This window comes from Phascolarctos cinereus, unplaced genomic scaffold (genome assembly GCF_003287225.1).
Source record: "Phascolarctos cinereus isolate Bilbo 61053 unplaced genomic scaffold, phaCin_HiC Scaffold_4;HRSCAF=312, whole genome shotgun sequence".
Classification (NCBI taxonomy): Eukaryota; Metazoa; Chordata; class Mammalia; order Diprotodontia; family Phascolarctidae; genus Phascolarctos; species Phascolarctos cinereus.
Window position 1 is genome coordinate 625,446,486 of NW_027555847.1, and position 72,089 is coordinate 625,518,574.

Sequence of the window (72,089 nt, forward strand, 5' to 3'; positions counted from 1 at the left end):
TTATTGCAAATAAAAATTCTCTGAGCCTACTTTTATTAGTATTTTTTCTCTTTATCTCCTTTTTATTTTCCTTTTCCCAGCTGAGATATGAGTTACAGGATCCGTCCTGTCCCTCCTGTCCATTCTCTTAGTCTGAATGACATTCATTTGTAGTGGCCCTTTTCCAAGAAATGTTGATTTAAGTCATTACTGTCCCTATTCCTTTCCACTTCTAGCATACTCTATATGGAGGTTCTTCCCTGAGATAGGTGAACTTATTTGCTTAAATTTTTTGGTAGCTGAGTAATTAATTGCCTTTTGAGCCCATGTATTTAATACATTTAAAAATATTATTCTGAAAAAAGGGTCCATGGCTTTATCAGACTGCTAAAGGGGTTTATGCCATAAAAAGTTCAAGAACTCATGCTCTAGAATCTAACTGCCATTCATGAAATTTGTTCCATCATTTTTCCTTATTCTAAGACCCACAAAAAGGGCAGGGCTTTTGAAGGACAGAAGTTTTTCTCCCTCTTCTAAGTAGCCCATCTGTTAATGTAATTAAAGAGCTGTCCCACACCCAACCTACCCATTTATTTTTTAAGGCTTGTCTTCAATGGAACATCATTCCCCAAAGTATTCATTCATTCATTTCATCTGGTCTTGTTTATCATTTGTTCTCGAAGAAGACCATGACATCAGAAAGATGATACCATGACTTTCAAGTGAATTGGATTTCAGTGAGGGAGGGCTGTCCAAGGTCGCCAGCCTCACTGTCTCCTCTGGAGCCATCTGGGTCCAGTGGCAAGATATAGATCAGGGTGACTGAAGGTGGCCTGCTCACCTGGTCTAGAGAAAAAGAGAACCAGGTTCAGAGTTGGAGGGCATGAGTCCAAATCTTTCTGTCACTTACTTCTTTAAGGCCTTAGGGAAGTCAGTTAAATTCTCTGGGTCACAGTTATTAAATCTGTAAAATAAAGAGGTTGGGTTAGGTGGTCTCGGAAGGCTCCTCTAGCTTTAAATATGTAATTCTTTGATCCTATGAAATAGACAATGAAATGTAGTGCACACTATATCCCGAGTCACAGGGCCCAGTTTTTCTCTTTGCCCTTTCCCTTATCATCATCAATATTGGTAACAGACTTTTCTCTGAGCCAGATGTCCTTGGTAACTCAGACAAGAGATGAACATGATTTCTCACTGTGGTGTAAAGGAAAGACTACTAGTCTTGGTGTCGAAGATTTGAGGTTAAGTCCTAGCTGAGACACTTACTAGCTATGTGAAAATATGATAATAATTACATCTCTCTGAACTTCATTTTTTAATTGGGAAAGAGTTTTGGTAATTAGTAATTTCTAATTGACAAAAAAAGTTTTCTGATTGGTAAAGTTGGTATAATTAAACTTATAGCATATATCTCAGAGGGTTATCATAAAGAAATGCTTTTAAACCTTAAAGTGTTATAGAAATGTAAATTATTTAAATTATGATATTGGTGGGTCTAGGATAGTGGGAAGAATGTATATCAGCCCTATCTTATATAATGGAAGTGACTTTATTAAATAAAATCTCAACGTATATTTGTTGATTCATTAAACATTTAGTGAGCATCTACTATGTGAAAGGCACTCAACTAAGTAGGTGAAGACATAAAGAAATATGAAACACCACCCATGGCTTCAAGGAGGTTATAGTCTCATAGAGAAGACAAGACATATGCAAATTGCTGTAATACCAGGTAGAATGTGGTGGGTGTCACAAAAAAGAAGAAATAAAAGTACTATAGAAATGTGAAATTAGGGCTCTCAGAATCGTGAGGAATCTCACCAACCAACTACTTCATCCCTTACCTAAATCATAATTCAATCTGCAACATCCCTGACAGAGGCTCATTTGATCTCCAGGTAAAGACATCTGGTGGTGAGGCATTTACCAGCCAGTAAGGTAGTCCATTTCATTTTTGGATTGTCAAGGGCTATTTTACACCATTTTGGTTCAAGAGGAAGATCAAGGAAGAGATAAGATCCTTTTATTGTTTGCATCAGAAGATGGAAAGATGGAATCATTCCACTCCTATTTTGCTTCATTTCTTTTTCTTTCCCAAGAAATCTGATGTTCAAAAAGGAAGAATAGAACAAAAATGGGATAAAACAGTAGTGTGCCGGTAAAAGTTTAAGACTGGGTTCTCTGAAGAAAAAAAAAGTACCCAAGAGATATTTTGAAGTTTAATCTAAATGTTACCATTTTCTCTGTCACTTTTTAAAGTCTGTACAACCAACAGAGCCATAAGTCACGGCATGGTTTGTAGCCTTTGCTCATTTCTGAAGCGTACATGCTCACAATGACCTAGTATGAATCAGTTCCAGCACAGTGACAGTATACAAGGAATTGAAACCCAAGTAAGGAGATGAAAAAGGAGTAATTCTCTGCCTTCAGTGAATTCAAGTCACTTGGACCAGACAAAATACATCCCAAGTTAATGAAAGCACCGATGAATATGATTGCAGCAACCATTGTACAATTATACAAAATAGGAGATTTTTGCTGGACAAGAAATAAGTGAATCTTTTCTTGATTTCCAAAAATTTTGTGATGTGTTTTGCTCCAAATTATCATTACTCATTTTTGTCATCAATTTCTGGTGAAATTTTAGAATGCGTTATTAAAGGGATAGCTCACGGGCACTAAAAAAGGAAGAGGTGATCATTGGGAGCTAATGTAGTGAATGTTCACTCTGAACAAATCTTGCCAGGCAAATCTTATTTCCTTTATAGACAGTTACTGGAGTAATCAATCAGGGGAACGCTGAAGTTATAGTATAATGTGGTTTTCAGGAAGGTATCTGATGCAGAGATTTAGAATAGATGAAAGTATAATTAGGTGTCTTCTAAATTGGTAGACTTTACAGATCTAAAGGATGATTGATTGGAGTTGAATTGGAGATAACTCTAGTTGGTTGATCTGCCTATAGTCCTATGCTCTTCAACCTTTTAACCTATAACCTATAACCTTTTAACCTATAGCCTATAACCTTGATGAAAAGATAGATGATCTACTCATCAAATTTGTAGAAAATACGACACCAGCATGGATGTCTATTAGATTTGATGAGTTTGGCATATGTGAGACAGCATGGTATAGTGCATAAAGTAAGGATTTGGAGCCAGGAAGACCTGAGTTCAAATCCTCCCTTTAACACTTATTAGATGTGTGATCCTGAGCAATTCACTTCACTTCTCTGAACCTCAAGGTACTCGTCTACAAAATGGGAGTGTTAGACTAGATGGCTTTTAGGATTCCTCCCAACTCCAAATCTACGATCCTGTGAATTAAAATCCGCAAGCATCTCATCAAGAAGGAATGCGCTATAGTTAATAAGATAAAACATAGTGAAAATTGATGTAAAGCTCTAAACTTGGGTTAAGAAAATCAATAGTACAGGAAGAGGGTAGGAGGAGATTTAGCTTAGTCAACAGTGAACACAACCTATGGATTCTAGTGGTCCATAAATTCAATACATGATATGGCAGCCAAAAGACCTAATGTGATCTTAGGCAGCATAAATGTGAGTTCAGTGTTCAGAATGAGGAAGATGATAATTCTTACGTATATTCCTATGTAAGGCCATATCATCTTAATTCCAGAGAGAAGCCAGATTTTTGGCTCAATATGAAGAAACTATTTCACCAGGCATGGTGGGTCCTCCCTGTGATCTCAGCTACTGGGGAGGCTGATGCTGGTGGATCTCCTGAGCTTAGAAGTTCTTGGCTAATTGGGTGTCTGCATTAATATGGTTAACCCCTGAGAGTGGGGGACACCAAGTTAACTACCCAGGGGCAAACCAATACAGGGCAGAAATGGAGTAGGTCAAAATTCCCCTGAAGATCAGTAGTGGTATCGGATTATGCATTTCCAGTCTGGGTGAGAGAGGGGGACTCAATCTAAAAAATAAATAAACCAAAAACCCTCAAAGAAAATACTTTTGATAATTTGGTCAAAATGGAACGGGCTACCTAGTTGGGGGAGGGGAGGTAGTGCATTCACAGTTGTTAGCAGTTATCAAAAAGAAGCTGGAGGGCCATTTGCTAGGGTTATTATGTATGTGAATTAGTGATTAGGATGGAGATTGGACTAGCACTAGATGGTCTTTGTGGTCCTCTCTCCACATCACTCGTTCTGTGACTCTACATTGTTAAGAAATTTTTATTTATGTTGAGCCAAAGTCACAGATAACCTTGAATATCATTTTGTTTCTTTTATAATTTTCTCTCGAAATAAGAGAACTGAAAAAATATGTTACTATTTGAATATTCTCATTTATATTCCGAACAAAAATGGCCTGATGGAACTAATAAAATCATAATAATTTACCTGCAATTTCTAGACCATATTATAGACTTTACACATCTTTATTTGATTGTTACTATAGCCTTGTGGGGCCCTAGCCTATTTGGTTTGTGTGGACCCAGAAAGATCCAGTTTTCTCTGTCTTTTTGCTGCTCAGTGAGAGTGGTTGCAGGGGAACGGAACTGAACTTGGAGACAAGAGGCCTATATTCAAATACTGGTTCTGATGCTTATTAATTATGTAATCACTGGCTTACTTATGTGATCATTGGCAAGTTATTTAATCTTTATGAACCTATTTCCTTCATGTGAAAAAAAATACTTGTGCTACCAACATCCAATACCCCAGAGCTCTTTGTAAGGAAAGGACTTTGTGCACCACAAAGTGCTATATAAATGTGGGGTTTTATTTGTGTGCATGAACGTGTTGTAGCAGGGCTCTAAGGGGGAGTAATGCAAGATGATCTTTGCACTTATATGGGGCCAAACCAGCCTGAGGAATAAAAATAGTTCACTACTTTATATATCACTAACATGCAGTTCTTCAGCTTACAACATATTCTCACAACTCAGTAAGATGATTGGAGTTGTCTTAATTCTCTCTCATGTTACAGATAAGGGAACTAAGGCTGAGAGTTATTTGAGTGACTTCTCCAAGGTCATACAATTAGTTCATGGTGGATCAGAGACACCAATCTATTTTCTGTATCTAAAGTCAATGTTCTTTCCACTGATTTGTGATGCCACTCTCATCTTAGTCTGAGGGAGTGACTGAAACATTGGAGTAGATATACTTTGAGGCAGAAGCATAAAGTCACTCCTGATTCCAGGCTCGATACTGCCCTAAAGTTGGTCCATAGCTCTGTCCCAGGACATATACCTGATTTGGGAGGCTAGAAACAGGATTTAGGAAATCTCCGAGAATATCTCAATTTTCTTCCTGTCATAAATGTGTATTTGCTGAGCCACTCAAATAGTCACTTAACAGCCCTTATCTGATTTCCTATCTGTAAATTGGGAGCTATGATTGTAACCCAACAGGGTGTTAGGTAAAGGTTAACGAATGTTTGTAAAGTATGCAGAGATTTGGAGGTACATAGCCTTAAGTAAGGACAAAGTACTCCTCAGTCTTATACTGCACATTTGATGTCAACACTTTCTCACTGTGGAGAAATTGGTTCCTCAATCCCTAAGCAGACTGCCTGTCATCCTTATAGAATCCTAAGATTTACGACTGGAAGGAACTTTAGATATTGTCTGGTCTAACCCTCTCATTTGAGAGATGAGGAAACTGAGGCCCAGATAGAACAAGTAACTTGCCCAAGTTCCCGTGGGTAGTAAATATCTGAGCTGATATTCAGACACGAGTCCATTCGCTCCTAATATAGTCTTCTTTTTCCCCACTGTTCTGGCTGTCCTTGATTCACTAGGTCAGCTATTTCCATTGATGATGGCCCAGTTATTTGCATCTTCCAGATTAACCAGGTATCCTGAAAGTTCTATGCCTCTATAAATGGTAGTCAAAAATTTGCTTTCGTTATTATGGCCCGAAATCAGAACTTCCAGTGAAAACAATGGTTACAATAACTGTTGTCCAGGGAGGGAAAATTGTTGATTGATGGTGTAAGAGGCAAACACACTGGCTTTGAAGTTGGGGATGGCAGCTGTAATCCTGGCTCTGCCACTGATACAGTGATTGAATCAAGCATTATTTGTCTCAGTTTCCTCATCTGGAAAAGCGGGAAGATGTTATACTGCCTACTTCACAGAGGAAAACGCTTTGCAAGCTATAATGTGAGTTATTGCTGTTACTCAGCAATTTGGTGTCATATGTGCAGGGAACAGTCGTTCTGTGGTTATGGTGTTTTACAGAGTTTGGGTCTAATATGTTCATGTAAGCAAACAAGCTTTGTGTTGTGAAAAAGTACTTTCCTTCTGACAATTTTGTGAGGTTGATAGGACAAGTATTATTATCATTGTTTCATGGAAAAGGAAACCAAAGGGTAAGGAAATTTAATAAGTTGCTCTTGATCACATAGCTAGTATCACAGATAAATGTTAGATGTAGGTCTCCTGATTCCAAATTCAGTGCTGTTTCCATTATGTGGCAGGCAACAACCATCTTATTGACTGAGAGACTGACAGAGCCTGTGATAAAAGGCTCCTCGTCTTCCCTGGGTACACAATACTGTCTGACCTGAGGCTGAACTCAGTATAATAGGAACCCAGGGACACACAAGACTCAGAAGGGTGAACAGGGAAGGAATTCCTATACTACCTTGAGAAGAGCCAGGGAATGAAACAAAAAAGTGCATTTATTAAGTGCCTATTGTGCGTAGCCCTGAGTTAGGTGCCAGAGTTAGAAAGCTTAGATGAGACTTGGTCCCTACTCTTAAGGAATTTACAGTTTAATAAGGGAAGAAGATATAAATGTAGATAACTCTAATACATGATATTACATGAGAATTGTTAGCTCTTGTAAATTCCAAAGATCTTAATCCCAATTCCTACTCTCATGGATAAATCTCAGGTCTCAGAGTAAGGATAAAACTCTTTCTTCTAGGGAAGTATTCCGGAGAAGCTGGAGAAGTGATTCTCTAATGCCATCAGCTTAAGCCTGATCCAATATGTCTTTCCACCCCTTCCCCCCTTCCCACCATTATCAGTTCAGAATTAATTTAGTCAGCCAAGCTTAAGTAGCTTTTAGAGAGGTGTGTTTACTAAGGGAGTATAGGAAGAAGAATTGATATAAACCCCCCTCCCCCCAAAAAAGTTGATGACACTATCCCATAAGTATATACAGAATGTACTGAACACATGTGGAAAGGGTAATTCACAGCTCCCGGCTGCTGGAAATCCTCTCATTCAGAGGGTGCTCAAAAGTTCCCCTTAAACAGGGGGGTAAGTCTGGTACTGTTTGTGCCTGGCCTCTGATGCAGACATGACTCCTTCCCTGTAGAAATACAAAATCTTGCTAGGGAGAAAGAACTAAAGACAGAAATAGACTAAAATTCCTGAAAATTCAATGGAATGAGTTTGTAAACTATGACATTTAAAAAGTTTGACAGACAGTTTCTGGGTAGTTTAATCATTTTATTAATAGGGAAAGCACATTATTAATAAAAGAGGTCAGTAGCACTCTAGAATGCCAAAGACCATCTTGGTGGCAGGCTCACAGTTTGTATGTCCTTGAAAAAGTGGGCATTCCAGAAGGTAGCAATCAACTCTGATTAGTTAACAATTAATGAGAGAATGAATATTACAGTGAGGGGCTGGACACATTTTAGTAAACTTTGATTATGTCATTTACTTCTAAATTACCCTCAGTCTTGGACATTCTAATAAAAGAATTTATCACCACCCAAATCTGAGTAGAACACAATGGGATTAAATTCCTTATAAGATTGGGTAGGGTCTGAACAAGACTGAGGAGAGTTAATTCAATCTCATTATAAGCAATGTCCTTCAGGAGACGGAACTTTGAAATGAGGATTATAGAAAAAGGGGAAGTTCTCTCGAAATTCATACTTCTCTTGGGTCCAGTTGGATATACCTTGACATGATGGCATTGTAAGCCCTTCTCTCTTCACATCAAACAGACAGAGAGAGAGAGAGAGGATGCGTTGCTACTACAATGCTTCCTGCATTGCTTTTAGAGAAGAGGAGGCGTTCTCTCAAACTGCAGCCAAAGAAGAGGGTGAGGAGGTGAGGGGATGAATGGAAGCCCTTTGTGTCCTTGGGTCCTTTCCTTTTGGTCCAGTTGGGTCAGGGCTCTTCTTTCTAGAATCTCTCAAGCCTGCTGTTCAGGTCCTTTGAGAGTCAGAAGCAAAATTTTCCCTTCTCCACTCTAAGCTCAATACCAGATCTGACAACTAGTATGGTATAACAGTTGCAGGAGAAAAAGGAATGTCATTCTTTGTTATTAGGCAAGTCACTTTTGAGTCAAACATGTTTAATTGCTTTATCAATGGAAAGCTGCCACCTTAATTCAGTCACATAACCCATTTCCATTCCCTTTACTGTAATGTTATTGTTTTGGCTCAGAATGAAGAAGGAGAGCATTATTGCTTTCTGCATTCCATTACAGCTAGACAAGGATGTATAAATTGGAAATTGTGATATTGCTAAGGATACATAGGAGATAGGCTCCTAACAAAGTGAGGGAGTGAACAGTCAGGAAACTTAGCTGGGCATCTACTTGCTGAGCCTTCAATATTGCTAGCCACAGAACTCTGAATCCCTGGTTCTTGCTTCTTTGTGAGGAAGCATGGTATAGTGTATTGGAATGAAGAGTCAGGAAGACATGCTTTCAAATCCTATGCCTGATACTGGGCAAGTTGCTCCACCTCTTTCTTTCTTTCTTTCTTTCTTTCTTTCTTTCTTTTTTCTTTCTTTTTCTTTTTCTTTCTTTCTTTCTTTCTTTCTTTCTTTCTTTCTTTCTTTCTTTCTTTCTTTCTCTCTTTCTCTCTTCTCTTTCTCTCTTTCTCTCTTTCTCTCTCTTCTCTTTTCTCTCTTTCTCTCTTTCTCTCTTCTCCTCTCTCTTCTTTCTCTCTCTCTTCTTTCTTTCTTTCTTCTTCTTTCTTTCTTTCTTTCTTTCTTTCTTTCTTTCTTTCTTTGGCAATTGGGGTTAGGTGACTCACTCAGGGTCACACAGCTAGTAAGTGTCAAGTGTTTGGTCCGAGGCCAGATTTGAAATCAGGTCCTCCTGACTTCAGGGTCAGTGCTCTATCCACTGTGCCACCTAGCTGCCCCCCTTTTTTTGAGCCTCAGTTTCTCCATCTGTTAAATGAAGATAACAAAATCTGTAAAGCCTAGGTCATAAGGTTGTTGTGAAGCTCTAATTAACATAATGTACATAAATTCATTCTGCAAATTGTAAAGCACTATGTAAATATCCATTAAAACAAGCTGTGCAAACTTCTTTCTTCAATCTCTGATTCATCTTTGCTAAATTTTGCTATCATATTTGCTAAATTTCCGCTATAAAGTGTGTTCTGTCTCATCACTCAAACAGGCAGGCCTAGATGCAAAAACCGCACCTAAAAAAGATCAGCAGAAAGTTCTCATTGAAATAATGTCATCCTCAGATTCACACAGAAAAAGTGAGAAAGTTTGCTGCTTACTCATTTGGAAAGTTCTCAAAGTGCAAATGAAGGCCTTTTGAAGGGTAGAACTCTTAATGTTAGACCTCAAAATTTAGGGTTTCTCCCCTTTCTCCTTTTCTCCCTTTCTGCCTGCGGCAAGAAGACCACTAATGAACAGAGGCTTAAGTGGTTGTCTATCTGGTTTGCTTTTAGGGACTGGTCCTCCCATGCCTCAGATAGCTTGCTTACTAGGTCAGAAATTTTCAGAATTATAGATTCTTAGGTACAGAATTAACTTTGGAGATCATTCATTGAAACCTCCCTCTTGATACAGAAAGCTATAATGACCAGCTGGGCCCTTGATCCTGAATCATTCTAGTATCCACAGTTGGGACCACTTACCCTTCGCATGAAGCCTCAGCTCCCACGGAGCAGGGGAAATAGAAAGATTTTCAGATCGAAACTTAATGGATCAGTTGCAAATCAACATGATTACTGGCCCTTCCCTGACTTTCTATCTTAGTTCTCCTAACTAAGCTCTTGCTATGTTCATACCCTTTGACCCAGAGATTATTAAATCATAGATTTTGAGCGAGATGAGAACTTAGAAGTCTTTTTGTACAACCCTCTCATTTTACAGATGGGGAAACTGAAGTCTAGAGGTCTCATTGGATCATAGATTTAGAGACAGAAGGGACATAGAGGCCATCTCATTCAATCCCCTCCTTTTACATATGAAGGCCAAAGAGACTTGTCCTATGTTAGATGGGGAGTAAGTATAGTAGCTAGGGATGACTTTATATCCCATGACTGTGAAGCCAGCATTCTTTTCGCTGTACCACAGTTTCTGTCTTATAATGAATGCCATGCCTACCCCCAGACTTGCCTGATCCCAATCCTTGTCTTATTTCCCTATATCCAAGCTCCTGGATCAGTGCCATGCCCCATACTTTGTTCTTTGGGAACTGGATCCCTTCTACTAGGGATGAGAGTCCTCCTCCAGAATCTTAGTTCATTGAATTATGTAGTTTCAGAATTGAAAGAACTCTTTGTGACCATGTTGCCAGAAGGCCATGTGTGACCCTCTAGGTCCCCAAGTGTGGCCCTTTGACTGAATCCAAACTTCACAGAACAAATCCCTTTAATAAAATGATTTGTTCTGTAAAACTTGGACTCAGTCATAAGGCTGCACCCGAGGACCTAGAAGGTCATATGGGACCTTGAGGCCACAGATTCCCAACCCCTGGTCCAGAAAGTCAGAAGTGGAGCAGAGAAAGAAGTGAATGTTGGCTGGCTTGAGCACTTCCTCGAATGGCAGTTCTAGAGAGCAACTCACCAAATAGAGGAGGGAGTGGAGGCATTTTCCAGGGAGAGGAGGCTGCTGAGGTGGAGGTGGAGAAATCAGAAAGGACAGAAATAGAATCCAGAGAGAAATTAGATTGGTAGGAATGTAGGATGCTTTGGAGGGGAGAGAGTCCTGAAATAAGGACTTTCAGGAGGTTATTTCAGCAGTTCTGACAAAAAGCAATGAGGGCTTGAACTAGGCTAGGGCAGTGAGATAGAGAGAAAGGATAGTTGCCAGAAATACTTCGGGGATAGAATCTATAGCACTTGCTGCCTAATTGGAAGTATGGTGCCAAGATGGGGGAGGAGTCAAAGATGACATCCAAATCATGAGCATGACTGAATAGAAAACTAGTCATACCATTGTCAGAGATAAGGAAGATAGGTAGGAGAAAAGGGTTAAGAAGAAAGATGATGAATTTAGTTTTAGACATGTTGAGACAGAGATGTAGGGATTGTTGGGGTTGGGGCAGGATCCAGTTGGATATTGGATATGTGCTATAAGGAAATTGAAATTTGGGCCTGGAACTCAGGAGTTTGGAGATCATTTGGAGAGCAACATTTGGGAATTGGCCATATAGAAATGAAAGTTTAAATTATGGACTAAATGAAGTTACCAAGGGAGGGAAAGGTGAAGAGACAGAGTCAGGAGAGGAGATGACCAGTGACAGGACTTTAGCATGCTAAAATGTGGACCATGGAAAAGACATTTAAAGAAATATGAATAGATTTCAGAGCATGTGGTGTCATGAAAACAAAGAAGGTAGAGAATAGAAATAACGGTAACAAATATTTAAATAACACTTCAAAATGTTCAGAACAACTTCTGTACATTATTTCATCTAAACCTCACAATAACCCTTTGAGGAAGGCACAACAGGCTTTGTTCATGAGAAAATTGAAGCTTAGAGAAGTTATGTGACTTGCCCATGGTCACACAGCTTGTAAATATCAGATTTGATATTGTAAATATCAAGTCTCCCTGACACTAAGTCCAAGATTCTCACCATCATTTTCAGGTGGTTAAAAATGTCAGCTGTTGTAAAACAATGAGAACTGGGAAGAATTCATTGAATTATTCCAGGAGCAGATCATTGGGGACATTTGTGAAAGCAATTTCAGCAGAAGGTGAGAACTTAAATCTGCTTGCAAGAGGTCCAGAAAATGGTAAGAAAGGAGAGGCTGTGAGTATACCTTCTAAAAGTTTCGTGGTTAAATAAGAGACAGAACATACTCAATCAACCAATCAATCAATAAGACCAGTGTTCTCAAGAAAGAGAAAGGTGAAGTCAGTTGTAGGAATGATGGTGGTAGTAGGGAGGAGAGGGAATAAAACTTCATTAAGTGCTGCTCTATGCCAATAACTATGCTAAGTGCTTTCCAAATATTATCTCATTTGATCCTCACAACAACCCCATGAGGTGGATGCTGTTATAATCCCCATGTTAGAGTTGAGGAAACTGAGGCAGACAGAGGTTAAGTGACTTGCCCAAGGTCACATATCTAATAAGTCATACTTCTTTCTCCCTAAACCCTCCTTGCCTATCCCCTTTCTACCTTCCTATTACCATAGAGGGTAATATCATCCTCTCAGTACCTCAGGCTCACAAAGTAGGAGTCATCCTAACTCCTCGAGATCTCTCATCCTCTGTATCCAAGGCTTGTTGATTTTGCTTTTGTAACATCTCTTGAATATGCCCCTTCTCTCCTCTGCTACTGCCACCCCTCTAGTGTAGATCCTCATCACCTCACCCTGGATTACTGCAATAGCTACTGGTGGATCTGTTTGCCTCAAGTTTGTCCCCGCTTCAATCCATCCTCTATTCAGCCACTAACATAATTTTCCTAAAGCATAGGTCCAATCATGCCACACCATTCCCCATTCAATAAACTCCAGTGACTCTATATTACCTCTAGAATCAGATACAGAATGCTCTGTTTGGCATTCAGAGCCCTTCATAACCTAGCACCCTCCTAGCTTTCTGGTTCCCTTACATCTTACTCCTTGATGTATACTCTTTGATCCAGTAACACTGGCCACCTAGATGTTCCATGAACAAGACACTTCATGTCTCAGTTCTGGGCATTTTCTCTGACTATGCTACATGGCTGGAACATTCTCCCTCCTCTCCTTTACCTACTGAGCCCCCTAGTTTCCTTAAATTCTCAACTAGAATCTCTTCTTTTACTGGAAACCTTTCCTAGCCTCTCTTAATTATAGTGCCCTTCCTCTGTTGATTATTTTTTATTTATCCTGCTAATATAGCTTGCTTTGAATGTATTTGTCTGCCTGTAGTCTCCTACTAGATCAGAAGCTCCTTGAAGGCAAGGACTGTCTTGGCCCTCTTTTTATACCTCTAGTGCTTAGCATAGTTCCTGGCACATAGTAGGTGCTTAATAATGCTGATTGGTTAAAGTATCTGAGTCTGGATGTGAACCAAGTCTTATTGACTCCAGACTCCAAGGCCTCTGTTCACTGTGCCACCAAGCCCCATAGCTTGACTTAACAGAAAGCATAGGTACTTAAGAAAAGGAAAGAGGTTGAAAATATGGAGTAGCTCTTATATGAATTATATTAGGGAGTCTATAAATGATATGTAATGGATTTTCTTGCAACATCAAAGAATTACTTGATGTGAGATTGCATAAATCCATTTTTGGGGTCCGGACCTGTGATTTCATCGGAGTAAGTTTATAATGGATAAAATTCAAAGGGATTAGTGACTTCAACACAATGAGGATCCTGGGAGAAAGAGGGGATGGTGTGAGTTACCAAAGACTGGGCACTGAGTGAAGAAAGAGAAAAGATCCAAAGCATGAGGGAATCTCAGGTAGTAGGAAACCTTCAATTAAATGGGTGACTATGGTCTGGTTTGGGAAGCAAGAGACCACAGTCCTGGGAATGGAGGGCTAGGAGAATATAGAATAGTTGAGGGATTAGAGGTGAAGCTCTTCAGAGAATCAAATGTGAAAATGTTGAGTGAATGTGTTTTACAAATTTAAAGTATCATCAATATGCTCCCTTCCTTGCAAAAGATATGTTCAAGTAGTTCCCACTCTTTCTATAGAAACCAAAATAAAACCAAATGGAAAGTCAAAGAAAGAGAGATTATATTTTATTCCTTCTTGGTATCATGATGATTTACTTTCAGCCCTGGATATGTGGGTCTGTGTTTATTTTCATAAAAGCAAAGGAACTGGGATTCTCTAGTTGGAGAGAAACAGGCAGAGTGCATGATTAAACATGGGTTGGTATTTGAAACCTTCCCTGGATCACTGCCTTGTCATAGCAGAAGAGACTCAATGAAATTATGAGCTAAGCTGTGCAGGGTTACCTAAGATGAACAAGTCATAGTGGAGAATTCTGACAAAAAGTGATCCATTGGAGAAGGAAATGACACTCCAATATCTTTGCTAAGAAAATCCTATGGATAGTACTAAAATGATAAAAAAGATGACATAAGAGATGAGCCACTCAGGTTGAAAGGTTTCCAATATGTTACTGGGAAAGAGAGGAGGACAACTACAAGTAGCTCCAGTACTAATGAAGCAGCTGGGCCAAAGCCAAAAGGACGCTTAGCTGTGGATGTGTCTGGTGATGAAAGCAAAGTTCAATGCTGTAAAGATCAATATTGCATAGGACCCTGGAATGTAAGATCTATGAATCAAGGTAAGCTGGATGTGGTCAAACGGGAGATGGAAAATTTAAACATCAACGTCTTTGGTGTCAGTGAATTTAATGGACGGGATTGGGTGAAGTTAATACAGATGATCAGTACATATACTGCTATGGGCAAGAATCCCTTAGAAGAAATGGAGTAGCTCTCACCTTCAATAAAAGGACGAGAAAGGCAATATTGAGATATAATCTCAAAAATGACTGACTGATATCTGTTTGATATCAAAGGCAAACCGTTCAACATCATAGTAATATGTCTGTGCTCCAACTACTAATGCTGAAGAGGCCAAAGTTGATCATTTCTATAAAGACCTGCAATATTTTTAGAAATAACACCAAAAAAAGATGTTACTATATTCATCATAGGGGATTGGAATGCTAAAGTAGGAAATCAAGGTGGCACAGTGGATAGAGTACTGGCCCTGGATTCAGGAGGATCTGAGTTCAAATCTGGCCTCAGACACATAACACTAGCTGTGTGTCACTTAATCCATTGCCTAGCCAAAAAAAAAAAAGTAGGAAATCAAAAGATAATTGGAATAACAGCAAATTTGGCCTTGGAGGACAAAATGAAATAGGATAGAGACTAATAGGGTTTTGTCAAGATAACTTTCCAGTCATAGCAAACATTCCTTTTCAACAACTCAAAAGATGATTCTGCACATGGACATCAGCAGATGGTCAATATAGAAATCAGACTGATTATATACTTTGTAGCCAGAGGAGAAGCTGTATGCAATTGATTAAAACAAGACCTAGAGCTGACTGTGGATCAGATCATAAACTTCTTATTGCAAATTCACACAAATTGAAGAAAGTAGGGAAAAACCATCAGACCATATGGGTATAACCTAAAAAACATTCATTGTGAATATAATGTGGAAGTGATGAATAGATTTGAGGGATTAGATCTGGTAGACAGAGTGTATGAAGACTATGGACAGAGGTTTGCAACATTGTACAGGAAGAAACAACAAAAAACATTCCAAAGAAAAAGAAAGCAAGAAAGCAAAATGGCTGTCTGATAGGCTTTACAAATAGCTAAGGAAAGGAGAAAAGCAAAAGTTAAAAGAGAAAGGGAAAGCTATATCCAACTGAATACAGAATTCTAGAGAATAGCAAGGAGAGATAAGGTTTTCTTAAATGAACAATGCAAATAAATAGAAGAAAATAATAGAAAGAGAAAGACAAGAGATATTTTTAAGAAAATTAAAGCTATCAAGAGAAAGTTTAATGCAAAAATGGGCAAGATAAAAGACAAAAATGGCAGGGATTTAACAGAAGCAGAAGAGATTAAGAAGAGGTGGCAAGAATCCACAAAAAATTGTAGAAGAAACATCACTGATGTTGTTACTATCTCGAGCCATATGTCTTGGAGAATGAAGTGAAGTGGGCTTTAGGAAGCATTGTTAACAATAAGGCTAATGGTGGTGATGGAATTCCAATTGAGATATTTAAAACCCTAAGAGATGATGCTGTTAAAGTGCTGCACTCAATATGTCAGCAAATTTGTAAAACATAACAGTGATTACTGGATTGGAAAAGATCAGTTTATGTCCTAATCCTAAAGAAGGGAAATGCCAAGGAATGTTCAAATTACTGCACAATTATGCTCATTTCACATACCAGTAAGGTCAGCTTAAGATTATTCAAACTAGGCTTCAGCAATATGTGAACTGAGAATTACCAGAAGAACAGGTTGGTTTTTGAAGAGGCAGAGGAATTAGAGACCAAATTGCCAACTTTTGTTGGATTATGGAGAAAGCAAGGGAATTCCAGAAAAAAAACCCCATGTATTTCTGCTTGATTGACTACACTAAAGCCTTTCACTGTACGTATCACAACAAAATGTGGCCAATTCTCAAAGAGATAAGAGTACCAGGTCATCTTACTTGTCTCCTGAGGAACTTATCTGTACGCTGAGGAAGAAACAATAGTCAGAACCAAACGCAGAGCAACTGATTGGATTAATATTGGAAAAGGAGTACGACAGGGCTGTATGTTGTCATTTTATTTATTTAACTTACATGCAGAGTACATCATATCAAATGCCAGTCTGGATGGATCAAAAGTTGGAATTAAGGTTGCCAGGAGAAACATCAACAATCTCAGATATGTAGATGATACCGCTCTGAATACAGAAAGTGAAGAGGAATTAAAAAGCCTTTTGATGAGGGTAAAAGAGAAGAGCACAAAGCTAGCTTAAACAAGAAAATAAACAAAACAAAACAAACAAAAAAAAATCCTGAAGATCTTGGCAACTGGTCCTGTCACTTCCTGGCAAATAGAAGGAGAAAAAATGGAAACAGTGTTGGATTTTATATTCTTGGGCTCAAAGATCCCTGCAGATGGCTACTACAGCCATGAAATTAAAGATACTTGTTTCCTTGGAAGAAAACAATGTCAAATCTGGACAGCATACCAAAAAGCAGAGACATTACCTCACCAACAAAGGTCCATATAATCAAAGCTATAGTTTTTCCAGCAGCAAAGTATGACTGTGACAGCTGGAGTATAAGGAAAACTGAATACCGCAGAATTGATGCTTTTAAATTGTGGTGCTGGAGAAGGCTTTTGAGAATTTTTTGGACAGCAAGGAGGTCAAACCAATCAACACTTGAAAGAAATTAATTCAGGCTATTCATTGGAAGGTCAAATACTGAAGCTGAGGCTTAAATACTTTGGCCACATAACGAAAAGAAGGAAAAAAGACCCTGATATTGGGAAAGAATTGTAGGCAAAAGGAAAAGGGGATGGCAGAGGATGAGATGGATTGATTGTATCAGGAAAACAATGAACGTGAACTTGGACAGACTTTGAGTGGAAGATGGAAAGACCTGGCATGCTATGATCCATGGGTCGCAGAGTCAGACATGACTGAACTACTGAACCACCACCACAAAATTATTTGAAGATATTTACCAGCTCTTTTCCGCTCCCCAGCAGAAATGTACCTAAATAGGAATATAGGTAGGCTATAAATGTAACGGGGAGAAGTGACACATGGAAGTATTGTTGGATATTAGACACTAAATTGGGACGCTAAAGAAGGACATGAAATAAGACCAGCCTTATACACAGGCAGAATAGATGGTATTCTATATGGTGTCACGTAGTTGGTGTCAGGTGGGTAATCTTTGCTTCAAGATTCCTTACCTATCTGCTTAGGGCAGCTAAAATCCACTTACTGGGGACAGATTCATGCCTCAACTAGAGATATGGTTTAAATGAACATATTTCTGGAAGAGATGCTACTGATGAATTAATATTGAACAAATCATAGACTCTTAAGACTAGAAGAGATCTTGGAGTGTCTAGTAAGAAAACAGAAACACTTATTTTACATTTTAGGAAACTGGGGCAAAGAGAATGTGAGTAAATGTCAAAGCTGGAATCAGAATCTGAGTCCTTTGACTATTAATTGAGTAGTATTTCCATTGGAATATATTGCATAAAACCATAAATGTTCAAGCTGGAAGGGATTTCTTTTTTTTTTTTTTACAAGAAAAGAATCTATATTGAGTAAAATGGTTGACATCATATCTTCTGAGAACAGGTTGGGAAAGTAGGGAAAGGGAGAGAGCAGAAAAGGGTGGGAAAGATCCTAGAGAAAGAGGGAAAAGGTACAAAGAGAACAGTTGACTTAGAGTATTGCAGATAAACTGGGTCTATTTCACAAGTTTTCTCAAGAGCTGGACCTGTGGTGGAATCTCCTTCTGGGCATCTTTCAAAATCTGATGGTTTCTCATATCTACTAGGAAGAGGTTAAGGGTGTTGTTCTGTGAATGGAGGGAACAAATGGCAATGCATATTCCAGGGACAGTCATAGGACAGTCAAAGGGCTTAGAGTGGGAAGGGTCCTTTGAGGTCATCTGTTCCAATATGGTCATTTTTTAATATATATATATATATATATATATATATATATATATGATGAAGAAAGTAAGATTCAGTGTTGCTAAGTGCCTGGACCAAAGTCAATGAGGTTGCAGAGAGGTGAATGACCACTCCCCAGAGAGGCTGCAGAGAGGATTCCTGATCAGAAGTGTGTTGGAATAGGTCATCTCCGAGAGCCCTTCCAACTCTGATATTCAGAGATTTCTTACTCTGCTGTGATTGGGCAGCATCATGTGGTGGAGAGAATGGAATCTTTTTTTGTTAGAGTCTCTTTATTTGGATTCTAGATCTTGTATAAGTGGCTCAAAATCTGCTTGCTCCTTTTGTGACTTTGGGTAAGTCACTTCACATCTCTGGGCCTTAGTTTCCCTATCTGTAACATGAAAGTGTTGGACCTCAAAGTCTTGTTCACCTTGAAAACAAATCCAGTTTATTTTCTCCAAGGCCAGCAGAGGGAGCTCTGGTGCTGTTTTAATTCTATAAAGATTTCTTTCTTTTTTATACAAAGGAATACACTCTAATTCTTTCTATTTTTTTCAACTTAAATTAAAAAAAAAAGACCACTGTATGTGCCATGGGGAGATAATTAGGGTATGTAAAACAGCTGATACAGTAATTAATAAGAACAGTGACTGAAGGCCTTGAATAATTTTACCGTAAAACTGCAGGAGTGTAATTGATCTCACTGTTTAAGAAGCTCCAAAATCCATAGCAATAGAAAGGAATATTTTTATTCCTGTGGACAGAGGGTCAAAGCAGGGAAACTTAGACCTGCTTTTTTGACCATTCATTGAAAAGGCTTTTGATTAAGCAGCCCAGAGCTGAGAATAAAATAAGCTTGGAAGACAGTCCCTTAGTTCTAGGAGAAGGGTTGGGGTAGGATCGCAGATCGAGAATTAGAAAGGACTTCAGAGGCTACTTAGTTTAACCTCATTTTCAGATGAGAAAATGGAAGTTCAGAGGTTCACCCAACGTCACACAGGTCATTTATACCAGAGGCAAGATTTGAATTCAGGTCCTCTAACTCCTAAGTCAGTCCTCTTTCCACTGTATCATCTTTCACTTTAGAAGGGCACCTTGAACTGTTTCAAAAATGGGTAAATTTCAATAGTGGAAAGGGCAGTTATAAAAACTTAGCTCCAATAGTAACCAGGTGAAGCAGGTCAGACAATGGTCAGTGGCTTGTGCAATGTCTAGTTTTAAATCCTACCCCATCCACAATAGATTGTATCTCCAGAGACTTGCCTACAAGAATCTGGGGTGGCTATGCAGGAATTCTCAGCTAAGGACTATCTAAGTGAGACCATTAACCTAGATGGGAGAGTAGCTACCTTAGAATGCTACACAAATGATATTCTTTCAATATCATAGGTGCTATACATTTGATCTGGTATAGTCTAGTTTTGTAGTACAAACAGTTTTTCAACACTATGTAGTGGTAAAATTTTTGTTTTACTATGAGTCCATATATATGAGATATATATATATATATATATATATATATATATATATATATAATAGATCTCATATATCTTGTATATATATATTTATGCACACATTTTTCAAGTGTCAATAAAAGCTTTTGGTTTTACAAAATGAGTATGTTTACTGCTTTCAATATCAGAAATCGAAATAAGAGTTAATGACCTGAGATGGTTTGTTGTTTCATGTTATTGCTAGGCTGGGCTCAGGAAGAGTCAGCCCTAATCTTGGCCCTACTTTGACCTGCCTTGTGACTTTGAATTTGTTGTTTCATTTGTCTATGCATTTCTTCTTCCTTGGGCTGAGAGTTAATGTAGTTTACCTACCTCCTACAGATCTAGGAAAAGTAACGATCACACAGGTAGTTTGGGTTGTTGTTCAGATGTTCACTAACGTCCAACTCTTCATTACCCTGTGGACCATACCGTCCATGGTGTTTTCTTGGCAAAGATGCTGGAGTGGTTTGCCATTTCCTTCTCCAATGGATTAAGGTTAAGTGGCTTGCCCAGGGTCAAACAGCTACTAAGTGTCTGAGGCCAGATTTGATTCAGGTCTTCCTGACTTCTGCCTCCTTGTCCAGGTTGGCATCCATTTAAATCCACAGCTTATGAGCTTCTATTGATATATGTACTTTTGAAAAATCTTTTTTTGGTGAGGCAATCAGGGTCAAGAGACTTGCCCGGGGTCACACAGATAATAAGTGTCAAGTGTCTGAGGTCAGATTTGAACTCAGGTCCTTCTGACTCCAGGGCTGGTTCTCTATTCACCCCTTGATATATGCACTTTTGCCATGTGGCCAAAGGACAAGCTAATTTAAAGAAAATACATTTAATTCAACAGCACAGCAAATAAAATGACAAGAGAAGATTCCTTCTATATGCACACAAGGTAAACTCACCTATCGGTTACCAAACTATGAGTGATGTGGGTTCACATGAATTAACCAATGCACATGATAGAAACATATATTGCTAGGACCACACACGAGAGGCAAGTATATAGGGAGCATGTATGGCTAGACAGCATAGATAAGGAGGAACTCTTCAGCAACTTGTGTGGCCGGCACAGACATATATGGAATGTATGTGAGCAAGGCAACCCATTCTTCAATGGTGTAGGGATGTGGATATCCTCTGCTGGTAGCATCAAGTTACTCTATGCTGCTCTCTTCTGGGAACTTCATCTCCACCCTTCCCTGGGTGCACTGCAGCTGGCTGCTCCAATGGTCTTCTAGTACAATTGGACATTGCTGCCTGCTCCTAGCTTCTGGGATTTATCTCTTTGGGGCCATCTGCTGGTCATTTCAGATCTAATCTGCTAGGGTACAGTGACTAAAAAGCCTTTCCCAGAGAAGGTCAGGCTGACAGCTCTTTGGCCATAGCAAAACACAAGTCACTTAGAACTGAGATAATTAAAGGCCTTGAAGAGTGCTCTTGGCTAAGATTAAGTCTTTTAACTCCCTATGCCTGGGGTTGCCTTGAACACTATTGTCCCAGGCACCTATCTGATTCAGGAAGAGAAATTCCCAAGCTCCTCTCTGGTTTGGCATACAAAACAAATTTGAGCCCAAACAAAAGCTAAGGAAGGAATTAAGAGGTTGCTTTTCTTATGAATATCTGTCAGGAGCAAGCATCTTCCTCTCCCTTCTCTCCCTTTAATTCTTGTGGTGTTAAATCAGTTCCTACAATACGCCATGACTCAAAAACATTCAGTGCCTATGGCATTCCCTCAATTACTCACTCAAAAAGAACTTATTAAATGCTTACTATGTGCCAGGAACTGTGCTAAGTATCAGAGTTGTTGAATTGTTTCCATTACGTCCAGGACCCCATTTGGGATTTTCTTGGCAAAGATACTGGAGTGGGTTGCCATTTCCTTCTCCAGCTCATTTTACAGATGAGGAAACTGAGGCAAACAGGGTTAAGTGACTTGTCCAGGGGCACACAGCTAGGAAGTGTCTGAGGGCCACATTTTATCTCAGGAGATGAGTCTTCTCTCATCCCTTAATTTTATTCTCCAGATATGACCCCTTCATCTTCAACTCACCCTCTCCCCTCTATCTATCTATCTATCTATCTATCTATCTATCTATCTATCTATCTATCCATACATATAATTTTTTCCCTCCAACTACCTAATACTGACAAAGGCTCATGAGTTATAAAATCATCTTTCCATGCAGGAATGTAAACAGTTCAATCTTAATAAGTCTCTTATGATTTCTCTTTCCTGTTTACCTCTTCATGTTCACTTGAGTCTTGTATTTGAAAGTCAAATTTTCTATTCAGCTCTGGTCTTTTCATCAAAATGCTTGAAAGTCCTCTATTTCATGAATGACCATTTCCCCCAAGGATTATACTCAGTTTTGCTGGGTAGGTGATTCTTGGTTGTAATCCTATCTCCTTTGCCCTCCGGAATGTTATATTCCATGCCCTGCGGTCCTTTAATGTAGAAGCTGCTAAATCTTGTGTTATCCTGATTGTGTTTCCACAATACTTGAATTGTTTCTTTCTGGCTGCTTGTAATATTTTCTCCTTGACCGGGAACTCTGGAATTTGGCTACAATATTCCTAGGAGTTTTCCTTTGGGGATCTCTTTCAGGAGGAGATCGGTGGATTCTTTCAATTTCTATTTTGCCCTCTGGTTCTAAATATCAGGGCAGTTTTCCTTGATAATTTCTTGAAAGATGATGTCTAGGCTCTTTTTTTGATCATGGCTTTCAGATAGTCCAATAATTTTAAATTCTCTCTCCTGGATCTATTTTCCAGGTCAGTTGTTTTTCCAATGAGATATTTCACATTGTTTTCTAATTTTTCATTCTTTTGGATTTGTTTTACAGTGTCTTGATTTCTCATAAAGTCACTATCTTCCAATTGCTCTATTCTAATTTTTAAGGAAGTATTTTCTTCAGTAATCTTTTGGACTTCCTTTTCCATTTGGCCAATTTTTCTTTTTACAGCATCGGCTTTTTGGACCTCTTTTGCCATTTGGTTTAGGCTATTTTTTAAGGTGTTATTTTCTTCAGTGTTTTTTTGGATCTCCTTTAGCAAGCTGTTGATTTGTTTTTCATGATTTTCTTGAATCACTCTCAGTTTTTCCTTTACTTCTCTTACTTGCTTCTCAAAATCTCTTTTGAGCTTTTCCAAGGCCTGGGACTGATTCATATTTTTCTTGGAGGTTTTGGATATAGGAGCTTTGACTTTGTTGTCTTCTTCTGGTTGTATGTTTTTGATCTTCTTTTTCACCAAAGTAAGATAATATAGTCTGAGTCTTTTTGGGAGGTTTGCTCATGATCCCAGCCAATTACTTGAGTTTTAAACTCTTTGTTAAGGTAAGAGTCTGCTTCCAATGTGGAGAATATACTGTCCCAAGTTTCAGGGGTTTGTACAGCTGTTTCCAGAGATACTTCTAGGGACCTTTAAAATTTTCAGTTCTTTTCTGTCTCGGAACTGTGAGGAGAATTTCCTCTCCATAGCCACTATAAGCTCCACCAGGCCAGTGTTCTTCCTCACCCCAAGACTGTCTAGGAGAAGGAGAAAGGGAGAGATAAAACAGGGTAAATTATCTCACAAAAAACAGAAAATAAATGGCTCTTACAGTGGATGGAAATGGAGGAAGGTGAGAGGGAATGAGTGAATCTTATTCTCATAGGATTTGGATTAAGGAGGGAATAGCATACACACTCAATGGGGTATGGAACTCTGTCCTACCCTACAGGAAAATAGGGTGGAATAGGACAAGAGAGCAGGGGGATGATAAAGAGGAGGGCAGATTGGGAAAGGGGGTAATCAGAAGCAAATACTTCCGAGGAGGACAGGGTCAAAAGAAAGAATAGAATAAATGGGGGGCAGGATAGGATTAAGAGAAATAGAGTTAGTATTTCACATGTCTATTATGGGAGTGTTTTGCATAACTGCACATGTATAACCTATATCGAGTTGCTTGCCTGTTCAAGGAGGGAGGGTAGGGAGGGAGGAAGGGAGAAATTTTGAACCCAAAGTTTTAAAAACACATATTTTTAAAAAAATGTTTTCACATGCAACTGGGGAATAAGAAATGCAGGAAATGGGGTACAGAAATCTGTCCTGCCCTACAGGAATATAGAAGAGGAAGGGGATAAGAGAAGGAAGGGAGAGACAGAAGAGAGGCAGACTAGGGAAGGGGTATTCAGAACTCATGCCATCTTGGGGTGGGGGAGGTGAGATGGGGTAAAATTTGGAACTCAAGGAAGTAAATGTTGAAAACTAAAAATAAATAAATTTATATTAAAAAAATAAAAGGTTGTCTACAGGAAAAAAAAAAGAAAGATGAGTTTTCCTAACTCTAGGCCCTTCACTCAATTCATTGCCCTCATGGAGCTCACATTCTAATGGAGGAGACAACATGTAAATACCTAGGTACATGCAAGAAATATACAGTGTAAATGGAAAGTAATCTCAGAGGGAAGTCACTGGTAGCTAGGGAGACCAGAAAAGGACTCTTGGAGAGGTAAGATTTAAGCTGAGACTTGAAGAAATCTAGGAAAGCTCAGAAGCAGAGACAGAGGTAAGGAACATTCCAATAATGGGTACAGAGTAAAGGAAGTAAAGGAAGACTGGAAAGGAAAAGGAGGAAGGGCTCTAAATGCTCAAAGAGAACATTTTACTTGATCCTGGAGGTAACAGGGAACCACTGGGGGTTTTTGAGCTTATTTCCTCATCCTGGATTGCCTTCCCTGACATCCCCACCCCCTGCCTCCAACCTTAACCTGTCTCTACCTGTTCCTACACATCCTTTAAGATTTAGTTCAAATGTCCCTACCTCCATTAAGCTTTCCTTCATCTTCCCTCTGGCTTCTACATCATCTTTCCTTACCTAGACTTTGTATAGTTCTTTGTCCTACTTTTAGATACTCAACAGGTTCTACCTTTTTTTTTTAATGGTGATTTGTATGATTATCTTATTTCTTCTTCTAGAATGTAAACTCCAGTGGGGCAGGAACTATATCTTTTAATATTGTAAGCCCCAGACCACCTGAGCCAGCAGTGAACACATAGTAGATGCTCAGCAAATAGTTGTTGAAAGAATGAAGGAATGAATGAATAAAATGGTAGACAGAATAAGTAATAAAATGGCAGACAAGATTTCCTAGCATAGTTAGATGCTAATGAGAGAAACCCCCCCCCCCAAATAACAGAGCTGCAAATAAAAGGCTAAGCAAAGTGGGAGGACCGAAAGCCTGGAGGGATAAGCAAAGCTTTATTTTCTATTTCTGACTCTGAGTGTTGCTTTGTTATCTTACCAAGGCTGGCATAGTAGCTAAAGACTTGGACTTGTCCAAGTTAGGAAGTCCTGGATATGAATCATGGCTCTAATTACTTACTAGCTATGTGACCATGGGCAATTCATTTAGTTTCTCTGAGTCTCAGTTTCCTCATCTGTAAAATGTTATTGTACCTGCAGCATCTAACTTAAAGAGGGGTTGTGACTCTCTAATGAAGTAGTGGTAACACTAAATGAGAGTTATTATCATTTTTATTCCCACTCCATTAACTTCAGTTTCCTTACCTGTTGAACAAGATGGATAGACTAAGTGATCTCTAAGGTACCATCTAGTTTTAACCTTCTGTGATGCTATAGGAAAGAAAAGCCAGAGGGTGCAGTGCATAGTGTTGGTTTCGTAGTCAGGAGAATTCTGCCTCTGATACATGTTGGTTAGGTGACCTAGGGTCTCTCACTTCCCTAAGCTGATTCTCTAATACCATGGCTTGAAAACAGCTGCCAATCTGCACTGGTAGAGGGAGTTTTATCACCTGAAGTTCCCTGTATGGATTAAATAACAGAGAGAAAGAAAGAAAGAAGAAATGAAGGAAGAAGGAAGGGAAGGAGGGAAGGAAAGAAGGATAGAAGGAAGAGAAAAGGAAGAAAGGAAGAAGGAAGGAAAGAAGGAAGGAAGGAAGAAGGAAGGAAAGAAGAAAGAAATGAGGGAGGAAGGAAGGGAGGGAGGGATGGAGAAAAGAAAGAAAAAAAGAAGGAAAAAGAAAGAAATTGTTACAAATATCTGTCAAAATTTTGCTAAAATAGTTTCTCTAAGTCTTTCCTAAATATATCTGCAACCTTGGGGAAAAGTTGAGTGTTTTTGTAGGCCTGTGTCATTTGAAGATGTTACAACCCCTCTATTTCCTCTGACCAATTCTACAAATCTGTCCCTCCTGTCCAATCTTGACTTGACGTGCTCTCCATAACCCAAGGCCTTCTGATTTACTTAGCAAATTTCTCTTTCATTGATTACCAGTTTTCTTGATTTGACTTCTCCTGGTGGAGAAATGACAGTTGACACCTGTTACTTAATGACGTGTCTCTTCCTTTCCCTTCTGCCAGGAACTGACAACTGGCAGGAGCAGCGAGGGTGACTTATGATTTTCCCTTTGTTGACTCAGTGTGGCCCATTCGATTACCATGCAAATGAACTTGAGCTTGTGGTCTCATTCTGAGTGTTGGACACTTCCTCTCTTCCTCAGCTCCTTTTCCCCAATTTGTATACTGGTGGGCAGGTGCAGATTAGCGGAATAGATTGAATAAAGGCCCAGGAACGTCCACATTAGAACAAGTCAGGAAAGCTGCCCTGCTCCCCAAATGCTGGTATTTTCTTGATCTTCTAAATAGGATTCTTCTGTACCTCTGGAAGCACTCACATAAGCATTCCTTGTGTAAGAGGTGTGTCTGTGTGTGTGCGCCCGTGTAACATATGTATGTCCATCTGTTTTGTATAAATGTATAAATTGTGCACCTTGTAGGCAGCATGGGTATCTCTTCAAAAGAAACTTTGATTTTCTCCTTGAGAAAACCAGGAGAGGGCTGTGGTTGGGTTACTTGCTCCTTCCTTCATCTATCTTTAAGTGGCGTATCAGATTGGATTTATATCTATACACCTCTCTCAAATATCACTTCCCTAGGGATGTGCTTTTTTAGGGAAGAGGGTCCAGATCAAAAACCTCTTCTCTGGTGATGCTTAAGTGGCAAGGTAGCCTTTAGCTTATACATGCTTGTCCTGGCCCCTTTCCTTTAAAAAAAAAAAAAGGAAAGAAAATTCTGGTTACATAATAAAAGCTAGCATTTATATATTGGCTTAGGTTTGCAAAACACTTTACTATATTATTGGATTCTCACAATAATTCTGGGAGATAGATGCTATTATTGTCCCCATTTTATAGATGAGGAAACTGAGGTAGAGAGAGGATTAGTGACTTGCCCAGGTCCACACTGTTAGGAAATATCTAAAGTCAGATTTGAACTAAGGTCTTTCTGACTCTAGATCCAGGGCTCCGCCCATAGTGCTACCTACCTGTCTTATAAAAGACCATAGCAGATAGCATAGCATAAGCCCACTTATCCAAGTGAAGAACAAACAGAAATTGGGGGTGTTCTGTGGCTTAGTATATGCCAGAAAACGTATGAGTTGAATGAGTTCTTTGCTGTGAGCAAGATGAGATTTCAGCTCAAACAAGCAGATAGGTTCTGATCTTCCCCAAGGGGAACATTTCCAAAGTGTCCAGGGTGGCAAATTGGCAATCAGGAATGTGTTGAAGATCTGGATTCCTCTATATGTCAGAAATTTCCAAATTCTTTTTACATGTCTCTTTCCTCAAGAGAGTTAAGAATCATACACATCTCTCTCCAAAGAAGCTCCTCTAAGAATTACTTTCTTCAAGAAGCCTTTCCTGATTCCCCACAATGCTAGTGCCTTCTTCCAAAGATTATCTACAATTTATCCTGTGTACTTCTGCTGTGTACATACTGTTTGCATGTTATCTTCACAGTTAGACTGAGTTCTTTTGTGTCCCCAGTGTTTAGCACAACGCCTGGCACATAGTAAGGGCTTAAAAAAAAAGTGTTCGTTGCCTTGATTTGGCTTACTGTCTTTTCAGCATGCCAGCATTCTCTCCACCATCCACAGTCACATCTCTTTCTTCATTCAAAGTCACATGCAAAACATTCCAGGCTTGGTTGGAGTCCTAGTTATACTAGTAACAGAGGAAATCAAAATACTGATAATTGCAAGCAATCTAATAATCTAACCTTCCTTCACTAAGCCCCTGCCTAGTGTCTCAGTACTCAATTCAATTTAACAAGTGTTTATTAAATTCCTACTATGTACAAAGAACTTTGCTAGGCTCTCAGTACTCAATTCAATTTAACAAGTGTTTATTAAATTCCTACTGTGTGAAAAGAACTTGTTAGGCTCTAGAGATTAAAAGACAAATTTTTTTTAAAAAAAATCCCTGCTCTCAAGGGATCATACATTCTTCTGGAATGTGGTGTGGTGGTCTTGGGCTCGCCAAGGTTATGGCAATAGAATACATGGTCTGACATTGATGCCTTACCTGGAAAGGCTTCCAGACAATGTACAAATTGTCAACTTTGGCCGATGTCTTTGTTGTGACAAACTGATTTTTTTCTTCTTATTCTTTGTTACAAGGGAAGCCTCTCTTGGGAGGGAAGAAAGGAATATATTTGGAAACAAAGGTGATATGAAAACCAAAATGTAGTGATAAAAATTAAAAACAATTTTTGCATAATAAAATAAAATAACAATTATGGCTGTCACTTATATGGTGCTTTAAAGTCTGTAACTTTCATTCAATTCAATTAAACAAACATTTCTTAAGTACCTACTGTGTTGAAGCCTATGTAGTGGCTTCCAAGTCACCTTCTGTGGCTGCAGAATCCAGACTGAGGGAAAGCTCGGTCTTTTGAAGTAAGTCATTTATGGCAGTTTCTTAACTGACTTCAATATTTAATCTAGAGAGTGGAAGGGAGGTTAACACTATTGCTTGTCAACTTTTAAAATCATAGTATCTTAGAACTGGCAGAAATCTGAGACGCCATCTAGTTTAGGGGTGGGAAATTTGTGGCCTTCTAGGTCCTCAAGTGCAGCCTTTTGACTGAATCCAAGTTTACAGACCAAATCCTATTATTAAGGGGATCTGTTCTGTGAAGCTTGGATTCAGTCAAAGGGCCGTACTTGAGGACCTAGATGGCCACAGTTCCCCACTTCCTGGGTCTAACACTTTCATTTTAGAGATGAGGCTCAGAGAGGGTAAGTGATTAATGTGTGAATAAAAAAGCATTTACTAAGCACTTACTATGTGCAAAGCACCATGCTTAGCGCTGAAGACAAAAAGAGAAAAGTAAGACTGTCTTAGCTCATATTCAAGCTGGAGAGACAACAGCAGTAGATTCCAGCCACAAGGCTTATGTAAAGGTCCCATGGTCCTTAGGATGCAACGAAAACACAGGTAGTAGCATCTCTTGCTTAATGTCGCTTCCCCATGATAAGCTTATGTCAGTCAGTTTCTGATATTGAACCGTTTGATGGTAGCCGTGGCTCAGCCCCTGCTGCACTAGCAGCTGCCAGGCTACATCTCCATATGGGTTGCTCCCAGGATGATGGCTGAAGGCACTGGGCTGAAAGCATTGCTATTCCTGAGGCTCTGACTTCCGATCAGATCATGGGATCATAGATCTAGCCCTGGAAGGGAATTTATCAGAAGCCATCCAGTCCAAGAGCCTCATTCTGCAGATAAGGAAACCATTGCACGTGTAAAGGACCTAATCGGTAACAGATGGCAGGAGTCCTTTCTTAGAGCACAGATTCCATCAGCAACATCCCTGTCATGTGTTTCAGTCTCCACTTTAAGGTACAGATCCGTATCTAGTGATGCGGGGATGAGGGGAGCTCACTATTCTGCGACTTGCACAGTGAAACACAACTAATGAGTGTTAGAGTCTGGACTAGAACCCAGCTCTCTTGACTCCCAGTCTAGTGCTTTTTCTGCCAGTGATAATTCCTGGTTCTTTAGCCCTTTAAGCTTTACAAAGCTCTCTCTCTCTCTCTCTCTCTCTCTCTCTCTCTCTCTCTCTCTCTCTCTCTCTCTCTCTCTCTCTCTCTGTCTTTGGCTAGGCAATGGGGTTAAGTGACTTGCCCAGGGTCATACAGCTAGTAAGTGTCAATTGTCTGGTCTGAAACAGGGATTTGAACTCAGGTCCTCCTGACTCCAGGGCCAGTGCTCTATCTACTGCACCACCTAGCTGCCCCCAAAGCTCTTAATGATAACATTAATGACTAACATTTATATAGTACCTTAAAGTTTGCAAAGTAACTTTACAAATATCTCATCTTATCTTTACAACAACCTTGGGAAGTAAGTGTTATTATTATTTCCATTTTATAGGTGAGGATTTTGAGTCAGGCGGAAGTGACTTAAGACCTTGTTACATAGCTAGAAAATGTCAGAGGCTAGCTTTGAACTCAGTTCACTTACTAGCTGGGTGACCCTGGGCAAGTCATTTAATCCTGTTTATCTCAGTTTCCTCATCTGTAAAATGAGCTGGAGAAGGAAATGACAAACCCCTCCAGTGTCTTCGCCAGGAAAACCCCAAACGGGTCAGGAAGAGTCAGACAGGACCACACCAATTCAACAGCAGACAAAAGCTTCCTGATTCCAAATGCAGCGCTCGCTTGCTCTCTGTCTGTCTGTCTGTCTGTCTCTGTCTATCTCTCTGTCTCTCTATCTCTCTCCCTCTCTGTCTCTGTCTGTCTGTCTGTCTCTCTTTCTCTCTGTCTCTGTCTCTCTATCTCTCTCCCTCCCTTCTCTCTCTCTCTGTCTCTGTCTGTCTGTCTCTCTCTGTCTATCTCTCTGTCTCTGTCTCTCTCTCTCTCTCTCTGTGTCTCTGTCTGTCTGTCTGTCTCTGTCTATCTCTCTGTCTCTGTCTCTCTATCTCTCTCCCTCTCTGTCTCTGTCTGTCTGTCTGTCTGTCTGTCTCTCTCTCTCTCTGTCTCTGTCTCTCTATCTCTCTCCCTCCCTTCTCTCTCTCTCTGTCTCTGTCTGTCTGTCTCTCTCTGTCTATCTCTCTGTCTCTGTCTCTCTATCTCTCTCCCTCCCTTCTCTCTCTCTCTGTCTGTGTCTGTCTGTCTCTCTCTGTCTCTCTCTCCCTCTCCTTCTCCCTCCTCCTTCCCCTCTCTCATTGCTTAGCTGCCCAGTTGCCCCAAAGAAATTCTCTGGGAGTAGAAGCATTGCTATCTTCACCTCAATCTACAAGAAACAAAAGCCCAGAGAGGTTGAATAACTTGTTTCTGTTCACAAAATTTGAACCCAGGTCTCCTGATTCTGAGTCTAGAGCACTTTCTACTATACCATACAGTCTCTTGAACAGAAACACAAAGAAAGTACAAAACAAAGCAAAGCAAAAACTTGAGAGGAATGTGAGACTTTATACACTGTTATTTTGAGGGAGGAGATATTATTAAGCGGCTTCTTACAGAATGTTGAGTCCAGAGGAAGGGAAGTTTGTCTAAACTGGGGAGGTAGGTTTTTCTTACCTTCATATGTGGGATGGCCTGCAGGGGTCTGCTTGAGCCGGTTTAGACTGGCTTCTGAAAGCCACTTGTTAAATTTCAGGGTAAGCCTTACACTTTGGAAATCTGCCAGGGCTACAAATCAGGGCTTGATTTACTGTTTTGTTTGATTGTCTAAATTTAAGTAAGTGATGGAGAAAATGGTAATAATGCAGATGAGGGAAGAAAAAAGGGGGGAAAAATCTACATGATAACTTTATCATATATTTAAAAGAAATAGTAATTTGTACATAACAAACTTGCAGTTTCATATGCAAAAAAAAAATTAAAAAAAGAAAAAAGGTGTACTTTTATTTCCCCCTCAGAGACCCTTCCTATGTTTCTTTTCATATCTCTAGTTACTCCTTCCTTTCCTTTTTTTCACCTCATCCTTCCTGCCTGCTCTAGGAAATTGCTTAAAAAAGGTTTAAAATTTTCAAAACACTTTACTAGGAGGTAGTTATTACTTAGGTATTGATATACCTCCTTCTACACATAAGGAAACTGGGGCTCAGAAAAGTTAAGTAATATATCTAGGGCCACATTGCTAGAAATTAAAGAAGCCAAGATTCAACTCCAACTCCCTGCCCCCAACTATATAGCATACTCAATAAATGTATTCACAGTGTGACTATAAAGAGTAATAAGGCTTTACTGCTCTTGGAGAAATTACTTACACATCAACAATCACAAACCAAAGAAATAAATAACTAATTGTGAAATTTAAGGCATAATCAAGTCAGACAGGCAAGACATTTCTTTGCATAGGATTGAATTCTCAGGGGTCATAAGCAGAGACTAACATTGGTTAAGGCAGGAAGTTTCCTAGGGTATAACATTCTGGCAGTTGTGAGTGGGCTGATTTTTTAAAAAAATGAACCTGTTTTTAGAATAAGAAAATTCTATTCTTTGTGATTATGAGATGACATTCATTTTGAGATTAGTCAAATCTTTGGCTTGGTTATAATTTCTGTTTGTGTGATTTTCACATTAGTAATTCCTCTTATGACTCCTCACAGGAAATCCAATGCTATTTTAATTATATTAAGATGTATTTTAAAAGTTGGTAATTATGAATGATAAGTAGTGGCAAAGTCAATTAAGTTAACGTTTACAACTAATTAAATTTAATGAACTTAATGTTGTGTACTGGGATGAGGCCTGGACTTGAAATCAGAATGTCTGGGTTTGAGATCCAGATGGGTCACTTAGTCACCATGGTCCTGGACAATGCAATCTAACAGTGTCCAGTAATCATTTATTAAGTGCCTATTATGTATGAGGCACTGGAGTATTTGCTCAGGTGGTAGAGAGAAAAAGAAAATAACAGTCCATGTCCTTAAGAAACTTAAATTTTACTATGGGAATACAATAGATACAAGGATAAGTAAATACTGGATTGGGAGCTAGGTGGTGTAGTTGCTACAGTGCTAGGCTGGAGTCAGACTCATTTTCCTGAGTTCAGATTTGGCCTCAGACCATACTAGCTTGTGTGACCCTGGGCAAGTCACTTAACCCTGTTTGCCTCAATTTCCTCATCTGTAAAATGAACTAGAGAAGGAAATGGCAAACCACTCCAGTATCTTTTCCAAGAAAACCCCAAATGGGGTCATGAAGAGTCAGAACATGACTGAAAACAGGTGAACAGCAACAAAATAAAGAATAGAGGAGGGAGAGAACAGTACACTAGGTGGCTCAGGAAAGGCTTCTCCTAGGAGATGTTCCATGAGCTGAGCCTTGAAGGAATCTAAGGATTCTAAGAAGTGGAGAAGAAGGATTCAGGACAACCTATGTAAAGGCACACATGTGGGATATAGAATACTGAATTCTGGAACAACAAGATATTTCATTTTGGACCTTAATTTTTTCCTCCATAAAATGAGAATTGGACCAGCTGTTCTGTATGGTCCCCTCCAGCTCTAGCAGTATGTGGTAAGTGATATGCATGCATTGCAACAAAAACTTGAATTTCCTAGTGGTCAGTAACAGTCAGGGGCTATTCTTTCATATTTTGCCTAGAAATGCATTGGATTACTTCTTTGTGTCCCTCTCAGTTCACACCATGGTTGCAGCTTTCTCTTAAGAACAGTTCTGTGGGGGAGATTTAGTTCTCCTGCAAGCAGCCCACAGGCTATCCTTGGCTACAGCACACATACTATGTCCTGGTAACATCCAGTTTGGGAGGATGCTTAATGTGTAAGAGATTTTCTTCTGGCTCTTCCTTCTCCAACCCCACCTTACTAAACCCCCTTGCAGATCATAATACTAGACCTGAGAACTAATAGGGATCTGGAGAAGACAAAACCAAGGCCCAGAGAGAAGAAGGGATTTTGCCAAGGTCACAGAGTTACCAAGAAACAGAGTCAGAATTGGAACTCAGGTCCTCTGATTCCAAATTGCAAGCTTTGGCCTTTACACCAGTGCTGTCTCCATGGTCAGATAATAAAGTATAGTTACTCTGAACCCTCAGGCTTCTCCTCTGCCCCAAGAGGCATATGATGTTTGAATATCATTACAATAATAAGAGAGAGAGAGGTCCATGGCCTTATACAATATTGAATGTCTATTATCTTGAAGATTACATAAATTGATTCAAAAGCTGGGTTTCTCCCTACCTCCCCTTTATAGAATGCTGGGTGCTGGAGAGGACTGTGGCTAAGATGGAGAGAGGTGAGTGATAAATGAAGTTGCTCATCTCGTCTCCTAGAGAGGCAATGTGGTTTAGTGGACAGAAAGCTTGGGTTTTGATGCAAGAATATCTGAGTTAAGTCTTGCCTCTGACATATACTGGCTATGGGATCTCAGGCAATTTACTTGAATTCTCAAGTCATCTAGGCAACCTCTTTAAGACTAAAAGTGACATAGAAGCTATTGACCTGCATTGATAGGAGGAGTGCCCTGGAACAGGGAAATCATAGCCTCGGTCCCTATCCATCTCAGTTGAGTTCCTTGCTGGTGCTGCCGCTGCTGCTGCTGCTGGTGGGAGGGCATGTGGACAAACCCTTTCAGAATGAGGCAGTGGAATGTGGTGGGATGAGCATGGACTGGGAGTTGGGGATAAAAAAAAAGGTGGAATTGGCAACCTCAGAATGTGGTAAATATCTTTCACTAGAGATTTTTAATCAAAGGCTATATAATCAATTGTCAGATATGCCATAAGAAATTCAGTTGGACTAGAGCTAGACAGTGTCTAAGGTTCTTCCAATTCTAAATTCTGTAATTTTATGAATCTAGTTTTGGTTCAAGATACTAAATCCCCCTGTACCTCAGTTTCCTAATCAGTAAAAATCAATGATTGAATTGGGTGATGCCTAAGGTCTCTTTGGTCTGTAATATTCTCCCAACACTGTGATGTCATTGATCCTCTTGGAGAATGAACGACCACCAACAGCAAGAAACCACTTGTGATGTTTGTTATAATTCAGCGTCAACCCAGGTTTCTTCTAAGACTTGGGATCATCTTTCAGATGTGTCCATCCTTGAGGCTGCAAAGTCCTTCTTATCTGCAACAACGCCAAGCAGGTGCCTTCCACGAAATAAGAAAACTCTTAGTGAATGTTTATTGAATGGATGAATGAGTGAAATGTTTGCTGAATGAATGGATGGATGAATGAGAAAGTTAGGAAGGAGGAGAAATGATGCGCATTTTCCCTGTTATTCTGCTCAAAACTTCTAGTGCCTCCCAGACCTTAAACGACAACAAAAAGATCTACCATTTCTACTTTGTATGAGAGTATATTAATTAGGGAAGTGTGATATAGTGAAAAGAGCTCTGGATCAAGACTTGGAAGACCTGGGTTCAAATCCTACCACTGACACTTACTGGCTTTGGGATCTTATCCTTCCTGGGCCTTAGTTTCCTCCTCTCTAAAATGAAAGAGTTGGACTAAATAGATCTGGATCCTGTGATCTTCTTTTAACCTCAATAAGAACAGCAACGATGTTTTATTAACCTTTTTAAAAAAATTTTTTTGTAGGCAATTGGGGTTAAGTGACTTGCCCACAGTCACACAGCTAGTAAGTGTCAAGTGTCTGGTCTGAGGCTAGATTTGAACTCAGGTCCTCTTGACTTCAGGGCCAGTGCTCTATCCACTGTGCCACCTAGCTGCCCCTTAACCTTCTATTTTACCCTTGTGCTTCCCACAGCGTTCTGTATAGATCTATATAACTATCTTTCTCTTATTTTTTTTTAACCTTATTTGTCATTTCTTTGGGCTCTGGATGTCCTCAGAGAGGAGCCCCCTTTACCAGTGGAGATCCTTAACTTCTCGACAATTTAAAATCTCAGAGCAGAGATCGGCAAACTAGGGCCTTCTGGTCAGATCTGGCCAAATTGCCCACCCGATTTTGTCAGCCCTGGAGCTAAGAACTCCTGGCTCCTGGGCCAAACAAAAACAGGCAGGTGAGTTTGCCAACCCCTGCGCAGAGTTGTCTGGGTCACTGAGAGGTTAAAGGACTTGTCTTAAGTCACGCAAGGCAGTGTGTATCACAGCCAAGACTTGAACGTTGCTCTTCGTGCCTCAGAGGCCAGCTGTCACTATGCCCCGTTCCCTCTGAGCCTAGTTGCCTCTGGTTCTGCGGTAAAATATTGGTAGAACTGTGAGAGAGAGCTAAGTCTTAGAGAGATCTCAGAAGGCTGGAATGATAGGCTCAAAAGAACAAGATAAAAAGTCTTGTTCTTGAGTTAGAAAAAAATAGTAAAAGTACTAGATCAGAAAGAGCTGGATTAAGAGTAGCCCCTATTTGGGGGTGGGGAACAAACCAAAAAAACAAAACCAAAACGGGAGCCACTCGGTGGCACAGTGGATAGAGCACCCATCTGAGTCAGGAGGACCTACATTCAAATCTAGCCTCAGACACTCAACCAGCTATGTGGCTCTGGACAAATCACTTAACCCCAATTGCCTCAAAAAAAAAAAGACAGAAAAGAAGAAAGAAAAAAATGAAAACTTTGGGTGGGTGGTGGTTTTAGTTAGTTAACATCTAAAAAAGTGAATGTGGTCTTAGCTTGCAGAAACAGAAGCATAATGTCTTTCTTTTCTTTTCTTTTCTTTTTTTTTTTAAGGCATTTGGGGTTAAGTGACTTGCCCAGGGTCACACAACTAGTAAGCGTCAAGTGTTTGGTCTGAGGCCGGATTTGAACTCAGGTCCTCCTGACTTCAGGGCCGGTGCTCTATCCACTGTACCACCTAGCTGCCCCAAGAAGTATAATATCTTAAAAGAGGGAGAGTCCCTTGTCTTCTGCTCTTGTAAGACCTCATCTCTGGTATTGAGTTCAGTTCTAGTCACCATATTTTAAGATGTATACATCAGGGGTACTCTGTTAAACGTTTAACAAATGGTTCTTCAAAAAAATGTTGCTCATGACACATTTATGGTTTAATCTGTGTTATTAACATTTTCTGCAACACTTTCACAAGTCTAGACTAGCAGTGTCAAGTTCAAATAGAAAGGGGGCCACTAAACCATACGTAAGGAGTCCTTCTGCCTTGTATTGACTGAGAAAACCACATATTAACATTATCTAGGCTCTGTTGTATTTTTAATTTATTTTATTAAATATTTCTCAATTACATTTTAAGTATTATTGTTGTGGTTTCAGTAGCAACCCCATTTGGGGTTTTCTTGGCGAACATACTGGAGTGGTTTGCCATTTCCTTCTCTAGCTCATTTTATAGATGAGAAACAGAGGCAAACAGAGTTAAACGGCTTGCCCAGGGCCACACAGCTAGTAAGCGTTTGAAATCGGATTTGAATTCAGATCTTCCTGACTTGTAGGTCTGGTGCTCTATCCGCTGTAGCCACCTAGCTTCCCTTTGAATATTGTAAGGTCCTGTATTTGATACCTCTGGTCTAGATAATTAACAAAACAATAAATCAAGCGCTAATCTGCAACATTTGCCCATTTCTGAGATATTAACATGCACAGTGATGTCAGCATGGTAGCTCCAGGACATCCCTGGGCTATATATTGAAAGCTGCATACCAGGGGACAAAGCAACCAGGCTGTTAGGTGGAGCTCTAGGATAGTGTTAGGATAGAGTGCTAGATCTGGAGTCAAAAGCCCTGACTTCAGATCTCTGCCTCAGATACTTCCAAGGTGTCTGACTCTGGCCAGCTTGTTTAATTTCCCAGCTTCAATTTCCTCATCTGCAAAATGGGAGGGGTTGGATTCAAAGTCTAAATCAATGATGCCCATGATAAACTGGAATGGTGGAAAGTCTGGAAACTGTCATATGAAGAATGGTTGGTGGAACTGGCCCTGCTTATTTTGAATGAGAGAAGACATAGCTAGCAATATGGCCTCTTTCTTCAAATAATTGAAGAGATGCTAAGTAGAAGGATAGCTTTTGTTCTAGGCCTCAGAGGGCAGAACCGGCATCGATGGGAAGAAGTCACAAAAAGTCAGCCCTTGAAGAGCTGTTGTTCAGTTCACGTCTGACTCTTCATGACCCACTTGGGGTTTTCTTGGCAAAGATACTAGAGTGGTTTGCCATTTCCTTCTCCAGCTCTTTTTACAGAAGAGGAAATTGAGGCAAAGAGAGTGAAGTGACTTGCCCAGGGTTACACAGGTAGTACATATCTGAGGCCAGATTTCAACTCAGGAAGAAGAGCCTTCCTGATTCCAGGCCTGGTGCTTTATCCACTTTGCCACCTAGCTGCCCCTTCTAAGAGTTAGGCCTGTCCAAAAGAGGAAGGAACTGTCTTGCAAAATCATAGGGATTAAAGCCTCCAATTTGGGGTGCTGTAGGGGGGATTCCATTTGACTAGACAATCTCTGAGGTCCCTTCCTACTCTAGGATTCTAGTCCCTCTCTTCCTGAGCTCTGGGGAAAGTACAGTTTGGTATCTCCTATAAGTCCTGGTAGACGGAGAGTCCACCACAGCTCTATAATCTAATTGCTTGCTTTTTTTTTTTTTCTGTTTTGTTTACTGCATTCACAGAGGGGAGGGCAGAGCTTCTCTATGGGCACACGTGCAGGATGAAACACAGACACAGGCAGAAGCCAAAAGCTGTTGCCCAAGTGCCAAGAGCCCTCTTTACTGCCAATTAGGTAAAGAATATAGCTTATTACTGTGCCCCGAAGGTCATTGAAATGAGTGGCATTTCCAAGCCAAAAAATTCTGTTTGGAAACACAGAACCATTCACATGGGAGCCCCAGAGCTTGGTGGCCTTCCAGGTGTAATAACCCCTTTTCCCAGCTCCTAATTCACTCTTGGACTAAACCTGGAATTCTTCATAGCCTTGGTGGCCAATATCCAATTCTATGCAGGTGCAGTGTGAGATCAAAAAATGGTCTGGAAAATAACAAAGGACCTAATCCAAGAGATCTGGGCCAGATACAAACCAATATTTTAATTGCACCTGGAAGAGGAAATCTGGCTTTACCTAATAGGGCTCAGGGTTGTATATTTCATGGAAGCTGGAACATTGACAGGTATCGTGTCTTTTTAATCTCAGACTTTCTTGATTGGGGTAGGATTTGTACTTAAAAGACCAGGATTTGAATCTTAGCTTTGCTACTTTACTGGCAGTATGATCTCAAAGACATTACTTCCCCTCTCTGGACTCAGTTTGAGGCAGGGACTATCTTTTGCCTCTTTTTCTATCCCCAGTACTCAGTACATTGTCTGGCACACAGTAGGCACTTAATAAATGTTTATTGAATTGGAGCAAACGAAGAGGTAGGATTAAATCATGAGTTCTTAGCCTGGGATCTGTGAACTTAAATTTTTTTTTTTTGCTAACTGCATTTAGGTATAATTGGTTTCCTTCATGTTTCACTTTATACATTTAAAAACATTATTTTGAGAAGTTCACAGGTTTCACCAGACTGCCAAAGAGGGTCTATGACATTAAAAAAAAAAAAGATTAAGAACTCCTGGACCAGATCATCTTTAAGGACCTTTCTAGTGCTAAATTTCTTATCCAATGACAACTACAGAGAGGACATAGTACAAAATGGGTCATATTAATGAAAGCTGGGATCCTGCTAGCCCTCCAAATTTCCTTATACATCCTGGCACGTGATATTTCCTGGATTCCCTTAGCTATTTCAGGCTATCCCTACTAAATCCATTTCTCTTCCCATGTGTCCCCTTTCTGGTCTCAGTTTTCTTATGTATAAATAAGGAGAGGGGTTGGACTAAAATGATCATTGAGGCCCATTTTGCTCTATTTCTAACATTCTGCAATATATTCCTAAGATTCATTCTGACAAACATTTAGCACCATTCTAACAATGCTGAGATTTTATTCCAACATTGGAAAGAAAAATATTCACCTGACTCTCAATCTACTGGTTTCCCCTAAATTCTGTTTTCTCTCACTGGATTTAAAAATTTTCACAAGGTGTTGACACATGATCTTTGCCCTAGTGAGCTCGCTCTTGCTCAAGACTCAGGTTCCTGGAGAGGAATAAGCTCAAGGTTGCTGAGCATGGGCACGTCTGAGCTCTCTAGTCATATATAGGCCCAACCTGTGCTGATAATCAGCTTTTATTGAGTCCCTGATGAATATAGACTACCACGAAACTTTCCTAAAGGGATGCCAAAGAAACAGGAAGTACAGTTCCTGCTGTCAAAAGAGTTTGCCTACAAAGACAGAGTACGTTCCAGACATCATAGCTGTTATTTTCCATTATCCTCCCTGACTTAGGAACAATGTTAACAACTACTCTTTGGGTATGAAAGAATGAAATTCTAAAATGTAAAAGCTAGAAGGGACAGTAGAGATTATCTAGCCCAACTCTTTCATTTTCCGATGATGAAACTGAAGGGAAACATAATTGTTTATATTTACATGGTACTCTTAGGAGTTACAAAGTACTTGTGCTCATTAAATCTTACTTGAGTTTCACAACAATTCTAAGAGGTAGGCATATGGACTGGACATGTTTATTTTATTGGTATAGGGAACTCCCAGGTAAAAAAACTCCCTCTACCAATGTAGATGGGCATTTTCCTGCAATTTATCGTCTTAAAGAGAGTTGTCTAGAATAATTTGAGGTCAGTGACTTACCTGGGGTTTCACGGCTGGTATGTGTTAGGAGCTAGACCTGAATCCAGTTTATTTTTTTGGTTCTGAGGCTGGTTCTTTGTTCACTATGATACACTGTCTTTCATTAACCCATTTTACATATGAAGAAATTGAGGCTTAAATGTTAACTGTCAGAGGCAGGATTTGAATCCAAGTTGCCTAAGCCAAGTCTAGTGCTCCTTCTACTAAATCATGGTCCACGCCTGTGTCGCTCTCTGAAGGGCTATCAAAGCAGATGGGCAGCAAAGTGTATATGTAGTTCTTTGTGTAGTATGGAATAGAGATGCTGCCTAGTTGTGAGAGAGAAGTTCAGGTCTCTAGGCCAGAGGAAAATCTTTCTCTATTTGTAGCTTAAAAATAAGAATATTTTGGAGTTTCCACTTCCGGGAGCCAAGATGGTGGAGTGAAAAGGTAGTCTCTCACTCTCCCCTATCAACCTCTGCAAACCCAGAAAATATCAGCCCAGGGAAAAAAAAAACCCTGGAACACCTGAACTAGAAGAAAGACAAGGAGCAGCAGTGCAGTAGCCCAGCAAACGGGTCTCAGTGCCTCAGCAAAAACAAGGGGCCCAGGCATAAGTACCCTGTGGCATTCATCTGAAAGGAGGTGAAGAAAACAACCTAAAGGCTTCCTAAAGCCCGCCTTGCTGATTCCAACCCAACACCAGGTGAGCTGTAGGAAGCCTCCAATTGTGAAGAAATCCTGAAGCCCAGGTGGTAGAGCAGGCAAACACCAACACCTGGACCTCTGAGTGCCTCAGTGAGGGCGGGGGAACCGGTGGAAACCAGCTCAGAAAACCACCAGGAGCCTCGGCACTCCACTGCAAAGGAATCTCCCAGTGCATTAGCAGAAAGAGGGAGACAACACTGCAGGGGCCCCAGGCAGATAAACATCCTGCAGCAGCCATCTAAAAGGAGCGGAAGAAAGCTAAAGGAAAGGAAAAGCAGGCAACCTAGAATTGCCTGAAAGTTCCAGCCTTGCTGATTCCAGCCCAACACAAGGTAAGCTGCCAGAAACCTACAGCCTCCAATTCCCATAAGAGGCCCCAGACACAAAGCCAGTGACCAAGACCTAGGCTCCCAACACAAGAAGCTTGGGTCAGTACCCTCTGTTCCCCAGCAGGAGAGCTCAATCTCTTTAAAGGCCAGGGAATAAAGAAACACCATGAGTAAAAAGAAAGTACCATAGATTCATATTATGAGAAGAGTGAAGATCAAGACAGAAATTCTGAAGAGGACAACATTGTCAACAAACCCACATCTGCAACAACAAAAGGGAATATGAACTGGTCTGAAGCCCAAAAAGCCTTCTTAGAAGAGCTCAAGAAGGATTTTAATAGTCAAATGAGAGAGGTAAAGAGTCCTTCAAAAATACAATTGGCCAATTGGAAAAAAAATACACTGAAGAAAACAAGTCCCTAAAAAACACAATTGGCCAATTGAAGAAGGAAGGACAAAAACTAACAGAAGAGTAACTGAAGAAACAAGTCCCTAAAAAACACAATTGGCCAGTTGAAGAAGGAAGTACAAAAACTAACAGAAGAAAACAATCTGTTAAAAACTAGAATTGGACAAATGGAAACTAATGTCTCTATGAGAGAGCAAGAATCAGTCAAACAGAAACAAAAAAATGAAAAAATAGATGAAAATGTAAAATACCTCATCAGTAAAACAACCGACCTGGAAAATCGACTCAGGAGAGACAATTTAAAAATTATTGGACTACCTGAAAATCATGATGAAAAAAAGAGCCTGGACAGTATCTTTCAGGAAATCATAAAGGAAAACTGCCCAGAAGTCCTAGAACCAGAAGGGAAAATAACCATAGAAAGAATCCACCATCACCACCTGAAAGAGATCCCAAATTGACAATGCCAAGAATATAATAGCAAAATTCCAAAATTACCAGATGAAAGAGAAGGTGCTGCAAGCAGCCAGAAAGAAAGAATTTAAATATCATGGAACCACAGTCAGGATTACACAGGACCTTGCAGCTTCTACATTAAAAGACCGCAGGGCATGGAACATGATATTCCAAAAGGCAAAGGAGCTTGGAATGCAGCCAAGGATCAATTACCCAGCAAAAATGAGCATCATTTTTCAAGGGAGGAGGTGGATATTCAACGAAATAGGAGACTTCCAAACTTTCCTGATAAAAAGACCAGAGCTCAACAAAAAATTTGATCTTCAAGTACAGGACTCAAGAAGGACTTAAAAAGGTAAATGGGACAGAAGGATACAATATGTTGTTAATAAGGGGGGGCTGTTTAAACCCCTACAAGGGAATATGAGACTTGCAACCCTTGAGAACTGTATTGTTATTACACCTTGTTAAAGGAGTATACATAAAGAGGGTGGATATTAGTTGACTTTGATGTAATGATAAAAAAAAATCTAATCAAGTGGGTTAAATGGATCCAAATAAGTGGATCAATCTGATCTTAGAAAATGTACTGAGAAAGGAGGAGGCAGACAAGGGTAAATTACATTACAGGAAAAGACACAAAATCCTATTACAGCAGAGGGAAAGGGGGGGAGCATTGTTTGAACCTTACTCTCATCAGATTAGGCTCAAGAAGGGCATAATATAATCAGTTAGGTATAGAAATCTAACTTGCCCTATAGGCAGTAGGAGGGAAAAGGGGAAAGAAAAGGGGGGGGGAAAGAAGGGAGGGAAGCAGCAGTAAGACTAAAGGGGAAGAAAAGGGAAAGGGATAATAAAAGGGGGAAGGGACTGAAATAGGCAGTGGTCAAAAGCAAAACACTAGTGAAGGGGAGAAAGGAAAAAGGAGAAAGAAAAGCATAAATGGGGGGAAAAGGATGGAGAAAAAGACACAGATAGTAATCATAACTGTGAATGTGAATGGGATGAACTCTCCCATAAAACGGAAATGGATTGCAGAATGGATTAAAAACCATAATCCTACAATATGTTGTTTACAGGAAACACATTTGAAAAAGAGTGACACATACAGGGTAAAGGTAAAAGGCTGGAGCAGAATATATTATGCGTCAGCTGAAGTAAAAAAAGCAGGGGTAGCAATCCTGATCTCAGACAAAGCAAAAGCAAAAATAGATCTAATCAAAAGAGATAAGGAAGGAAACTACATCCTGCTAAAAGGCACCATAGACAATGAAGTAATATCATTACTAAATATATATGCACCAAATGGTACAGCACCCAAATTCTTACAGGAGAAGTTCAGGGAGTTACAGGAAGAAATAGACAGCAAAACTATACTAGTGGGGGACCTCTCGGCACTAGATAAGTCTAACCACAAAATAAACAAGAAAGAAGTTAAGGAGGTGAATAGAACATTAGAAAAGTTAGGTATGATAGACCTCTGGAGAAAACTGAATGGGGATAGAAAGGAATATACTTTTTTCTCGCAGTACATGGCACATACACAAAAATTGACCATGTACTAGGGCACAAAAACCTCACAATCCAATGCAGAAAGGGAGAAATATTAAATGCATCCTTTTCAGATCATGATGCAATAAAAATTATATGTAATAAAGGGCCATGGAAAGATAGACTAAAAAATAATTGGAAACTAAATAATCTAATCCTAAAAAATGATTCGGTCAAACAACAAATCATAGAAACAATCAATAATTTCATTCAAGAGAATGACAATAATGAGACAACATACCAAAACCTATGGGATGCAGCAAAGCAGTTCTTAGGGGAAGTTTTATATCTCTAAATGCTTACATAAATAAAATAGAAAAAGAAGAGATCAATGAATTGGGCATACAACTAAAACAACTAGAAAAAGAACAAATTAAAAATCCTCAACTAAACACCAAATTAGAAATGTTGAAAACCAAAGGAAAAATTAATAAAATTGAAATTAAGAAAACTATTGAACTAATAAATAAAACTAAGAGCTGGTTTTATGAAAAAACAATAAAATAGATAAGCCTTTGGTTAATTTAATTAAAAAAAAGAAAGAAGAAAACCAAATTACTAGTATCAAGAATGAAAAGGGCGAAGCTACCACCAAGGAAGAGGAAATTAAAACAATAATTAGGAATTATTTTGCCCAACTATATGCCAACAAATTTGACAATCTTAGTGAAATGGATACATATTTACAAAAATATAAATTGCCCAGATTAACGAAGAGGAAGTAAAATACTTAAATAACCCCATCTCAGAAAAAGAAATTGAACAAGCCATTGATGAACTCCCTAGGAAAAAATCTCCAGGGCCAGATGGATTTACATGTGAATTCTATCAAACATTTAAAGAACAATTAATTCCAATACTATATAGACTATTTGGGAAAATAGGTGAAGAAGGAGTCTTACCAAATTCTTTTTATGATACAAATATGGTGTTGATACCTAAACCAGGAAGAGTCAAAATAGAGAAAGAAAATTATAGACCAATTTCTCTAATGAATATAGATGCAAAAATTTTAAACAAAATACTAGCAAGTAGATTAGCAACTTATCACAAGAATAATACACTATGACCAGGTAGGATTTATACCAGGAATGCAGGGTTGGTTCAATATTAGGAAAACTATCAGCATCATTGAGCATATCAACAACAAAACCAACAGAAACCACATGATCATCTCAATAGATGCAGAAAAAGCTTCTGATAAAATACAACACCCATTCTTATTAAAAACACTAGAAAGCATAGGTATAAATGGAGTCTTCCTTAAAATAATAAATAGCATTATCTAAAACCTTCAGCAAGCATTATATGTAATGGGGACAGGCTAGAAGCATTTCCAATAAGATCGGGGTGAAACAAGGATGTCCATTATCACCACTGTTATTCAATATTGTACTGGAAATTAGCTTTAGCAATAAGAGAAAGAAAGAAATTGAAGGCATTAGAATAGGCAAAGAAGAAAAAAGCTATCACTCTTTGCAGATGACATGATGATATACTTAGAGAATCCTAGAGAATCAAGTAAAAAACTACTTGAAATAATAAACAACTTTAGCAAAGTTGCAGGCTATAAAATAAACCCACATAAATCATCAGCATTTCTATATATTACCAACAAAGCCCAACAGCAAGAGATAGAAAGAGAAATCCCATTTAAACTTACTGTAGACATTATAAAATATTTAGGAGTCTACCTCCTGAAACAAACCCAGGAACTCTATGAACACAATTACAAAACACTTTTCACACAAATAAAATCAGATCTAAATAATTGGAAAAACATCAGTTGCTCATGGGTAGGCCGAGCTAATATAATAAAAATGACAATCCTACCTAAGCTAATTTACTTATTCAGTGCCATACCAATCAAACTACCAAAAAATTATTTTATAGAGTTAGAAAAAATAATAACAAGATTCATTTGGAAAAACAAAAGGTCCAGAATATCAAAGGAACTAATGAAAAGAAATGCAGGGGAAGGTGGCCTAGCAATTCCAGATCTTAAATTGTATTATAAAGCAGCAATCATCAAAACTGCTTGGTACTGGCTAAGAAATAGGGAGGTGGATCAGTGGAATAGGTTAAATATGCAAGACACAGTAGTCAATGACTATAGTAATCTATTATTTGATAAACCCAAAGACCCCAGCTTCTGGGATAAGAACCCACTCTTTGAAAAAAACTGCTGGGAAAACTGGAAAAGAGTATGGCAGAAACTAGGCATAGACCCAAATCTCACACCATATACCAAAATAAAGTCAAAATGGGTTCATGACTTAGATATAAAGGCTGATACCATAAGTAAACTGGGAGAACAAGGAATAGTTTACCTATCAGATCTATGGAGAACAGAAGAATTCATGACCAAACAGGAGATAGAGAACATTATGAAAAGCAAAATGGATAATTTTGATTACATTAAATTGAAAAGTTTTTGCACAAACAAAGCCAATGCAACTAAGATTAGAAGGAAGGTAGAAAATTGGGAAAGAATTTTTACAACCAGTCTCTCTGATAAAGGCCTCATTTCTAAAATATATAGAGAATTAAGACAAATTTATAAGAACACAAGCCATTCCCCAATTGATAAATGGTCAAAGGATATGAACAGGCAGTTCTCAGATGAAGAAATTAAAGCCATCTATAGTCATATGAAAAAATGCTCTAAATCATTATTGATTAGAGAAATGCAAATCAAAAAACTCTGAGGTACCACATCACACCTATCAGATTGGCCAACATGACAAAACAGGAAAATGATAAATGTTGGAGAGGATGTGGGAAAATTGGAATGCTAATACATTGTTGGTGGAGTTGTGAAATGATCCAACCATTTTGGAGAACAATTTGGAACTATGCCCAAAGGGCTACAAAAATGTGCATACCCTTTGATCCAGCAATAGCACTTCTAGGGCTATATCCCAAAGAGATCAAACAAATGGGAAAAGGACCCACATGTACAAAAATATTCATAGCAGCTCTTTTTGTGGTGGCAAAGAATTGGAAATTGAGAGGATGCCCATCAATTGGGGAATGGCTGAGCAAGTTGTGGTATATGAATGTAATGGAATACTATTGTTCTATAAGAAATGATGAACAGGCTGACTTCAGAAAAACCTGAGAAGACTTATATGGTCTGATGCTGAGTGAAGTGAGCAGAACCAAGAGGACTTTGTACACAATAGCAGCCACGTTATGCAATGACTAAGAATGTTAAACTGAACCCTTCTCAGCATTACCAGGATCTAAGACATCTCCAGAGGCCTCGGGATGAAAAATGCTGTCCACATCCAAAGAAAGAATTATGGAAGTCGAATCGTTCTCACTTATTTTTACCTTCAGTTGAGTTTCGTTTCATCTTTCTGATAGTTCCTCCTATTGGTTTAATTTTTACTTACAACTTCACTAATGTGAAAATATGTTTAATGGGTATGTAAATGTAAAGCCTATGTCAGATTGTGTGCCATCTTGGGGAGGGTGGGGGGGAGAAAAAGGGAGAAAAAAATTTTCAACTCAAAAGCATATGGAAAAAAAATAAATAAATAAAAATAAAATTTTTTTTAAAAATAAGAATTTTAAAATGCTTATTTACAAGAAATGGGTAGAAATATTCATTTGCAAGAAATTCTAGTACTATATTCTCTTTAAGGATTACCTAATCAAACCCCTTCACTTGCAGAGAAAGAAACTGAGGCTCAGAAAAATTAAGTCCTTTTCAATCCTGACATTCTGTGAGCTTTGGAGAATGTATGGCATTCCAATAGGTAATGATGGAGGGGAAATGGGCATTCCAAGTCCAGGAGATGGGATGATCCAATGGACGAGGGTGAAAGGATAGAACCTGTTTCTGGAACAAAAATCAGCTGTGTGGTCTCAGACAAAGAGCTTAACCTCCCCATCTGATGGGCATAATAATGCCCTTTCCACTGACCTCATGGGATTATTAGGCAGAAAAGAGACAATAAATATGACAGTATTTTAAAAAAGCTTGACAGACTATTCTCATAAATGGCAGGCATTATTTAAAGTGGAGAAGATTGGTAAGGGGTGGGAGGTCGGGGAATGAAAGCTGTCTTTAAGGGCTGTCATGTGGAAGAGAGATCAGACTTGTTCTCCCTTGCTCCAGAAGGCAGAACTGGGAGCATTGGGTGGAAGCTACAAAGAGGTAGATTTTGTTTTTGTGCAAGGAAAAACTCTAACGACGTGAGCTGTCATAAAGTGGAACTGACACGCCGTGTCTTTAGTTCTTCCCTCTTTGGTAATACCTTTGACAACAGATATCCTCGAGCTGTTTGAAGGAGGAGGATGGTAGAAGAAGAATCCACCTCACTCTTAACTAGTTCAATAGCATAGGACTAGTCACCAAATAGATTAGGGTTAAGGGAGATGATATTCCCATGTCAAATGGCATAGAGGACCTCTGTGATCCAGCAATGTGGTCCCCAGGGTCATATGGGTTGAATTGAAAGAGATGCTTGTATGATAAGGGTCAGACTTTCTTCGTTCCATCCTGGCTCCTTTTATTGGCAGGATTTCTAATAGCTTATGTTAATCTGTTAATAGCTTATTAACCAGAAACAGTAGGTGGTAGCACCTACCATTAGTATTACTAGTAAAAATAGCAGGTACTTTTTCTTGCTCCCTTCTTTTTTGGATGAGCTGTGTCAGCAGTAGCCTGAACTAACTCTGTGCTTTTGGTTCTTCCTTTTATGGAGGAAGGAGAAGTGGGAGAGTTTAGAAGAAAGTCCCCAAAGCTAGCTTAAGTGGAAAGAGATAGAAGGTCGCTCTTATGGTTAGTAGAGAAACAATAAGAAATTAATTTCTTACCACTTATCTCTATCTCTATCTATCTATCTATCTATCTATCTATCTATCTATCTATCTATCTATCTATCTATCTCCTTCTCTGATAGGAGTTGGGATGTCTAAGTAGTTTAACATCCAGGCAGGCTGGCCATGTTGGACTTGGGAAAGGTATCAATCTATTAATAAGCATGCATTTTCTATGTTTAGAATTACTGCTAATAATTTTATTTTCATTACACAAGAATCATTTTTTGACAGGTTGGTTTATTTGTTACTGAGCTAAGGATCCAGTCATAGTCTAAAGGGTGACATCCTCATCAAATACCTATTTCTCTTGAGCCACATTGTATAGGTATTTTGATGGGTTCAACTTCTTAGTAATTTTATGTTCAAAGTCTAAAAAGAAACCAGAAATCCTGGTCTCTCACAGATTTGGGAGTTGAGAAGTCTTAGTAGTTGGTAGAAAATTTCTCTTTTCCAATAGGCTGCCTAACAGAATGGGGAGGTATCAAGATTACCTTCCCTAGAGATTTTTAAGTGGAGTTTGGATGACCACTTATCAGGGATTTTATGGGGGGGGGGATTCCTGATCAGGAAAGGATAGATGGAGAACCTCTGAACTTTTAGTATCTCCTTAAATTTTTAGGATCTCTGATTCTAATGTTGGCCCATGTACGTAGCTGGTGTTTGCACAGGTCTGCTGCTTCCTCATCAGTCAATGAGGAGCCAAAGCCTGGAAGAGACTGGTTGTCTAACTCTGCTTTAGTACTTAACCCATATGTTCATATTTGCTGGCTTGGCCAGAGTTGCCTGGTCCCCTTCCATGGGGCTGAGTATAAAAGGGCATTATTGGGTGGTGTCCAATATTTAGAAGTTCTTAAACTGCCCCATTTCTTTTACCCCATGCCCCCCCCTTAGAAGGCATAAGACCACTTAAACTCTCATTATGAGTCAATTTGCCAAAATACTCCCTAGTATGTTAAGGATAAAAATATGAGACATGAAAGGGCTAGTAGAATTGGTAGCTATGAAATGTTTAACTATTGGCTCTCTGAATAAAATGCACACTTGATATACTTTTAAATTTAATCTGCTTTAGTATCTCCATCACTTTCTTAAGTTTAGACAAACAATGAAACAATAAATCAAGCCCTGATCTGTAGCTTTTTCATTTCTGAGGTATAAATGCTCTTATTGAAAACTTGCCAGGCTTTTGTGAGTCACTTTAAGAAACTCCATCACATGCCTACCTACGAAGAACCTTTAAAGGTTACGTATTTAACTCCTTTGTATTTGTTTGTATTTATTCACTTCGTATTTACTTTGTGTGCGATTGTGTGCCTACTTATTTTCATCCCCATTGGAATATGGGTTACTTGTGGGTGGGAATTGTTTCATTCATTGTCTTTTGAGTGCCCAATGCCTGCTGCAATGACTGGCATATAAAGGAAGCTTAATAAATGCTTGTTGATTGAAAAAAATGCAACTATTGCACGTGGCCAACTCCAGTGGCTCTCTTAACACCACCAGGATCAAATATAAAATTCTCTGTTTGATATTGAGAATCTTTAAAAACCTGGCCCCTTTCTACCTTTATGGTCTTCTTAGACCTTTCTCTCCTCCATGCATGCTATGATTAAGTGACACTGGTCTCCCTGTGTAAGATGATCCAAATCCAACTCTGGGCATTTCCATTTGTCATTCTCCATGTGTGGAATTCTCTCCGTCCAAATTTCTACCTCCTGGCTCCCCTCAACTAAAATCCTACCTTTGATAAGGAACTTTTTTGATCCCCCTTAATGATAGCTCTTTGACTCCGTTAATTTTCTCCAATTAATTCTGTATATATTTTGTTTCTATATTGTTGTTTGTATGCTTTCTCCCTGATTAGATCATGTGCTACCAGGGAGCAGGAATTGTCTTTTGCCTTTTTTTTTCTGGCATCCTGAGTCTGGCACATAGAAGGCACTTAATACATTCTTGTTGATTGACTTTTTTCTAGGCAATCTTTGAGCTCTTGGTGATTCACTAAGCCAGTCAACCTTCCAACATAGTTGGATACAGGCTTGCTGAAATGTGTCCTTGTCAACCAAGGGATGAGATCTTCACACCAATGGAAAAAATGAAAGATCATTGTCTAGATCTAACATTGTGTGATTCCTATGAAAAGGGCTGATAGCAGAACCTTCCCTGAAAGTGGGTTTTGATAGAAGTAGAGAAAGCTCTACATCTGGAGTGTGGAAATAGGTGACAGTGCATAGAAAGGGCAAGAGATTTATGGCCATTTTCACTGATTTCACCACTCTGCCCAGGGCTGACCCTGGTTGTGTGTCCTCTGTCTGCTCCTGGACTTTGTGCTATATTTCCTTTTCCAGGTACCTGCCAAGGACTTTGCACTTGGGAGATGCAGCCCTACTAACCCAGCTGGCTGACCGGCATGTGTTTGTTTTTCACTCCCAGAGGGTAAGACTGGTTTTCCCACCTGCGTCTAAGCACAGTAGAGGAGTCTATAGAACTAGGGCAAAGGTGAGTTGGAGATACTAGGTGGTTCCCTGCCTGCATTCCTGTCTGCTTCATGGGTGTCACCTCTTCAGATTCTGGGGTTGCCTCATATTAATCAATCAATCAATCAATCAATAATAAGTTATTAAGCACTTACTACATGCTGGATGTTGAGCTAGAAACTGGACATAGAAATATAGAAAGTTTGTACTCACAAGTAACTTTTATTCTAAGGGGAGACACAAGTACCTGTTTATACTCTGAAGTCCCACTCTCCTGACTGGTGAGTCCACTGCCCCAGACACCATTGCAGGATGGCTTACAGCCATCTTCATTTCACTCACGATTGGACTCACTCATTGGACTTCTTTCTCTTCATCTGCCAATGTTGTCTCTGGAGAATTCTGTGCCTTGAGGCCCTGCTCTTCTGGTTGGCGACCATATCCTTGAGACCACCATTTCAGGAAGGACCTCAATGATAGTTAACCTGACTCAGTCTTGGATTCTTCTTTCTCTCCTGATATATTTTCCCCAGCAGCTATCTTCCTCCTTTCAGCATCTCTCTCTCTATAGTGTCTTCCTTCATTATAATATAAGTGCCTTGAGGGTAAAGATTGTCTTGTTTGCTTGTATTTGTGTATCCAGCACAGTGTTGGCACACAGAAAGCAGTTAATAAATGCTCTTTCTGTCTCTGTCTATTTCTATGTACTTATATAGAAATAGATACATAATTCAAGGATATAGTGGCACTTAGCTTCCATAAACTCAGCATGTCTCCTCTCTACATGGAAAAGCATCTGGTCAGCAGAAAAGGAAAGAAATTAGCATATATTAAGTGCCTACTATGTGCTGGGCCAAGCACTTACAAATATTTTCTCATTTGCTCTTCACAAAACTCAAGGAGGTAGGTGCTATTATTATCTCCATTTTATAGTGGAGGAAACTGAGGTAGACAAAGGTTAAGTGATTTGCTCAGGGTCACATAGCTAGTAATAATGGCTAACTGAAGTGTCATGGTGGCACAGATGGAACTCTGGGTTCTTGAAGGCTCTACAATAGGCCCCAAACTCTGGAAGAATCAACAAAGCTGGAAAATGCTTCAAGGGTGAGCCTGATGGTAAAATATATATATCTGTTGCCTCAGGAAAAGTCAATTAAGTTCAGAGAGACTCATCACCAGAAGGCTGGCTTCCAGGTGATGTTTTTGCTCATTAAATTTTAATGTAGTATTCATTATGTGCCAGGCACTATGCTGTGTGTTTTACAAATCTTATCTCCTTTGAACCTCACAACAACCCTGGGAGGTAGGTGCTATTATTAACCCCTTCTTACAGATGAGGAAACTGAGGCAAACAGAAGTTTAGTGACTTTTACAGGGTCACATAGCTATTAAGTGTCTGAGACTGTATTTGATCCCAGGTCTTCCTGAGTTTAGGCCTAGCATTCTATCCACTGTAGCTGCCTCCTCACAGGGAAAAGTGACTTGTGGTCTTGAGACATCCACCAAGTGGGAAAGGCCCCAACTCCATGTGGGTGGGACTTTTTATGACCTTAGGAGAGCAGGAAATCAAGTGGATATAGCCAGAAGCTACCAAAGACATGGGACATTTTTGTGGTAGACGTAGTAGGAAGGGAAAGTTATGGACTTAATTCATCAAATGGGGAAAAGGTAAGAGGCGTGGGAAACCCTGATAGATACTGGTTCCATTATAAGCTACCCAAACAATGTTCCTGAAACAAAAATTTGTCCAGGTCAGTCCCTGCCTACGGAGTTTCGACGGTTCCCTTTAGTTCCTAGGGTAAAATCCAAACCTCTCTGTCGTTTAAAGCCTCTCACCATCTGGCTCCAACCTATCTTTCCTAGATTGACTGCACATCATTCCTCTTCACTCACTACTGTACATTCTGGCCAAACTGGTCTGCTTGGTCTCCTGAGTATATGACCTTCTTACCTCCCATCTCCTGTTTCCAAGTCTTTGCATAGGCTCCTCCGTGCCTGAAATGCTCTCCCTCCTTAAAATTTAATGAGCTACAATGGTCAAAAACATCACCTGGAAGCCATCCTTTTGGTAATGAACCTTGTTGAACTTAATGAACTTTTCCTGAGGCAACATACACACATTCCACCATCAGGCTCACCCTTCGAGCCTTTTCCAGCTTTATTGGCTCTTCCAGAGTTTGAGACCTACTGTAGAGCTTTCAAGAGCCTAGGGCTCCGTCTGTGCCATCATGACACTTCAGAGGAGGTCTTTAGTGGAAGGACCCTAATGCTTACAGTTCTGTCATTGACCAATCATTCTTTGCCATTGCTCCTTCTCTGTGATTCTTTTTGACAAGGGAACCTGGGAGGAGCTTGGAGACAGTATAACAGCCCCAGGTGCTTTGAGGAGCCCCCACAAATAGGAAGTTACAGAAGAAACCCTTTGCCAATGTCTCAATTTTGCCTCAAGCCAGTTCTGCACATGTATGCAAGCATTTTTTTCCCCTGTGGGCAGGATGGCTAGATTCTTGGAAATGTCTACCTGCCAGGCAAAAGACAAGAAATCGATATAAAGGTGAGATAATGCCCAGAGAGAATTGTTAAACAAGGATGTAGCAAGCTCAAAGCAGGTGCCAATTAAACTTGTTAAATATACAAAATAAGTTACATATATTAAATATGCAAAAGGAGTAAGAGGTTAATTTCATCCCTTCCTCTCCCAACAGAGTAGCTATGCCTCCTTTGGAAAACCCAGCAAATCCTCCCTTCTTTTATCCCTGATTGTTTTCTCTTTTATAAAGCTGCAGTTTAGTTCACTTAATGATTGGATCCTTTCTCCCTGGTAGGATGCAGCTTTATAGTTAGAACTTGTCTCCCTTTCTCAGCTTTCTAGTGCAGAGCTTGGTGGAAGGCTTTTGGGTGCTGATTTTGACAAGGAGGAACCTGGGCTCCATGCTTTTCAATGTAGGGGAGAGCCAAAGTGAAAAGAACAAAAAATGACCTTAGGAAAGTCATTGTGACCTTGGAGAAGTCACTTCACCTCATTGTGATTGAGTTCCCTCACTTGTAAGATGAGGGGACTGAATTAGATGACCTCTAAATTCCTCTATGATTTGATTCTAATTAAACTTTCTTAAACTGAGTTTTTGTTGACCTATTTATAAAAGGAAAGGTTAGATTAAATAATCTTTAAGGTGCCTTCTAGTTTGAAATCCAGTGAATCCTGATTCTGCCACTTAACAGCTGTTTGACCTTGGGATGCGAAGTTACTTCTCATTTGAGGGGCTATTTCCTAAAACATATGGCGCATAGGCTCTTGGGTTTTTCTCCTAACTCCTACTTTATTGTCAGATTGGGTCCCCAAAAGTCAGCTGCTACATACCTCTGAGGGTTATCCTTTGAACCCTGAGGAGATAGGGCATGGACTATCCAGTACAAGACTCATGAGCCCCCATCTGGTGAGTTTCTCCAATACCATTTGACCAACGTCATCAGCTAACATCAATTAGCTTTAACAAAGGGATATTTACTGAGAAGAGAGAGAAAGAGCTGCAGTACAAAACCTTTCTAAATTGGTAACAGACTCTCTTCTACCACTTTGATCCTTGGGGATATGTGGGCTCAAACTTAAAGTAATGATTACAAAACATTCTCTCCACCCAGTTCACTTCTGGGTATGGTATGCCCAGTGGAAGAGTTGCTGTCTTGCATTGGATGCAATGTCTTGGATGCTGGATTGGTTCACTGCTGGGTCAAGGAGATTGTTCCTCAGGGCTGGCTCCTGAAGGGGTATGCCTGCTGGAGCCACCAGCAAATTCTTCTATGGAATCCAATTTGGACCTCTGAATTCTCTTCAGATGTTTTGAACCTCCCAAGATTGTGACCTGATCTGTCCTATTGTTGATACTCATTCCTCTAAGATCAGGAAGGATTAAAAATGAGACAAAAAGAAATGACCAGTCCATGCTTTGCCACTACTTTTCCCCAAATCCAGAGACTTATTGCATTTCTTCTTCCTCCTCACTCAAAAGCTACCATGCAAGAGAGAGAAGGTCAGGCCTGTAATAATTATAAGTGACATTTATATAGCACTTCAGGGTTTGTGCAACACTTTACATACATTATCTTCTTTTGATGCCCACAAAAATTGAAGTGAAGCCAATGCTATTATTAGCTCCATTTTATTGCTAAGGAAATTCAGACTCAGAGAATTCAAGAGTGTCACCCAGATTTAAATAATTGCAAAATGTCTGAAACAGAATTTGAATTCAGGTCATCTTGATTAAATCTGCAGTTTAATCTGCTATGCTATACTGCCTATCTTGGTGCCCAGTGGTCCTAGTACTGCCACTTACTATCTGTGTTTCCTCTCGTTGTTGAGTCGTTTCAGTTATGTTTGACTTCATGACCCCAGTTGGGATTTTCTTGGCAAAAAAGTAGTGGTTTGCAATTTACTTCTCTAGCACATTTTTCAGGTGAGGAGTAATTGTCTGAGATACAATTTGAACTGAGGTCTTTCTGACCCCAGGCCCAGAGCTCTATTCACTGCACCACCCAGCTGCCCCTGTGTGACCTACTATCTATGTGAATTTGGGTAAATCACTTACTCTCTGTTCCTCAGTTCCCTTAGCTATAAGATGAGAATGAGTATATCGGATCACCTCTAAAGCCCCTTCCAGTTCTAAATGTATAGCTTCATGTGCAATCTACCAGAATCAAGAATTTCTAGCTCTAAGTTTTCTAGTACTGATCCCTCTTCTGATACAAATTGAGATAGGAAGGTCCAGTCTGGGCTTCCTCTGGCTTTTCCTACTGGAAAGAGAGATTGCCCATTTAAAGTGGCTTTCTGATACTCACTAGTCTCTTTTAAGTTTGGTCAGTAGGAATCATAGAATCGTAGATCTGAAGCTGGAAAGGATTTCAGAAATGGAAACCACTCCAGTATCTTTGTCAAGAAAACCCCAAATGTGGGCAACTAGGTGGCACAGTGGATAGAACACTGGCCCTAAAGTCAAGAGGACCTGAGTTCAAATCTGGCCTCAGACCAAATACTTGACACTTACTAGCTGTGTGACCCTGAGAGAATTACCCAACCCCAATTGCCTTAAAAAAAAGAAAAAGAAAAAAAAAGTTGGAGCACTGTGCCACCTAGCTGCCCACATTTGGGGTCTTCTTGACAAAGATACTGGAGTGGTTTGCCATTTCCTTCTCCAACTCATTTCACAGATGAGGAAACTGAGGCAAGTAGGGTTAAGTGACCTGTGCAGGGTCACACAGTAAATAAATGTTTCAGGCCAGATTTGAACTCATGAAGGGAAGTCTTCCTGACTCCAGGCCTGTGCCACTTAGCAGTCCCAACTAATTGGATTAGAACCTAGGTATTTTTATTCCAGAGCCTCTGTTTTAGGAAAATCACATTAGTGGCTAAATGAAGGATGGATTGGAGTAGGGTAAGACTTGAGGCAGGCAAACCCACCAGCAAGCTATTGCAACCGTCCAGGTATGAGGTGATGGGGGCCTGTACTAGAGGGTTGGCAGTGTTAGAGGAGACAAAGGGGAATATTTGAGAGATAGTACAAAGGTGAAATCAACAGGACTTGGCAACAGATTAGATATGGGAGGGAGCATGAGAGATAGTGAGGAATCCAGGATGAGGCCTAGGCTGTGAGCCTGCAGGATTGGGAGGATGGTGTTGTCTTCTACAGTAAAACAGAATGCAGGAGGGAGGGAGGTTTAGGAGGAAAGATAATGAGTTCTGTTTTGGACATATTGAATTTAAGATGTCTATTGATCATGATGTCTGAAATGCCTGAAAGGCAATTGAAGATGTGAGATTGGAGGTCAGCAGAGCGATGGGGTAGGAAAGGGAGATTCAAGAATTGTCAACACAGAGATGGCGACTAAATCTATGAGAGCTGATGAGATCACCAAGTGAGGTACTGTAGAGAGAGAAAAGAAGAGGGCCTACAACAGAACCCTGAGGGACATCTATTGTTAGAGGGTATGATCTAAAGGAGGATTCAGGAAAGGAGGCAGAGAAAGAGCGGTCAGAGAGGTAAGAGGAAAGCCAGGAGAGAGTGGTGTCCTCAAAACCTAGAGAGAAGGAAGTATCAATGAGGAGTGAGTGATCCACACTGTCAAAGGCTGCAGAGAGGTCAAGAAGAATGAGGATTTGACAACTAAGAGATCATCAGTAACTTGGGACAAAGCAGTCTCAGTGGAATGATAAAATTGGAAGCCAGATTGTAAGGGGGTAATAAAAGAACAGGAGGAGAGGAGGTGGAGGCATTTGTTATAGACAGAGGAGTTTAGTTACAAAGGGCAGAAGGTATATAGTATTTTCATTAGTGGAAATGGAAGAATCAAGTGAGGGTGTTTTTCAGGATGGGGAGACATGAATATGTTCATAGACAGTAGAAAAAGAGCCAGTAGACAGGGAGAGACTGAAAATAAATGAAGGGGTGGGGAAGGACAGTGGGGGCGGTCTGTTGGAGGGGACAGCATGGAATGGGATTGTTTAAACAAGTAGATGGGTTAGCCGTAAGGCTAAGGAGTAAGGCCACTTCATCACGTGAGACAAAAGTGAAGGAGGAGAAAGTGACAGAAGGTACCTGAATGATAGGAGGTGAGGGAGAAGTGAGAAGAGAGAGCTTACGGCAAATGGCCTCAATTTTTTCAGTAAAATATGGACAAGGTTCACAGCAGAGAGAGTGGGGGAAGAGGAATCCATGGTACGTTTGACAGAGCCTCTGTGGAGAGGGGGATAGTGAGTTGATAAGGGAGTGATAATAGGATTACCCAGCAGCAGTAAGGGCCCAGTTGAGGTTATATAACAGAGCCTGATGTATTTCCTCCTATCTCAGTTTGCCTTATAGTTTATGTCTTTCTTTCCTCTCTCTATCCAAGTCCCTGCCACAGCAGGGCTTCTTTTCACCTGATTTGTGATTTCTGCTGTTTCACCAATAAGTTTCTTCCCAGAGTCATAACTAATAATTGCAGTTCCAGGAGTAAATATCAGAAGTGCCAGGGACTTGGGGTGAAGAGGAACTCACCTGAGGTATTTGACGTCTCCTGTCCACTCACTCTGATTCTGCCTTGACCCATGTAGAAGAGGTCAGCCAGGTGCAGGTAAAGATCTTACAGGCTAATTTTACCTCCTTGGGTCTCCAGGAAACTACCTATGGCAGGTGATCTGGAGAGAGGCCCTAGCCAACAATGTCACCCCCACTGCCTCTCACGGGGCCTCAGTGTCATCATTCTCTTATTTCTTTGGGTTTGAGGGCTTTTCAGTTTTCAATTCTCTTTTGTTAAAATATAAGTAATTATGAGGATCTTGTGAAGTCCCCCATTGTTCTTAGGGTAGAAGCCCACTTCCTTAGTCTTCTAGTAATGACCTCCTCTACCCCAACTCTCTTTCCTCTCCTATTTGCTATTATGATGCTCCTTTACAATCTGCTGCTTGGTTTATTCACTGTCTTCTGAATGTACACGTTTCTTCTTCCCTGTGTGTCATACTGTATGTTCCCATTGCCTGGACATCGTCCCCTTATCCAGTCACTCCAACGAGCATCCTGAGTCATGCTCTACTCTTCACCCTCCCCACCCCCCCAAATTTGATCAGTTGCCGAGTTTTCTTTGATAACCCCACTCATACATCCACTGCCCTAGTTCAGGACCTCATAACCTCTCATCCCGACTATGGCAATAGCCTCTGAATTGGTCTGACTGCCTCCAGCTTCTTTCTTCTTCATTCCATCCTCCATACAGCTGCCATAAAGAAAACAATCTTCCTAAAACACAGGTTTGACCACAACACACTGCTGTTTGAGAAGCTTCAGTGATCCCCTGTTGCCTCTAGGATAAAATACAATCTCTATTGTTTGGCATTTATAGCCCTGCACAGTTGCTTTCCAATCTCTCTTTTCTGGCTGCTTATGCATTACTTGTCATATGACGGACTGTTCATCCAGTGCAGCTAGCCTGCTCCCTGTTATCTATCCATGATATTCCATCTCCCCGTCTTTTATCTCTGTGCTTTAATTTGTATAGGGTATACTCTATGCTTGGAATGTTCTTCTTCCTCAGCTCTGCTTCTTAGCATCCTTAGCTTCAATAAAAGCTCCTGTCACTTCCTTTAAGACATATGTTTATTCTAGTTTTTAATGCTTTCCCCTTCAAGTATTTGTTATTCCTTTTGGATTTGCTTATCTGTGTACAAGTTGCTTCCTTCTGGTACAGAAGTTCCCAAACTTATTTGCCCCACTGCCCCCTTTTAAAAAAATTACTCAATGCTCCCCTGGAGATCTACTTTATTTAACTCTCCAATTTTTAAAAAAATTGTCTTACATAGTTTCACATTGACAGTAAGAAACAGAGACAGGATTCAAACCTAGGTGCTTTGATTTGAAGTCTAGATATTATTTTTCTTTGTAAGCTAGTGAAACTGAGGGCCACAGAGGGTCAATGAATTACTTATGGTCAAACAGCTAATAAACAGCAGAAGGGGAATTCAAAGCCAGTATGTCTTTCTTTTTTAAATTTTTTTAAAAGCTAACAACTTTATTAAATTTTTGTAGCATCACAGATTTTCAGTCTAGTCAAAGCCATGGTCCTCTCTGGATGAGGCTTACCTTAATATGGAAGAAAAGCTTCCATAAATAGGCTTATGGAAGCTTTTTCTGGGTCAAATAAATGATGGGAGAGAGGGCAGAGGGCAGCCTTTCCATACTCTACCCCATAATGGGTTGTCAGGAGGGAAAGGCTGATGGGAATGTTCGGTGTAAGGTAGAGTCCAGTACAGACCAACAGGGATTCTTGACCACAAGTTTTTCTAGCTTTTTCCAACTCTAGTAGTACCAACAAGGGCCATTACTGTCATACAGTCAGCTCCTGGGATAGCTTTCTCTTCAGGAAGGTAGGTTGGGGCCCAAAGGGAAGACAAGAATAGTTTATAAAATGTGTGGCCTTAAGGACTCATAGAGTCCAATTATCCACTAGAATAAACTTTCTAGCTTCTTCCAACTCTAGTAGTACCAACAAGGATCAGGATTCCCATAGTGTTAATGGAGGAAGAGCTAGTGATTTTCATACAAGGAGAGACCTGGCCTGGCTAGCCATTGGGTTAGTTAAATCAAAGCTGTTTCCTTTGACAGCTTTTCCTATAGGTGACCCTCAAAATCTGGCACCTTCTAGAGTGACAGGGGTCATGGAAGTTGACATGAAAATGGTTCCAGTTTCCACTGCTCGAGTCAGGCTTTCTAACATGATGGAAAGGTTGAGAAGAGACTTTCAGGATGAGAAACTTGAAACACATTTCCAGTTTGTAGATTCTGATGATACCTCAATTGTCTTGGGCCTCAAAGTTGTTAACAGCTATAGTTGCCTGTGCAAGATGATCCCAGTCACCACGAAGATTTCCTCTGATGACTTGGCAGGCTGCTCAGTGAGAACTACTCAAATGAACTGGCCACAGGTGACTGCTGCTGGACCCACACACCAGGCAGGCCACAGAGGCCCTGGGGGTGGGGGCGGGCCTTGAGGGAACCACCCACAGGGGTGGAGGGAGGGATGGGCTCAAGGACCAAGGGCCCAAGAGTGCCTCCTCCTCCCACAGTGCCTCAAAAGCTTGTCCAAAGCCAGTCTTTCTAATTCCAATTCAGAACAGCAGTTGGCCCCAAGTTTGGGGCAAGATGGTAAACAGTCTATACACCAGGCAAAGGAGGTGTTTTCTAACATTAGTGAATAATCTGGAATGGACAGAATAGGGGCAAGGAGTGTTTAGAGAAAGAGTCATCATTTGGCATCTTTCCTCCATGTCTAGGCTATCTGTCTTTCCAGTGTCTTTTTGAAGTAGTGTATACCTCACCCTTCTGGCTTTGCAACCAGTATACATGCAGGGTTGATGGGAATCAGTGTTTAATAAATATTTTTTAATTGATTAAGTTTGAGATCAGCTATTTCCACTTATGGTATTCCTTGATCCCTCTAATCTTTCTTTCCACAGACATTTAAGGAGTGAGCACCTACTACAGACAAGAGCCAGGGCAAGGTGCAGAGGTAAAAAGCAGAGAACTTTTTGGAACAGAAGACAAATCAGCATTTATTAAGTGTCTATTGTGTATTGGGCATTGGGCTGGGACAAGGACAAGAGGAAACACAGCTTCTGCTCTTAAGAAGTTTACATTGCAGAGAATGTACAAGTACACATTTAAATATACACAGACTGTATAAAAATTAGTAAAAGGCAAATCAAATAAAGCCAAGCCTAGGCATCCCCATCTGGAAGTGCTTTCTCTTTTCCATGAATGTCTGTCCATAGCACTTTGGATCCATCTTGCCTTCATGCTTATCACGTTTTAATTTGTATTATCCAATTTGTATCTGGGTGTAATCTCCTCTCCAGGAGTTCTATGATTATGTCTGCTTTTCTCTCTATATCCTTAGAATCCCATGCTCTGTGCATTTGCCCTGTGGAGGTATTGCATGTTCCATAGGATTATTTAGAGCTACTAGGAGTGGTCTTAGAAATCATTGCCTGAAACTTTCTTATTTTCCAGAGGTGAAAACTAGGGTTCAGGAGGTTTAAGTCACTTAACTGAACTTATCTGTGGGGAATTCAAATGAACATCCTGTGACTCCAAACTGATTGCTTGCTGGTGATCTCTCTGTCTGTCTCTCTGTCTGTCTCTCTGTCTCTGTCTGTTTCTCTGTCTCCGTCTCTCTCTGTCTCTGTCTCTCTGTCTCTCATCCTGGAGCACAGTTCCATGACCTAGTCTTCTTTCCTCTTCTTTCTCAAATTAACTCAGCCTGCATCCTATTCCCTCAGGGGCCATTCCATGTGGAAGCCAGTTTAGTTGATAAGCTTGGAGGAAACTGTAGTATAGTAGAAAAAAAAAACCAGCAGAAAGATCCAGAAATGAGAAGATTTGACTTAGATTCCAGCTCTGATACTTACTAGTCATGTGATTATTAGTTAATGATGCATGTCCAGTGAGAACAATCCTGTGGAGCAGGCTCAGTAGACATTCCTGTTCCAGGCTGCCATGTAGAAGCTTTGGGAGGGCTTCTGGCTGCCATGTGTGATGCACTGCTGTGGCATTTTCACTCTGACATGAGGAATATTCCCTTGATTCAGCGTGGAGCCAAAGGGCTAATGACTCAGTTGGCCAACATTTTTTAAGTACCTACTATGTGCCTACTATGTACTGTGCTAAATGCTGGGTGTGTAAAGAAAGGCAAAAGGTAATCCTTGTTCCCAAGTAGCTCACAGTACAAATACAAGCGACTTACTGGCCCCTCTGCCTCTCTCTTCCTTTCTTCTGTGAATCATACCATTCTTTTTGGAAGGACAGTGGGGAGAAGGGTGGTTTGCTGTTCAACCCCTACCTTGGCCTCCATTCAGCTATGATCACAAGGCATCAAAAGTACATGTATTAAGTGGCCAAGCCTGAGGTGGGGTTTGGGCTGGCTTTTTGATGTTTGTTCTTTCCTGATCTTAAGGGAATAAGTTTCCCTAGAGAGACATGGCCAGGCTTAGAGGGATCCTTATGAGTTTGAAAGTCACATTGGCATGGGGTCCTGTCAGGCAGGAACTGGCTGTGACAAGAGAAACTTCTGTACCAGAGAAGATGGACACCAAAATGAGTATTGGCTGGAGCTTGGTTGTTTTACCAGTGGACATGTACTGGGATTTTTAGGACAATGCAGAGATCAGGGGAAATGTAAAATGTCTTATTATAGAGTAGTTTTTTCAGTCGTGTCCAGCTCTTTCTGACTCCATTTTGGGGGTTTTCTTGGCAAAAATAGTAGAGTGGTTTTACATTTTCTTCTCCAGCTCATTTTATAGATGAGGAGTTGAGGCAAACAGGGTTAAGTGACTTGCCCAGGGTCACACAGCAAATAAGTGTCTGAAGCTGGATTTGAACTCAGATCTTTCTGACTGTAGGCCTGGCACTCTAGCCACCATACCACCTAGCTGTCCGAAATGCTTAATTAGCCACCCCCAAAACAGCTTTATGTTTGATGCAGTTTAAGTATCAGCTTTCCAGTAGATTGTACTAGTAGTCTTAAGTCTCTTTCAATCTTGTCTTGTTAATGAATGCTTTTGAGTTTTGTGTGCATAAGATTTCTTGAGTGTGTAAGAATAAGTTATATTCCCCTTACTTAATTTGTATTGTATATTAAGCACCAATTTTATGCCTTCCCTCTAGCTCCCCTTTGGGGAAACTCTAGAGACAAACTCTAATATAACATTAAAGTAAAATCATGTTTGGGGCATTGGATTAGAGGGTTTAATGAGCCAAAGAATATGAGAACAAGAAACCCCTCATTAGAGAAGAGGCCTGACAGGACTGAACCTAGTCCAACTTCATGAATGCACAGTAAAGAGTGATTTAGAATCCAAGGCCCTGCTGGCTCAGCAGGGGTTCCTCCAGGTTACACCTGGGACATCCTTCAGTTTTGGGGTGCTGATTCTGATCATCTCTGCTGGTTGCCCACAGAACTGGAAATGCTTATGACTCAGTATAGATGCACAAAAAAGAAGTGCCTGCCCCTCTCCACCTCTCTTTTCCTTTCCAGTTATGAATTGTTTGGGGATTGTTCCGAGAACACAGGTACTCTTTCTCCCAATCTATTGCTCTTTCTATGACAATACGCCATCTTCAGGCAGCAAAGTAAGATCAAGTCATTCCAAACTTGTCCCGTGAACTTGTCCCTCAGGAGTCTTTCCATGTGGAAACTAGTTAAGCTGATAAGCTTGGAAGAAACTGTGATGTTGTGATTAGAATCACACAACTTGGCTTGGGTTCCCAGCTCTGATACTTATAATCCATAGAAGATAAAATATGTAAAATACTCTCCCTCCCCCCGTGTGTGTGTGTGTGTGTGTGTGTATACACACATACACATAAGTCCACCACATATATGTATATAAACACACTTTATACATATGTATACATATATATATGTATGTATGTATGCGTGTGTGTGTGTGTGTGTGTGTGTGTGTGTGTGTGTGTGTGTGTGTTTCAGGAGTTGCCTACCCTCTCCCTCTCCAACACTTAAATAACTTGTCTGGAGTCACAGAACCAGAATGGGTCACAGGTGGAGCTTTAACCCAGGTCTTTCTGACCCTGGGGGCAGCTTTCTATCTGACACATCTTATTGCTTCTCAAAGTGTTATATAAATGTTATATATTATAATTAATTACAAATCTTTAAGTTTCCTGAGCCCTATTTCCTCATCTACAATTCAGGGACACAGTGATCATACTACCTACATATATGTGTGTGAACAGCTTGTGAGTAGAATAGTTTGCAGTCCTTAAAGTCCTAGGTTACACACGGATAGAATGCTGGACCCAGAGTCAGGAAGATCTATGTTCAAATCAGGCCGCAGACACTTACTAGCATTGTGACCCTGTATATGTCATTCCACCTCTGTCTGCCTCAATTTCCTCAACTTCAAAATGGGGATAATAATAGCATCTACCTCCTAGGGTTGTTGTGAGAATCAAATGAGGCAATAATTGTTAAGTGTTTTACAAACCTTAAAGTGCTATATAAATACTAGCTGTTATTGTTGATATTATATTAATCTGTTCTAATGAATTAATATTTTAATCTTCCTGTCAGGGATATGCTTTTTTATTATTACAAAATAATGTGCCCTGCACATAAGTACTTAAAGATGGTTATTGGATTGTTTAATTAATCATTAATTCATTCTTCTGTATGTGTTTTTGAGGAATAATAATTTTACTTCATTTCAATTTCAGGGAGATACTTTAATTGTTTTTCACATAAGCTTCATAGGATCCCTCTTCCTTCATGAAGCCTCCCTCTGCCACCACAACCCGCTATCCTTCTGAATTCTCATAGCTCTTACTCTCTGTTGCCCTGACTGTATGTTAAGCATATATTGCCTCATGTTATTAATTAACTTTATATTTGTACATATCTTTTCTCCCCAAGTGAGACTGTAAGCCCCTTGAAGGCGGGGTTATTTTCCTTTGCTTCCCCACAGTACCTAGCACAGGTCCTTGCCATAGTAGAGGACTTAATGAAGTAACCATAGTATTACATTTTGTAGAGCTGAAAGGAGCTAGTGGGAAAGCAGACATGACTTGGCCAAGAACATAGAGCTAATTAATGACAGAATGGGGACTAGTGCCCAAGTCTAGGGACTCTTCAGATAGGGAGGGCCCTTCCTACTGCACCGAGGAGTCTGTGCTTTGCTCGATTGATGACCCTCCAGAAAATATATAGTCTCAAGTTCTCTAGACTTCTGTTGCAAAGAAAATTCTCTTTAATAATTCAGGCTTCATTTAGAATGAATTAATTTTCTTTAGATTAATTCTATCTTACATATGACTGATATTCAAAAATTACAATCTGTCTAGTTTGAATATTGCCTATAGGTCATAAAATTAAGTCTAACAAGATTACAAATATTCAAGCCAAACCAGATTACAATATTCAATTAAATTCAATAAACAGTTATTAATTGCCTACTGTATGCCAGTCACTAGGCTATAGGGATTAAAAAACAGACAAAAGACAGTCCTTGCCCTGGAGGAGCTTATGATATAATGGGGGAGACAACATGCAGACAAATACATACAAAGCCAGCAATGTACAGGATAAATTTGTGCTCGTTTTTGTTGTTCAGTCGTGTCAAACTCTTTATGACCTCATTTGGGGTTTTCTTGGCAAAGATACTTGGAGAGGTTTGTCATTTCCTTCTCCAGCTCACTTTACAGATGAGGAAACTGAGGCAAAAAGGGTTAAGTGACTTGTCCAGGGTCACATAGCTAGCGTCTGAGGTCAGATTTGAATTCAAGAATATGAGTCTTCCTGACTTTAGGCCTGATGCTCTATCCACTGTGCCACCAAGTAGGAGAAAGAAGAAATATTTAAGAGAGGGAAGACAATAGAATTTAGAGGGAAAGTTTCCCATGAGAGGAAAGATTTTAGTTGGAACTTACAGGAAGCCAGGGTGGTCAATAGATAGAGTGGAGGAGAGAGAGCGTAACGTTAGTTTACAGTTTTTTAAGTTAATATGTGGCTTGCAGGGATCCATTTTTATCTAAGTTTTACACCACTGACTAGCCTAACCCACTTGTTTTACAGTTGGGGAAACTGAGGCCAGAGAAGCAAAGCAACTTAGTCAAGGTCACACAAAACTCATAAGTAGTGGTACTGGTTAGATTAGAAGCCAGTTCTTCTGATTTCTAATCTAGTACTCTTTTCATTATGCCACACTGCCTTCTATTTCTTTGCTCTCTTTCTTCTAAATTTATTTTATTTTAAAAAGTTTTTATTTGTTTCCTTTTTAATTTATGGAGTAAAACAAGCATTTCCATAACATAGTAGAATTTAAAAAAAAAGATTGCACATGAAACTGCATATCTATTATGTAGAACTTGGTATTCTTTTTAAATATATAGTAAAGTTATGTAATTTTTTTTCCTTTTTCCCTCTCCCCCAGAGGTGGCCTGTCCTTTTCTTCCTTTCCCCTACCTACTTCCCTTTCCTCTTTCTTTTCCTTCTCTCTTATTCCCTTCCTTCCTTTCCCTTTCCATTCCTTCCATGTCTCTCCTTTTCCCTTCCCATTTTGTTTATTTAAAAATCAAATGTTTCACTGAGGATTATTTAAGGTTCTGGGGATTTGAATAGCATCCTAAGATATTCATTTAATCAAAAAGTTTTTCAGATCCAATAATGATTTTAAAGGCATTTAGGGGAATGTTTATAGTACAAAGAACATCAGATACTATAAAAATATTAATTGGCTGGGCCACCAAGAGCCCAAGTGTCTTGCTCATAGTTGAACAACTAGTTTGCATCCTTCTGTTGACCATAAGTAAGTCACTTAGGTAATCAGTATTCTAGCTAGCTGGTCTCTCTGAGTAAATAGCTATTGGTTAAGATGAAGTGAAATTATGCAATGACCTTGGTCAAATCAATTAAACTCTCTGGCACCTCTCTTTCCTCATCTGTAAAACAAGGGGGTGATAGGTCCTTCTCATGTCCCTATCATCTCTAACAGAGCTTGTGTCAGAAGCTACCTTCTTTCCAATACAAAGAACCTGGGTGTCCTTTGAGGATTTTTTTACTTCTCTGTCTCATTGCCTCAAATCACATGATCTGAAAATTCATATATCTGGCATGCCCAGAAGGTAACCATGAACCCCTCCTTCCTACTTTATTATTATTATTATTATTAATTATTTTGGGAGATGGTATTCTGTACTCTGTATTCACCATACTCTGTGTTCACCAGAAGAGGGTGGAATTGAGAATGATGCGAATGCAAATTCATTTGCCATGGTGTACCATTTCAAATGATGGTGAGTTATGTCATCATCTTTATGCTGTTTAGAACTGTGCTTTTGCTTAGGAGGTTGGTGTACCCTGTATCTATCATTGACGAGGCCCTGAACTGATCCCCATTTCTTCCCAGCATCTGATATATATCTGATATTTATTTAATTACTTAAGCTGTAATCTGAGCCAGCTATTCAAACATATCTGTGTCCTCATCAACATGAATACTTCCTCTAACATTTAGACTGAGATGACTTCATGCCTGCCCATCCTATGTGATTGTTGTACATGTTTTCCCACAAACTCACCACAGGAGAGCCAACCAACATGCTGATGGTACTTCTTGACTTTTTCTTCCCAATGGAGAAGATGAATTGTGCAGCTCTTATTCTCATTACATGCCCATTTCATTTTTCACCCATTCATTTGTTTCTATGATTTTCTATACTTCACTTTTCTTTCACGTGTCTTCTATATAATGTGTTGCAGGCTGTTCACCCACACATACAACACACATGTTATATAACACATATAACATACATGTTATACAACACATATAACATACATGTTATTTAACACATATAACACATGTGTTTCATTGTTCTATGGGCAATAATCATTTTCACTTCTTCAGAGACTATAACACTGGAAGATTTAAAAATGGGCTTTTATTTCAGAGAGAAGTTGGGGTCATTAAAATAACTTTGCCATTTGGGTTGCCACCTCTTCATTCCCAGGAGGTACAAGATGGTGGTGATGGTGATGAAAATAATAACACATTATTTTATTTTTTAAAACATTTTTATTTTTTTCATTAAATATTTCCTGATAACATCAAAAAAATTAACATTTATTTAAAAAATTTTGAGTTCCAAATTCTCTCCCTCCCTTTTTCCCTTCCACTACCCCTTGAGAGAGCAAGTAATATATCAATGTGAAGTGATGCAAAACCTATTTCCATATTAGCCATGTTGCGAAAGAAAACATATATACACACACCAACAAGAAAACTAAAGTCAAAAAAGTATGCTTCAATATAACAGATTACTTTAGCTGATTGCTAAGGTGAAAACCATTTTCTCTGCTTATATTTCCTCCCTATTTACTTAGAAATGCTTTGTAATCTAGCTCCTGAACATACTTACTAGTCTACTAAATCTGTTACATCCATGCTTATGAATGAATGAAAAGATCTTAATCTCTTAATCCAATGGTATTTTCTGTCTTCATCTCCGTGCTGCTTTTGACACTGTTGACAAGCTTCTTTCTAGATCCTCTCTCCACCTCCTTGATACCGCTGCCTTCTGGCTATTTGAACACTTCTCAGTTTCCTTTGATGGATTATTATTATTGTTATTAGTTAATATTTATACAGTGTTAAGGCTCACGAAGCACTTTACAAATATTATCTTATTTGATCTTCACAGCAACACTGGGAGGTAAGTATTGTTATCATCCCCTGTTTTATAATCGAGGAACCTGAAGCAGGCCAAAGTTAAGGGTCACACAGCTAGTGTCCGAGGTTGGATTGGAACTCAGGCCTTTCCTGCCTCTAAGTGAAGTGCTTTCCTCAACTGCTTCACCTAGCTGTCTCCATATTCCACTCCTAAGAACAGGTATCCCCCAAGGGTCATTTTCGTCTCCCTGTCCCTCTGCCTCTGCCTCTTCTTCCTATCCCTTTCTATCCCTCTCTGTTTCATCATATCCCTCTCTTCAATTCATCACTTTTATAAGCATTTAGTAAATTCTTTTCTTCTTTTTCCACAATTTATCTCTCAGCAATTTTATCAGCTGCCATGTAGAAAGTCCCCAAATCTATTTATGCAGTTGTAAACTCTAACCTGCATCCTGCCTGGATGGACATCTCCCTAAAGATATTCTATTAGCATTTCCAACTCAGCATATCTAAAACTGACCTGACCACCTTTCCCCCTAAACTAGCCCCTCCTCCAAATTTATATATATTATACACACACACACACACACACACACACATATATATATATATATATATATATATATATATATATATATTTTTTTTTTTTTTTTTTTTTTTTTTTTGTGAGGCAAGCAGGGTTAAGTGACTTGCCCAGGGTCACACAGCCAGTAAATTTATATTTCTTTAAAGGCCATTACTATCCTTCCAGTAACTGAGGTTCATCTCAGAACCATCCTTGACTTTCCCCTTTCCTTTACCCCCTCATAGCCAATCAAGTCTTATTATCACTCCATGACATGTCTTCCATCTGTGCAATTATCTCTTCTTATGCAGCAGCAGCAGTATTACCTCATTAATTCTTGCTTAGACTTTACAACAGCTTCCTAATTGATTTAATGCATAAAGCACTGGGCCTGGAGTTAGAAAGATCTGAGTCCAAATCTGATCTCAGATACTTACCAACTATGTGATTCTGGGCAAGTCACTTAACACCTGTCTGCCTCAGTTTCTCATCTATAAGATGGAGATAATAGCACCTAATTTGATGAGTTGTTGAAAGATAGTATTTGTAAAGTGCTTAATATAATGCCTAGCATATAGTAGGAGCTTAATAAATCCTTCCCTCCATTTTCCTTCCACAGTTCTGGCCATGTTATCCCCATGCTCAAACACCTTCAGTGGTTCCCTACTACCTTTAGGATAAAATACAAACTCCCTACCCTGACATTTAAGGCCTTGTAGAGTTTGGCTTCCAGCTATCTCATTAATTTATCTCATATATCTACCTTTCACTCACTCTATTTTCCAAACAAATGACACTACTAGCTATGTTCCAGATTCAGTATAACATCTCCTCTCCTCTACATATTCACACAATTTCTTTTCCTTGCCTGGAATGCCACATTCCCTCATCTCTCCCTTTCAGAATAATTACCTTCCTTCAAGGCTTACCTCCAGTGACACATCCCCCAGGAAGCCTTCCTTCTCTGATGCCCCCACTTGGTAGTGTTTTCTCCTCCCTCAGAAAATCTACATGTATTTGTCCATATAGCTCGTTATCTCCCTATTAGAATGCAAAGATGCTTTTGAAGATGGGAAAATTTGATTTTTGACTTTTTATCCCCATTGACTAGCATGGTTCCTGGCACAAAATGCTAAATGTTTGTTGCAGTGTTGAATTGAATATAGAGGACCAAGTGCTTCCTTAGAACAATCTCCTAATATAGACAGGGTTAAGTTTTATTTTACCATACTTCTTCTATTTCCTACCACCTACTCAGCACTGTTGGCAACACTCTGGAACTTAGTCATCGTTTTGAGGGAGCAAATATTCAGACGATGTTAGGGTTGGAGGGACCAGAATGTACAGACTGAGAATATAAATAGCTTTAAGATGATTTAAAAAAAATTTTGAGAAACTCACAGGTGATGCTAATAATACCTTACGTTAGTTTAACACACTTAGCTTTGCAAAGCAATTTCACATCCATATTGTGTGTGTGTGTGTGTGTGTGTGTGTGTGTGTGTGTGTTGTGTGTGTGTGTGCTTAAAACATCCCTGTAATGGAGGCAGGGCAGGCATTACTATACTCCTTTTCCAGATGAGGACAAAGTCATGCAACTAGTATTTGGCAGATCTAGGTATAGAAACCAGATCCTTTAATCCCCAGGAGATAATTTTTCTTTCCGTAGTGTAATGTTGAATAAATTATGGATAATGAGGTAAAAATAACACTTTATATTTACGTAGTGCCTTAAGTTTTTATCAAACACTTTCCTTACAGAATCCTGCAGAGGTAGGAAGTGCAAGTATCATTTATCCATCCATCCACTGATTCATGATTTGTTCATTGATCCTTTCATTCATAAAGCATCCCCATTTTATAGTTATGAAAGCTGAAATTCAAGGTGTTTAAATGACATGCCCAAGTCACACAGGTAAGTACCTAAGAATTTTAACACAGGTCTCCTGACTCATAATTCTAACCCTTGAAGTACAACCATGTCCACAGAAGTCTCTCATAGTAATAGATTTAGGACTGGAAAGAGCTTTAGACATCATCTAATGAAGCCTTTTTATTTTCTAGATGAGGAAACTGAGGTCCAAGGTGGTTTCATGGAAAAGAGCCTGGCATTTGCATTCAGAAATCCTACATTAAATTCCTGGATCTGCCTTTTACTACCTGGGTGACCTTGGGTCAGTAACTTCACCTTCATCTTTCCCTTAACTCTATTAGGAGGATATTAGATATTGATCACTGAAGTCCTTTCCAGCTCAGTCTATTTTCCGAAGAGATTAGCTTTGGTAATAGCTAAACCTGGTACAATGATTTGAGATTTGAAAGTCACATTGCAGACACTGTCTCCCCCGTACTAGGGATTCCTAAAGCTTATTGCAGTTTCAAGCTACGAGAGCTTAATATTGCAAGGGTATATAGAAAATCAGGTGGACAGCATATATGTGCTCCATGTACGTGTGCTCATTGTCTCCCCTGTTGGAATGTAATATCCTTGTGAATAGGGATTATTTCATTCTTTGTGTTTTTATATCTCCAGTGCCTGGCACAGAGTAAGTGCTTAAATTCTTGTTGATTTATTTAATTCAATATGAAAGTGCCTCAATAAAAGAACTTGTGCTCTTTGGAGTAGAATTATGCCAGAGACACCAGAGGGTAATATAAGAAGGTGCTGAGTGGATTCCTACTGCTTGATATTAGAACAAGAAAAAATATTTGGGAAAAGTAAGAGACTGAAAAAAATTATTAAGTACCTATTCTATGCCAGATGTAGTATTAGGTGCCAAGAAGACAAAGATAAAAATGAAGCAGTACCTGCCCTCAAGGAACTTATATTCTATCAAGAGGAGGCAATGCAATCCTATGGACACATATAAG